The 72,089-nt window shown below is 15.8% G+C and overlaps 10 protein-coding genes and 1 non-coding gene across 11 annotated transcripts, besides 67 other annotated features; 4 read left to right on the top strand and 7 right to left on the bottom strand. All coding sequences in view use genetic code 6, as the record gives it.

Annotated features, from left to right (window-relative positions):
• Positions 1–577: 577 nt before the first annotated feature.
• Positions 578–642: a microsatellite.
• Positions 643–705: 63 nt separating this feature from the next.
• Positions 706–739: a microsatellite.
• A 2,680-nt stretch (positions 740–3,419) lies between these two features.
• Positions 3,420–3,456: a microsatellite.
• Positions 3,429–3,480: a microsatellite.
• A 2,030-nt stretch (positions 3,481–5,510) lies between these two features.
• Positions 5,511–5,541: a microsatellite.
• Positions 5,542–5,686: 145 nt separating this feature from the next.
• Positions 5,687–5,718: a microsatellite.
• Positions 5,687–5,721: a microsatellite.
• A 1,417-nt stretch (positions 5,722–7,138) lies between these two features.
• On the top strand, positions 7,139–8,250 carry IMG5_151910 (hypothetical protein). The gene is made up of 3 exons (XM_004030830.1): positions 7,139–7,185; positions 7,252–7,854; positions 7,905–8,250. Exons 2-3 carry the CDS (start codon positions 7,294–7,296, stop codon positions 8,169–8,171), a joined length of 828 nt encoding a protein of 275 aa, XP_004030878.1. The 5' UTR covers positions 7,139–7,185; positions 7,252–7,293; the 3' UTR covers positions 8,172–8,250.
• Positions 7,738–7,785: a microsatellite.
• Positions 8,251–8,284: 34 nt separating the features above from the next.
• Positions 8,285–8,341: a microsatellite.
• Positions 8,342–8,536: 195 nt separating this feature from the next.
• Positions 8,537–8,623: a microsatellite.
• Positions 8,539–8,623: a microsatellite.
• Positions 8,565–8,623: a microsatellite.
• A 2,698-nt stretch (positions 8,624–11,321) lies between these two features.
• Positions 11,322–11,395: a microsatellite.
• A 21-nt stretch (positions 11,396–11,416) lies between these two features.
• Positions 11,417–11,471: a microsatellite.
• A 369-nt stretch (positions 11,472–11,840) lies between these two features.
• Positions 11,841–11,903: a microsatellite.
• Positions 11,841–11,911: a microsatellite.
• Positions 11,912–13,293: 1,382 nt separating this feature from the next.
• Positions 13,294–13,325: a microsatellite.
• Positions 13,326–14,332: 1,007 nt separating this feature from the next.
• Positions 14,333–14,365: a microsatellite.
• Positions 14,366–16,303: 1,938 nt separating this feature from the next.
• IMG5_151900 (hypothetical protein) lies at positions 16,304–17,352 on the bottom strand (the record flags this gene model as incomplete). The annotated part of the gene is made up of 1 exon (XM_004030829.1): positions 16,304–17,352. A coding segment is annotated over one exon (645 nt), but the record flags the coding sequence as incomplete, so codon positions are not given.
• Positions 17,353–19,386: 2,034 nt separating this feature from the next.
• Positions 19,387–19,412: a microsatellite.
• Positions 19,413–20,672: 1,260 nt separating this feature from the next.
• Positions 20,673–20,726: a microsatellite.
• A 526-nt stretch (positions 20,727–21,252) lies between these two features.
• Positions 21,253–21,297: a microsatellite.
• Positions 21,298–22,494: 1,197 nt separating this feature from the next.
• Positions 22,495–22,537: a microsatellite.
• Positions 22,495–22,546: a microsatellite.
• Positions 22,547–23,081: 535 nt separating this feature from the next.
• IMG5_151880 (hypothetical protein) lies at positions 23,082–28,963 on the bottom strand (the record flags this gene model as incomplete). The annotated part of the gene is made up of 13 exons (XM_004030828.1): positions 23,082–23,653; positions 23,712–24,560; positions 24,604–24,991; positions 25,097–25,203; positions 25,345–25,467; positions 25,660–25,815; positions 25,882–26,325; positions 26,379–27,482; positions 27,528–27,898; positions 27,942–28,102; positions 28,147–28,199; positions 28,249–28,311; positions 28,373–28,963. 13 exons carry the CDS (start codon positions 28,961–28,963, stop codon positions 23,147–23,149), a joined length of 4,917 nt encoding a protein of 1,638 aa, XP_004030876.1. The 3' UTR covers positions 23,082–23,146.
• Positions 28,964–29,033: 70 nt separating this feature from the next.
• Positions 29,034–29,065: a microsatellite.
• A 3-nt stretch (positions 29,066–29,068) lies between these two features.
• Positions 29,069–29,111: a microsatellite.
• Positions 29,112–29,400: 289 nt separating this feature from the next.
• Positions 29,401–29,449: a microsatellite.
• A 2,266-nt stretch (positions 29,450–31,715) lies between these two features.
• On the bottom strand, positions 31,716–32,631 carry IMG5_151879 (hypothetical protein; the record flags this gene model as incomplete). Its single annotated transcript, XM_004030827.1, has 3 exons — positions 31,716–31,964; positions 32,011–32,206; positions 32,269–32,631. 3 exons carry the CDS (start codon positions 32,629–32,631, stop codon positions 31,873–31,875), a joined length of 651 nt encoding a protein of 216 aa, XP_004030875.1. The 3' UTR covers positions 31,716–31,872.
• Positions 32,632–34,001: 1,370 nt separating this feature from the next.
• Positions 34,002–34,061: a microsatellite.
• A 72-nt stretch (positions 34,062–34,133) lies between these two features.
• Positions 34,134–34,466, bottom strand: IMG5_151870 (hypothetical protein; the record flags this gene model as incomplete). Its single annotated transcript, XM_004030826.1, has 2 exons — positions 34,134–34,393; positions 34,439–34,466. 2 exons carry the CDS (start codon positions 34,464–34,466, stop codon positions 34,134–34,136), a joined length of 288 nt encoding a protein of 95 aa, XP_004030874.1.
• Positions 34,467–34,937: 471 nt separating this feature from the next.
• Positions 34,938–34,991: a microsatellite.
• A 2,218-nt stretch (positions 34,992–37,209) lies between these two features.
• IMG5_151860 (hypothetical protein) lies at positions 37,210–39,723 on the top strand (the record flags this gene model as incomplete). Its single annotated transcript, XM_004030825.1, has 9 exons — positions 37,210–37,320; positions 37,385–37,464; positions 37,525–37,656; positions 37,708–37,821; positions 37,894–38,048; positions 38,146–38,308; positions 38,362–38,665; positions 38,732–38,800; positions 38,852–39,723. Exons 1-9 carry the CDS (start codon positions 37,245–37,247, stop codon positions 39,721–39,723), a joined length of 1,965 nt encoding a protein of 654 aa, XP_004030873.1. The 5' UTR covers positions 37,210–37,244.
• Positions 37,346–37,376: a microsatellite.
• Positions 38,936–38,985: a microsatellite.
• Positions 39,123–39,606: a microsatellite.
• A 218-nt stretch (positions 39,724–39,941) lies between the features above and the next one.
• On the bottom strand, positions 39,942–40,535 carry IMG5_151850 (zinc finger cdgsh-type domain protein; the record flags this gene model as incomplete). Its single annotated transcript, XM_004030824.1, has 3 exons — positions 39,942–40,139; positions 40,171–40,251; positions 40,398–40,535. The coding sequence occupies 3 exons, from the start codon at positions 40,533–40,535 to the stop codon at positions 39,942–39,944; spliced, it is 417 nt and encodes a 138-aa protein (XP_004030872.1).
• Positions 40,482–40,530: a microsatellite.
• Positions 40,526–40,570: a microsatellite.
• Positions 40,571–41,902: 1,332 nt separating this feature from the next.
• Positions 41,903–41,937: a microsatellite.
• Positions 41,906–41,975: a microsatellite.
• Positions 41,976–44,980: 3,005 nt separating this feature from the next.
• Positions 44,981–45,029: a microsatellite.
• Positions 45,030–45,536: 507 nt separating this feature from the next.
• Positions 45,537–45,566: a microsatellite.
• A 23-nt stretch (positions 45,567–45,589) lies between these two features.
• IMG5_151840 (hypothetical protein) lies at positions 45,590–46,223 on the bottom strand (the record flags this gene model as incomplete). The annotated part of the gene is made up of 4 exons (XM_004030823.1): positions 45,590–45,797; positions 45,844–45,933; positions 45,984–46,086; positions 46,147–46,223. The coding sequence occupies 4 exons, from the start codon at positions 46,221–46,223 to the stop codon at positions 45,666–45,668; spliced, it is 402 nt and encodes a 133-aa protein (XP_004030871.1). The 3' UTR covers positions 45,590–45,665.
• A 354-nt stretch (positions 46,224–46,577) lies between these two features.
• Positions 46,578–46,619: a microsatellite.
• An 889-nt stretch (positions 46,620–47,508) lies between these two features.
• Positions 47,509–47,546: a microsatellite.
• A 348-nt stretch (positions 47,547–47,894) lies between these two features.
• Positions 47,895–47,996: a microsatellite.
• Positions 47,933–48,006: a microsatellite.
• A 1,031-nt stretch (positions 48,007–49,037) lies between these two features.
• Positions 49,038–49,083: a microsatellite.
• An 11-nt stretch (positions 49,084–49,094) lies between these two features.
• Positions 49,095–49,169: a microsatellite.
• A 4-nt stretch (positions 49,170–49,173) lies between these two features.
• Positions 49,174–49,199: a microsatellite.
• A 91-nt stretch (positions 49,200–49,290) lies between these two features.
• Positions 49,291–49,346: a microsatellite.
• Positions 49,347–50,742: 1,396 nt separating this feature from the next.
• Positions 50,743–53,382, bottom strand: IMG5_151830 (hypothetical protein; the record flags this gene model as incomplete). Its single annotated transcript, XM_004030822.1, has 8 exons — positions 50,743–51,009; positions 51,065–51,637; positions 51,690–51,865; positions 51,915–52,106; positions 52,147–52,555; positions 52,612–52,845; positions 53,125–53,179; positions 53,234–53,382. The coding sequence occupies 8 exons, from the start codon at positions 53,380–53,382 to the stop codon at positions 50,743–50,745; spliced, it is 2,055 nt and encodes a 684-aa protein (XP_004030870.1).
• A 613-nt stretch (positions 53,383–53,995) lies between these two features.
• Positions 53,996–54,029: a microsatellite.
• A 1,794-nt stretch (positions 54,030–55,823) lies between these two features.
• Positions 55,824–57,000, top strand: IMG5_151820 (rtdr1-prov protein, putative; the record flags this gene model as incomplete). Its single annotated transcript, XM_004030821.1, has 2 exons — positions 55,824–56,769; positions 56,813–57,000. 2 exons carry the CDS (start codon positions 55,824–55,826, stop codon positions 56,998–57,000), a joined length of 1,134 nt encoding a protein of 377 aa, XP_004030869.1.
• A 957-nt stretch (positions 57,001–57,957) lies between these two features.
• Positions 57,958–58,012: a microsatellite.
• A 161-nt stretch (positions 58,013–58,173) lies between these two features.
• Positions 58,174–58,226: a microsatellite.
• A 1,157-nt stretch (positions 58,227–59,383) lies between these two features.
• Positions 59,384–59,440: a microsatellite.
• An 835-nt stretch (positions 59,441–60,275) lies between these two features.
• Positions 60,276–60,365: a microsatellite.
• A 352-nt stretch (positions 60,366–60,717) lies between these two features.
• Positions 60,718–60,768: a microsatellite.
• A 7-nt stretch (positions 60,769–60,775) lies between these two features.
• Positions 60,776–60,845: a microsatellite.
• A 798-nt stretch (positions 60,846–61,643) lies between these two features.
• Positions 61,644–61,684: a microsatellite.
• A 261-nt stretch (positions 61,685–61,945) lies between these two features.
• Positions 61,946–62,017, top strand: IMG5_151810. The gene has a single exon. It is a non-coding gene; the product is annotated as a tRNA-Arg (tRNA).
• A 1,426-nt stretch (positions 62,018–63,443) lies between these two features.
• Positions 63,444–63,497: a microsatellite.
• A 247-nt stretch (positions 63,498–63,744) lies between these two features.
• Positions 63,745–63,778: a microsatellite.
• A 1,016-nt stretch (positions 63,779–64,794) lies between these two features.
• Positions 64,795–64,870: a microsatellite.
• Positions 64,871–65,494: 624 nt separating this feature from the next.
• Positions 65,495–65,533: a microsatellite.
• A 36-nt stretch (positions 65,534–65,569) lies between these two features.
• Positions 65,570–65,625: a microsatellite.
• Positions 65,572–65,637: a microsatellite.
• Positions 65,638–65,742: 105 nt separating this feature from the next.
• Positions 65,743–65,778: a microsatellite.
• Positions 65,779–66,418: 640 nt separating this feature from the next.
• Positions 66,419–66,449: a microsatellite.
• A 1,253-nt stretch (positions 66,450–67,702) lies between these two features.
• Positions 67,703–67,805: a microsatellite.
• Positions 67,806–69,790: 1,985 nt separating this feature from the next.
• Positions 69,791–69,855: a microsatellite.
• Positions 69,805–69,855: a microsatellite.
• A 439-nt stretch (positions 69,856–70,294) lies between these two features.
• Positions 70,295–70,349: a microsatellite.
• Positions 70,350–70,444: 95 nt separating this feature from the next.
• Positions 70,445–70,540: a microsatellite.
• A 1,298-nt stretch (positions 70,541–71,838) lies between these two features.
• Positions 71,839–71,880: a microsatellite.
• Between the last annotated feature and the right edge of the window lie 209 nt (positions 71,881–72,089).

Genomic DNA, 72,089 nt, shown 5'->3' with positions numbered 1-72,089 from the left:
GATAAACATAAAAAACAATAGAATCATTAACTATAAGCAAATAATATTCGCAAAAAAGAAATTAAAATTTTAAAAATTAAATGAATGAACATAATGAAAGATTTCACAAATAGTTTTTTATTTTTAAATATAAAAATAAAATATAAAAAAGGGTGCATAAAGTATATACAGCAGATTAATCATTAAGAGAAACCAAGAAAATAGTTCAATAATATATGAATAAATACAAACCCAAAATGTCATAAGAATTAAAGAATTTTTTAAATACAAACAAAAATACTTTAGAGTCAAAAATATATAATATAAAGATAAATGCTGCTTAAATTGAAAAAGAAAAGAAATAATTAATATAAATAGAGAACGAAAATAATTTGTTAGAGAAATAAATACAATAAGAAGAGCTTAAAAATTAATTTATTTTATTTCAAAATAATACTAAATTATTATAGTAATAATAAAACAATAAGGAGAATTAAAATACAAATAACAGCTAAACATAGAAATGAAATAAAAATTCATAAATTTATATTTATTTATAATAATATTTGTTAAAAAATAAAAAAATATTATTATTATTTATATATATATATATATATTTTTATATATATATACATATATATACATATATAAATAAATATATATTTTGTTTAATTAATAAAATCTTTAGTTTTTCAAAAAAGATCTTATATACAACATAAAGATATGAAAAAAATATTATTTTAAAAAAAACATTAATTTTTTTCAAATATAGTGTACTTTTTTTCTCAAAAAAATATATCAAATAACATAGAAATATTATTTGATTAAAACTTTCATTTAGAAAATTAATAAAAATCTATAGAAACTAATCAAGTGACTCATTAATAATTATGTAAAACATAACAAAAATATAATAAACAAATAAAAATTAAAAGAACTTTACTAAAGGAAAATAGACATAATAGGAATACCAATTACTGCAAATGATCCATAGTTTATACAGGAAAATATTTAAGTATTCTCAGAATTGTTTTTTTCTAAAATTTAGAATTAATAGTAATGTTTGGTATAAGTAGATCCTACAAATTATATAAAAGAACTAAGAAAATTTAAAAACCAAAAAAATAATGTAAAGAAAATAATAAAAGTATTTTAACTAATAAAAAAAAGAATAATATTTTTCCAATTTAAATTGATGATTTGTAATTAAAAAATGAGATACTAGAGCATATAATAAACCCATAATAAAAAAAAGTAAATGAAAAAGGATATTTTGAAGACTTAGATGAAGAAAATTAAACAAAAATGAAAGAGTTGTACACATTAATAGAAGAAAAAATATGTGGAAGCGAAGAATTTGACACATATAAATACTCATTAATATAAGAAGGTATATTTCTATCATTTTTAAGTAAATATAAAGTATATTTAAGTGAAAAGCCGACTATATTTGAAAGGAAATATTTAATTGAAAATTTTTCTATAGAAAAAACAAAAAGCATATTCGAAGATGTTGTAAGTCTAGGAAAGGGAAAAATATAATCAAGCAAATAATTTTATTAAATTTTCCCTATTTTTTTTGCACATCATTATTAATATATCAGTGATTTTTATATTTTTTATGTTCTTAAGGAATGTATTTAAAGAAATAATGAAGATGTGACACTTTTAGTTAAAAACTATTCAGTGGAAAGCCTTAAAGTTCTTATTAAAAATCCTTAATTGGTTAACTAACAAAGTTTCGAATAATTTTTAAATACTAAAAATATATAAATTTAAGAAAGTTATTTATAAAAATTAGAAAAACTAGCAATTTTGGATATTATTTTTAGCGATTTTTTATGGGAAAAATAAAAGTTTGAAGATATTGTACCATTTATTTTAGGAAATGAAGTTAATCCGAATGAATTTAAAGATGATAAAATTAAAAATGTATATCTTTAATTTCTAAACTAATATATTTAATATGCTAATTAGAAATTAAAATGAATTTTTTTTGTTATAATTTTTAAAAAAATAAATAAATTTGATTATTATTATACAAAAAATTTAAAATATATTCGTTTTTTTTTTTTTTTTAATTAAATAATAATGTAAATAAATCCTTCTTAATAAATCTAAATAATATCATCAACCCCTAAAATATATTAATAATAATATTTTCATTCTCCATAAAAAACATAAATAAAAAAGCAATTTATTCCTATAAAAATATCTCCTTAATAATAAGATTTGCTTTTAATTCCTCATCAATAATAAATATAAACATCGCCAATAAAAGGATGTGAAATAAATTTGAATAAAAAAGAATTATATAATAATAAGTTAATATACTAAATGAACCAAAGAGAAAATTATATAGAAGAAATGAAATAAGAAATCGAATATTGTAAAAAATAAAATATTGAATTGAAGAGAAAAATGGAACAAAATCTTTTTGATAATCAAAGAAATGAAAATCATGATAAATATACTTAAGATTTAAACAATGCAAACTAAGATTATTTTTTTTAAATAACATAATTAAATGAATAAATAATTTTTTTAAAGAAAAAAAATAAAAGATTAATTTAAGAACTTAAAGAAAAAAACGAAAACGAAAAATAAAATAATATTAAAAATACGATTTTTTAAGATGAAAAAGATAAACTGATAAAATAACTAGAATTAAAAATATAAGAAAGTGAACTAAAAAATAAAGAAATGGAAAATATAATATAATAACTAATGGAAAAAAATGAAGAGAAAGAAAAAAAAAATTTAAATATGAAATAAAAAATTAAAGAATTATTAAAAAAATAAGAAAAATAAGAAAAAAATATTGTTGAATACAAAAATTAATAATAAGTTAATTTATTAGAAAAATAAAAGGAAATATTAAAATTAAATTCTTAATTGGATCATGCTAAAAATATTCAAAATTTAGTAATTGAAAAAGAAGATTATTTATATAATTAGAAAAATTTTGATAATAAAATTATTGAATTGAAAAATGAGAACATTTATTTGAAATAATAAATTGAGAGAATTTCACAAAGAGAATATTAACTATATTAGAAATATAAATTAATTCAATAAAAAAACGATTTATTTGATAAAAATAAATATTAAGAAAACAATAAAAGTATTTTTTTTTTATTTTTTATTCTTTTTTTTTAAAAAAAAATTAGGGTTTAACTCTTTTAGTAGTTCTGAATATAATGAAGAATATGTTAATTAAAATATATAAAAGTTAGATATTTAAAGTAGAAATTATGAGGAAGAATGATAATATTTATAAAAAAAAAAATTATGAAACAGAAAATATTATTAATTATTAAAAATATAATTAAATTTGTATAAATAAATAAAAAAATGTAAAAAAATCAAGATTTTTGTTAAAATTGTAAATAAAAAGAACATTAATTGAAATAAATGTAAAAAAACATTTTATTTTCAATAAATATAACAAAAAATATAAAAAAAGATAAACAAAAATAAAAAAAGCAAATAAAAAAAATACTGAATAACATAACTAGTTATAACCTTTTTTATAAAAAATAGATTAAATAATAAATATTCTCAAATTTAAAAAATAATCTTAAAATAATTAAACTTCTTAAGGTTCTTTATTTTTATAAATGTAATATTTTTTTAAATAAAAAATTAAGAATAGTTATAAAAAGAATTAGAAAATGTAGAAAATATAATACATTTTAATACTGAAACACTTTAAAATTTATAATAAGAAAATAAATAATATAATTTATAAAAGTAAGAAAATTACATTTTTATACAAAAAACAAAAATTTTTGTTAAAAAAAAAGATTAATTGATCTCTAAGTAATTTAGAGAAATCTAATTTAAAAATATTAATTAAGATAAAAAAACATATAATACTCTAAAAGAAGATATAAGAAAATAAGAAAATCTTCTCAAAAACGATAAAAAAATAGATTAAATTACTAATGTAATTCAAAACTTATCTATAATTTAAGAATAAGTACTTGAATAGGAATACATATTATAAAAAAGGAAAGCAGATAAATAAAGGCTATAAGAAAAAATAAATATATTAGAAGAAAAATTACAAAATATAATAAATAAAAACGATAAAAAACCAGAAAATAAGAAATTATATTCCATAAATAAACAAATATAAGCTAAAATATTGAAAAACTTGAAAAAAACATTATTTCATTTAGTAAAGCCCATAAATAAAAAATAAAAGAACTTCAGGAAACAAATATAAAATTATTGTAAAAAAAATATGAAACTGAAATACAAATAAATTAGTTCAATAAAGTACATTTTTTTACTTTTTTTCTTTTTAAATTTTTTTTTAAAAAAAAACAGCATTTATAAAAATCCTCAGTAAAATTACATTCTTTTTATTAATCTACAAAAAATATATAAGATAATTTAAGAATATAAACTTTTGGTGTATCTAAATAAACTTAAAATAATATTGTTTGGAATGAATTTGATAAAGTTTAGGATATAAAAGTTCCTTTTGTTTTAAAAAGTATTAAGCTTTTGCAAAAAGATGAATTTATTGTAGGAATATATGTTAATTATTTATAATAAAATAAATAAGAAGCATGTTTTGGTTATTTTTAAGATTTAGAAAGAACTAGTTTTCAAGAAATAATATTAAAAGATAAAGAATAAATTGAAATAATAGAAGGATAATATGGAGAAAATAACATTAATTATTTAAAAATAAAAACAACAGGATTTTAATAAATAAATATAGGTAATAAAAAAGAAGGAAATTAAATTAATTTTTCTTTTCAAAAAATGCCAAATGAAGAAATATTTTGCTTTTAAGGAATTTTTAATTTTTTAGAAGATAGTATAACATTTTATTTTTTTATTCTAATTTTTTCATTGTTTTTTTTTTGTTTTTTTAAAAAGTTTAAATTTATGTACTTAGTAGTTTTGGAGTTTTTTTCAAAATAAAGGAATTCTCTATGCTTTAAAAAGAAAATAATAAAATTAATATTTAAGGAGAAATATGATTTTTTTGTAACTATATTTTTGTTTTTATATATATATATATATATATAAATTAGATAAAAATGTTTTTATATATATTAATTATCTCTAAAAGTATCAAAAAAAATATTTTATTAAAATTAAAAATATTTTTAATTGAAAATTTATCTTAAAAGTTTTATAATAATATTATTCTTTAAAAAAAAAAAAAAAAAAAACTATGATAACTTGTTGTTTCTTTGAAATTATTAATTTAAATATAATAAACTTAATTAATTTTATTTTTTGAAAAAAAATCATATAATAAAATCTTTTTTAAAAAAAATAAAATAAAATAACCTCTATCTATAAAGTCTTTTTTTATCTGGGTTTCTTTTTTTAAAAAAAAATATGTTTTAGATTGTAAAAAAATTAAACAAAAAACTTTCTAAAGTTTATATTTTATTTTTTTATTTTTAAAAAAACATATTTAGAAATATATCTTTATTTTTTTATATTTATAATTATAATATTAATATTAGAATAAATAAAGAAATAAATTTTTCATTTATTAGAAACAAAAAAAAAAATAAACAAAAAAAAAAAAATGTCTTCATAAATCCTTCTATAAACATAAATAAAAAACCTATTTAATTTATTAAACGAAAACACAGCAAAAGTAAACAGATATTTTGAAACTGGAGAAGAAATAAATTTTACAAATAAAGATTATACAAATTTAGTTAAGTAGAAAAAATAAATAAAAAAAAAATAAAAAAAAAAAAAGCTAAACAAGATTATTAACAAACACAGAATAAATAAAAAGTTGGGTAATAAAACAAATAGAAGAATATGTAAATAAAATAGTGAAACAACTTCTCTTTTTGTAAAGTTAAAATCCAACAGGAATAAGTTTAATAAATTTAATATCTACATAATACAATAATTTCCTCATCCTAAATTTATGGATTTCTAAGTTTTTTGTACATCATTAAAACATTGACCTTTTTTTCTAAAACTTTAAATTTTTTAGAAAATAATATTTTGAAAAACTTTCTATATAATTAATTGAATCAGTTTTTAAAGCCGTTTAAGAAGCAAGGCAATCTGAAGATTTTACTTAAGAAAATATAAAATAAGTTATTCAATTATTTTATGATTAAGGGTTTAAAAGAGAAGTTAAAGTCCATTTAAATTTATAAACTGGAAAAATAGTTGTAGATAGTGATGCTCATATTTTAAATTAAAATTAAAATAAGGATGAGGATGATGAAGATCTTATAAATTATGATTTTTATAAAGAGAAATTTTAAATACCTTATATAAAGAATGTAAAATATATATAAATATATATATATTTTAGATTTATAAGCAATGTATTTATTTAAATTAAATTGTATAATAACTATCTTCAAAATTAACTTCTGATTATGTAAGTGATGTATTAAATATAATTTAATTTGAGGATAAATTTGCACATAATTATTATCCTAAATCTAAACTTTTAATTTAATAGTAAATAAACGAAATTCTTATAAAAAATTAATCTGAAAAAATTCTTGATTAATAATAAGGAATTTTTTACATGTTAAAACACAAAAAGAACTAAGAATTAAAACAGCTTTTTTTTTTACTAAATAGAGATTAATCTTCTCTTGAAAGAATGGGGGAATTTCTAAAAAAATATTATGAAAAATTAATTATTGATATATATTCTGAATAGGATTAAAAGCTTAAAAATTTTAAACCTACTCCAATTAAAACTCTAAATGATTATAAAAGTATTTATTTATTAAAGATAATTCTTTATATTATTTATTATAAAAATTAGAGGATTTAGCTTTGTAATTTGTTTTGGAAATTATTTAGTTAAAAAAAGATATAGATGAATAAAATAAATTGTTATTTAATGATAATATTATATTCTAAAGAAATACAAATCTTTCTTTTTATTAAGGATTAATTCCTTGTAAAGCTTCAGCAAATAATTTAGCTATTTATTGTGATACTTTAATGAAAACATGTATATTTTATATATCATAACTTATTTTTAAATTTTTCTAAATAAAAACAGAGTAAAATGATTAAGAGTTTTTACAGAAAAAAACAGAAATAATATAATTCTTTGGATATTTATCAACATAAAAGGATGAATTTTTAATTACATTCCAAAAGCAATTATGTAGAAGGTTGATAACTTTTTCATCTAAATCTTTATAATAAGAGAAATAATTAATAACAGATTTTAAAGTAAAAATAATATCTATTTTAGTATAGTTTTTTTTTTTTTTTTTTTTTTTAAAAAAAAAAAAAAAGAATAATGTAGGTGCCTTATCAACAATATAAAGAATTTAAAATATGATATAAGACATAGAAACAAACGATAATTACAGAAGCTTAAATGTAAGCTAAAATATATAAATTTATATTTTAAACAGTGTAGCTTGGCCTTTGAAAAAAATATAAAATGATTAAACTTCATTTCCGAAATGCTTTTAAGCCCAAATGGATTAATATTTAAAACAATACTAAAATTCATATAAAAATAGAAAGCTTGTTTGGCTTTTTAATGAGGGTTCTGCCGAGCTTCTTTTTGTAAGCAATAACAATAAATACTTTTAAGGAAAATATGCATTAAAATCAAATACTTATCAAATGATTATTTGTTTATAAATTAATGATGAGAAAAATTACTAATGTACTTTAAAAGATCTTTAAATAAAAACGAAAATTCCAAAGGAAATTTTTGATATAAATTTGATTCCGCTTATTAAAAATAAGATTTTGTAACTTGAAGGAGGGTAAAATAACCAGCTAGAAAGTATTATAAAAAACCAATTAGAAAGTATTGTTAGTATAAATACTTCTTTTGAGAATTAAAAAAAAGTTATTTTTGTTGTTCCTAAATAATTTACTTATGTATTTATTAATTTTTTATTATTTTAAAATCTATTTTTTTATATATATAGATTTCATAAAAAGAATAAGAAAATATTGATAAAGAAGTTGAGTAATCAAGAGTTATGATTATCAAAGCTTATATTGTGAGAATTATGAAATCTAAAAAAGTTATGAGTTATAAGGATTTACTTGAAGAAACTATTAATTTAGTTAAAAATTGCTCAAAAACATTCTATCCAAATGTAAAATAATTTAAAAAATGTATAGAAGACCTCTAAGATGACTATATTACTAGAAGATAAGAAGATCCTAATACTTTTGATTATGTCCCATGATGATTTATATATAATTATTTATTTATTTTTTTATTTATATCTTTTAATATTATTTAATTTTTTATTAAATTTAAATAAATTTTCTTTTATTTATTAATTATATTTAATTAATAAATATTTATAAATGTATATATTTTATTTCAATAATAATAATTTTTTATATTTTATTTATTCAATATAATATTAAATTATTTGTATTTTTACCTTAGTTTTTGTATCATAAATAAAAAAAAATGTTTTTTTTTTAATAAAACTATATTTAAAAATATAATAATATTTGGTAAAATAAATACTTAATATATAAATAGAATTAAAAAATAAAAAATTTGAATATAATTTTATAAATATTATAATTTAAAAATATAATTTTTATTTATTTTTAGTAATTTGTTATTTTATTATATATTAATTTTATTATTTTTATTATTTTATTACTTTTATTATTTTTATTAATAACTATAATAAAAATAAGATAAATTGAATTAAAAATGATTTAATAAACTACTAATACTATTTTTTTTTAAAGTTTAGATATAAGTAGAATTTTTAAATATTAAAAGACTTTAATATTTTTAAGTTTAATTTTTTTTTAATAACAATTATATGCTTTTCATAAAAAGAATATACTTTTTCTCTTTTTTTTTTTTAGTAAGTAATATTAATCCAGTATATTTTGATAATTTTAACAAAGAAAATATGTGATTACTAATTAAAATATTTTACAAGAAAAGCATTTATTTTTTGGATATAATTAAGATATTTAATAAATTTTATAAATATATTTTTTGGATTTTATTTTTTGTTTTTTATTTAAACTGCTAAATATTTCAATAATATTACAATTAATATTTATATATATCTTTTTAGTTAATTTCTATTATTTAATAAACTTTTCTTGTATATTTATGTGGATATACTTCTTTTTATTTTTCATAATTTCATTTCGAAAAGAATATAAATAGAAATATAATTAATGCAAAAAGTAAATTTGATTATAATCAAAAAGAATGCTCAATATGCCTTGAAGAATTTCAGTTTTAAGAAAAAAACTAAGAATAAAGTTTTGAAAATAAAATTCTTAAACTTTCATGTAGACACTAATTTCATTACGAATGTATTCAAAAATGGATTAAAATTTCAACATAAAATAGTAAATGCCCAATGTGTAGATATAGTATTTAAGTTTGAAAAAAAAAAAAAAAAAAATAATTATTTGTTCATATTGTTTTTATTTATTTTTACTTAATTTTATTTTTTAAAAAAACATTATCAATAAAAATTAATATTAACCTTGTTTTTATAATTGAACTAAAAAAAAATACAGAAAAGATAAAATAAAAGTAAAATAAACGAAAAATATATTGAGTATAAACAATTGTTTTTTGGATTCGAATCTAAATTCAGATTCAAGTTTAATTTTGCATTGGATTAAATTGAATTAAATTAATAAACATTAAATTCGAAAAAAGAAGAATTCAATAAATATTTAATTTTTTAATGGGTGAGGGCAGAATATTGTTTTAAAATATTAATTGCTTTATTTTTTGTTTTATTTCAAAAGCATCAATTCATATATTTAAATTTTTATAATGAAAAAATAAATAAAAGTACACTATTTATAATTTTTTTTTGTATTTTATAGATATAACAATATTTTTTATTTAGTTTAATATATAATTTATTTGTTCATATATTGTTTTTCTGTATTTTTTATTAAAAATAAAGACATAAAATAAAAATTCCTAATTCATATTTTATTTTGATTTAAATTAATTGTTTTTCAATAGTTTTTGATAATTATGATTTAAAAAATAAATTATAATTGTTAAGAAAAGCATTAATTTGCTATTTTATAATTAATAATTATATAAAATGTTTTATTATTAATTAGATTATATAATTTATTTTACATTTAGTAATATTGTCTTTGAGCGGAAACAATAGTTTTATTCTATTAATGTCACTTTATCTCAAAAAAATACTAAGTCTACTTATAAAGCTAAATATAAACTAAGCTTTTGATGTGGATTGTATTTTTTTATATACAATGTGGAATACTTGTTAATTAATAAATATAAAGATATAAATACTTTAAAAAATATTTGTTTCTTAATATTATCAAGTTGTATTAGGGATAAAATAATTTGTTTTGTTCAGATCTGGCTTACTTGCTCTCATTATATAGGTTTTGTATAAATATTTTTAAAAGAAGAAAAAAATAATTATATTTAAAAATGTAAAACTGCTATAAATCTCCTATAAGACCCATTGAGGACTTATGGGCATATCTAAAATGATTAATTTATGAAGGTGCTTGGAATGCAAATTGAATAAAATAACTTAAATGAAGAAAGAAATATTGTTTATTAACAATATATTTTATTTAAGTTTGGCTCTCATAATACACTTAAAATTTTAAAAGGATTAAATATATTAACAAGTGAGAAAACTTTAATAATTAAAAATTATATATGTATTTAATATTTTTGGTGTTAATTTTACTTTATTAAATAGCTTTTGCTTTGCTAATTAAAAATATTAAATTTTTAAATTATAATATTAAAAAAAATAAGTGAGAAAAGCTTTAAAATGATTTAGTTAATAATATATTAATAGTTTATAATTAATATATAAATATCAAAATTTCTATAACACTTATAAAATATAATAGATAAATTTTATTAAACTTAATTTATTTATTTTTTAAACTAATATGAAAAATTATAAGAAATTAAGGATTAATTAGTTTTAATAATAAAAATTATTTTAATAATATTGGAAACCATATGTAAATAAGAATCAATTAATTAAGAATTGAATTATGAATATAAAAATGTTTAAGAAATTATTTGGGAAAAATAAAAATCTGTAATTGAAAAAGTTTGATGTATGCAAACAATTCCTAGGTTTAAAATTTATTAAAATTATATAAATATATAGTTTCTTAATAAATAATAAATTTTAATTATTAGAATTATATACGAATTCAAATATTTTAAAGATTTATTTGATTAGATAAATAATAAAATTATTTAAAATAAAAATTTACAGACTTAATTCAATAAATTGAGTGATTTTATATTAAAAGTTTTGTATTTCCCTATAACTACTTAAGTTGAGCGTAGTTTTTCATATTATAAATCCAAAAAAGAATTGGCTAAAAGTTAACAAAGGAATTGACTAAAAGTAGACAAAGGAATTGTCTAAAAGTTAACAAAGCAATTTAAATATTAATATTATACATCAAAATATAAATAATAAAGTTAAAACAAAATATATAAAATATATTAACAATAAAATGTATTTTTCATATAATCATATATACTTAATTTTTAGTATAATTAATATATAAGTTTAAAATTTCACAAAAAAGTAATTTTAAATTGATTTATATTTTTAATTAAATATTTAAATTTAAGAAAAATAATAACTTTCAGCTGAATATTTATTATTTTTTTAAAAAATATTATGTATCATTAAAAACACTTGAATTATAAATAAATCCTAATTTTATAATAATATCAATGAAAACCATTTTCTTTAGTAACTCTTTGGAGAAAATGAACTCAAGAATAAAAATAAAAATAAAAACAAAAGAAAAGAAAATAATTCTATAAATAAATAGAATTTATGATAAAAATATACAGAAATTGACAAATAAAGAACCTTAAAATTGAATAAGAAACTGAAAAATCGAAGATAAAAGTGAAAAATTGAAGAAGAAACTGAAAATTAAAGAATTAAAAATTAAAAAATTTCATAAAAATTATTATCTAATATAAGAAGATTTTTTTAAAAAATAAAAAAATAATATAAAACATTACAAGTATTAAAATAATAATTAAAGTCGTTATTTTAATATAAAATATAATTAATTATAAAATTATTTTATAAAAATAACTTATTTTTATCTTTACACTTAAAAAAATAAATTAAAGACTAAGGAGAATAACTCTTTTAAGAAAGGTATTTAACTCAAATATAAATGAAGGTTTTTTTTGAAATTTTTAGAAAAAATATGAAAAAAGTGTATAATAACAAAAACTTCGAGTACGTCATTTTTAATGATTAAGTTTTTTTTTTCATGGCTAGAGTACTTCATAAATAACAAATCTTAAACTTTAAACAAATACAGTTTAAGTAAATTAAATATAATGTAAAAGATCTTTATGTGGCTGGTAAAAGATGGAAAATTTTATTGAGAATTACTGTCAAAAGAAGAATAATAATAGTGTTTTTTTACAAAATATGGATCTTAGAAAAAAATGAAAGAAAAACATTCTATAGATAAGCCATTAATAGTTTTTTTTTTTTTTGAAATCAAATTAAAAAGAGAAATAAACAAAGAGTTATAATCTAATAAAAGTTTTAAATTTCCAATGGAACTGAATATATATATTTAATTATTTTTTACAGAATAAAAGAAAAATTCTATTTAATTAATAAATTTGTAAATTTATAAGTCATAAAAATGAAAAAAATACATAGATCTATATTTAATAAATACAGATACTTTTAAAAAAAAGAACTCAATAAATAAAAAAATTAAATATTTGGCTCATATTAATAAAAAATGTGATTAATAAATTATAACTTAATAGTGTATATGAAAAATTTATGAATGTTTAAATCTTTTATTTTATATATTCTTTATTTTTATTTAATAAAATTTTTTAAAATACATAAATCAAAAAATAACTATTTCGATTATTATTTGCTACACAAATTTTTTAGAATATTCTAGGAAATTTAAATAATAGGAAACAAATACATAAAAAACATTTATAAATATAGTTTAAAAAGTTGATTTTAATTTTTAATTTTTTAATATAATGGATAATGAAATAATACTATCATGTGTTTTGACTATTTTTTTTTTAAAAAAAAAAACCAAAAAAACTTTGATATTTTTTAAAATTTTATGGTCAATTTAAGAATCAAAAAGTAATATTTAATAAGAAAATAAAAATTAACCTTTATTAATTAATATAATGTAAACAAAAAAATATATATTATTAATAAATTATTTAGTTATATTATTTTATTATAAAAACAATCAAAGAATAAAAGTCATTATTTTAAAAAACATTAAGGAAACAATAAAAATTTATTATATAATATCAATATATTAATAATATATAAAATATATTAATAGAAGCGAAATAATATATAATAAAAATTTATATAATATTTTTATATATTTTATTAAATAGTAAATATATATTTAGTTATTTTTTTATTTTATTATTCATATTATTTTTACTTCTTTTTTTATATTCCCAGTTATTTCTTTCATCTTTCTGAATTTTTTGTATTTTTTCGAATATTCTAAAATTTTATTAAGGCATTTTAGTATCTTTCGATTGAAACCTTTTTTCCTATTTTTTGAAAAGTTATTAATTTTGATACTTTAGATATAAAACTTTAATTTTTGTGTATTAGTTTTGAAAAATGGTTAGGAAGAAGGGGGTGGGGGGGATCAAAAATAAAAAAATATTTAAAGTATATAAAATTTAATAAAAAAACAAATAAAAGAAAATATTAAAATAAAATAAATTTAGAACTTTTATTTAAAAATATGTAAAAATTATTTTAATAAATAAAATTAAAGTATTTTATAATAAATCAAGCTTTATTTCTCAATTTTATATATTTTAGACATTCCTATACAAATAGAAATGAGGAGAAAAGAAAGAGCTGAAATGTATAAAAAGTGGAAATAATTGATATTTCTTTATTTATTAATTTTTTATATTTTAAACAAATTTATATCAAAAAATAATAAAAATCGTCAAAAATTAAAAATCCGAAAATATTAACATATCAAGTAAAACAAGTGATAAGAATATTAAATCTTGGATTTTAGGAGCTCTAAAAAATTAAGAAAAAATATATGTCAAAGCCTGCGGTTAAGCTAATAACTATTTAACTAAACAAATTAACTTATTATTCAGAAATGAACTAATAAAACTTAATGATATTAGGTATGAATATGCCCTTTATGACAATGATCCTTAAACCGCAAAAATAGTTTATATATACACTCTTTAAAAAGGAATAAAATATGATATAAATCATAAAAGCGAAGAAATAATAAAAATTATTAAAATTAAAATAATTAAACATAAAATTAAAATTTTGAATTATCAAAAAACCCTTATAATAATTAATAAAGAAATAATTAATATAGAAATTTCTAGAACAATAATAAAATCAAAAACAATTAATAAGAAAACTTCTGCAAATTTTATTCTAAAGGTTTTTGTAGATATGGTTAAAATTGTAAATATCAACATAGTTTCCCTGATAAAATAAACAATAACAATTATAAGCAAAATGATAATAATTAATAATACACAAAAAAAAACACTAAATAATTAGAGAACCCAATTTAAAAATAATAACATTAATAATATTCTTAGGTATAAGAAACCTAAAAAATTAATGAAGATAAATAACTACAAAAATATAATGAAAGTATCTAAATTTGCGAAGAAGCAAATTATTAAACATAAAAACTTTAAAAAGAAATATAAGAGGTTCTAAAAGGTTGCACATAAAATCCAAAAGAATAATAATAAACAACTGATTTGTAAAACTATCCCATATTTAAATAAAATAATAAAGATAGAATAAATTAATTTAAAAGTAATATATAACAAAAATCAAAAAAGAACTCCATCCATAAAATCATGAAATAAAATAGAGACAAATCCGCAAACTAACAAGTTGGGAGTAATTAAATAACACAACACACATAATGAGACAATTGATAAACCAAAATCCCAATCAACTATATAAAATAATATATATATATAAACCTATAAATATTTATCCACACTAAAATAAAAAAATAACATTTAAAAATAAGAAAAGAACATAAAAAATCCTATTAAAACCTAATAATAATCAGAAGAAATAGAAATTGAAATAATAGGACATAAAATAAGAGGAATAACATACGAAACATATGAATAAAAATTCAAAGTTATTCAAAAATACAATTATATTCATAATAATATATACTAAAATATAAACGATAAAAATAAAATTAATATATATTCAATATTAGAATCTAATTTTAAAAATCCCGAATAAAAAAATGGAAAGAAAATATTAAAAATAACCGATAATATTATAATAAATCACTGTGAATAATAAACAGGAGCAAGAATAATAACATTCACAAATTATAAAAATATAAACAAATATTTACTTAATATTAATAGCTAACATATATAAATAAATTAAATATGGATTAACAGGGTATATTAAATCACATACATTATTTGGCATAAATAACCGATGGATAAACAGATGAATAATATCAATTTAAAATTAATTAAAAGTTCCAAATAACTCTGGAGTAATCCTATTCGTAGATCTAAATACAAATATGCAGATAAAAAATAATTATACCGAATAAGGTTTAAAATAATAAAAAAGCTATAATATTGATAAAAAATTTAGATAAAATGGAATGACAAGAGTAATCAATTAATACTAAACACATTAATGGATAAACAAAAATAGATAAAACAAAGTAAAAAACATTGATCATTTCTGGATCTCTAATAATTTGTATTAGAATAACTTAAAAACTTAACAAACTGAAGTTAACCAACAATGTAAGTTTGTTTTCTAACCATTTTCCATTAAGAATTAATCTAATAATAAATAGAAACTAATATAATGAAAAAATTCCTTTCCCCATATAACTTAAAAATAAATATATTATTATTGATGTAAAAACTACTATAAAAAGCCTTTAATATCCCGAATAATTAATTATAGATATTTAATTTAATTGATAAATTAAAAAAACATATGTAAAATTAATAACAAAAATATATATCAAATGTATCCTAAATATAAAAGAATATTAACAAAAAATTTAGATATATAAAAAAACTTTTTTAAGAATGTAATAATAAAAACTTAAACAATCCAATAAAATAATAATAATATTAAGAAATGGTAACTTTTAATTAAACGAAATAATTATAATAAGCTGAATTTAAAAAAATATAGCAAAGAAAATATAAAGATATAATCGAAAAATTAAATTAAATATAATAAATAGAATCCAAATATATATTACAAATAACTTAAAAACATTTACAATATTAAAAGGAACAATTAAATATTAATTTTTAAATAAACTGAATTATATGATTAAAATAATGAACCAATATATTAAATATCACAATAAATAGAAATACTAACAAAATATTTTCATAATCACTATAACAGCCCTATCAATCCATAAAATAAATAGAATGTTTGGAATCTAAATAATTAATAAAAAAATATTATTATAGATAACATTAATTTAAAATTATTATCGAAAAACAAAGCATACACAGAAGATCTAATAAATGATTAAATAGTCAAACCAATAGTTATATTAAAAAATTAGTAAAAAAATAAAATATAAAAGATAATTATTGATGAAAACTTAAACAAATAATATTAAACATAATAAGTTATCCGCTAAAATATATAAATCACTTTAAAGCAAGACAAATCTATATTATCAAAAAAGAAAAAGAATTATAACTCGAATAATGCAGACCCATTACTATCCTACCATTTTTTGTTAAAGTAATAGAAAAATCTATTCTAAACCATATTAAATAGCTAGTACAACAATAAATAATAGAAAAAATTAAAACTAATTAATCTGGATTTACAAATAAAAAAAACACAACAATTTAAATTCTTAGATTAATTACATGGGCAAAAAATTAACTTAATGAAAAACAATAACATCCAGTAATAATATTTTTCGACTTTGAATCAGCCTTTGACTCACCAAATTAGGAACTTATGTTTAATAACTTATTGAAAAAATAAGGATTTCCCTAATACTTATTAGATATGATAAAATGGTTATATAGTCTAATAACTGTAAATGGCTTTGAAATTAGAAAAGGATGTCTGCAAAGCTCTATTTTGTCTCCCATAATATTTATCTATGCATTGTAATAAATATTTAAAGAAGTTAATGAGTAAATTAATTTTGAATTACTTGAATTATTTTATGCGGACGACCTAGCAACATGTTTTTATCATACAACTCCTTCTCATTAAATTTGATAATACTGCAAAATATTAATTTAAACATGTAATAAATATGGATTAAGTTTAAAATACGATAAATGCGAATGGATGATTTTAAAGAAATCTAAAAAAAATAGTTAAGTATACAAAAAAAAAAATGATATTAGTATAAAGAGAGCTTCAAACATATAAATTCGAATAAACAAACAAATATAAGTATTTAGGAATAATAATATAAGATAATATGAAACTTAACCTATAAATACAAAAAATAAAAGACAATTTAAAAAAATATTAATATTTAACCCAAAAACATAAACAGGATAATAATATTATTCTAAGTAACATCTATATATGGAAAACCTTCATTTAATCATAATTTTAATACGCAATTACCTTAATAAGAGATCTTGATAAAAGAAAAGTATTTTAATAAGAATTAAATAAATGTTATGAAAGTTCCTTTAAAAAAACACTTGGAATACCTAGATATTTAAATTGCGAAAAAATAATGAAAGATTTAGAAGTTAAAAACTTATAATAATTTTCAATTAAATTCTCAAAAAACATAATAGATTAACATAACTTAGATATAGAAAGATAAACATTAAATAAAAAGTTAAAGGTAAATCTAATAATTGAATAATGGGAATAAATATATAAATAAAACTGTAAAAGGTAAAATGAATATAAAAAAAATAAATTTTTTAAAAATACAATAAAAAACTTAAACCTAAAAGATTATTATTAAATATAAAAAAAGTAACTAATTATAAAATGTAATTAAAGACATTCATTCAAAAGTCTTATTCATAAACATTTATAGCAGAATTTTGAAAATTAACATTAAAATACTTATGAATTAATAACAAAAATAGAATAAATATAATAAAAATATTGGTACTTTTTAAAAAATCACAAAGGGGATATATAAATACTATAAAAAATGATTGAATAACTAGTAAAAAAATACAAGTAAAATGAAAAGTGAAATAATAAAAAAAAATATTATTATAAATTAAATTAGCGTGAGGATAAATTTAATACAAATATAAAATATATTAAATTAAAATTTGTGAATATATATTTTATATTTAGTATGTTAAAGAAAAAAGAAAAAAAAATATTTTAAACAAAAAATTATTTCGCGAAAATCTTAAATAATTATTTTTATATATTGAAGCTTTTGATTTTTTTTTATTTATTTAAATAAAGAAAATTTATTAGATTTTATAAAAATAGTATAATAGTTAAAAATATAAAATATTTTAACTTTTATATCCGAAAAATACGAATTAAATAGAAAAATACATGAGATTTAAGAATACAAAATATATAACTTTCATAATTTTAATTTGTAAATATAAAAAAAAAAAATTAATACTCCTATATGTATTATTTTAATATATATTATCATTTTAAAATCTTATTTTAAAAATTTATGCCATATTTTATTTAAATTATTACAATAAGTTAAAAATAAATACTTTACAATTTTTTTGAAATTTGATATATTTATTTTCATTTAATAAATTTCTTTTTGTTATATATTTTTATATAATATTTAGTAAAATATAAAAAAAAAAAAATTGTTTTAATATAATAAAAATATAAAATTCTAGGAAAAAATAAAATAAAGAAAATTAAAAATGGATTTTTCATTTGAATATTATTTGAAAATATAATTCTTTACATTTTAATTCTATTCAATTATTTATTTAATATAAGTGAAAAATTTAAAATAGTTTAAAATTTTTGATGTAATATTTTTTTTAAAAATCAAAAAAAATAAAATAATAGTTTTTCTTATTTTTATTAAATTAAGTTATTTTTAGATTATTAATACTTAAATAATATTGATTTTTCTATTTAATTATTATTTTACTATAATGGAATACTAATACTTTTTATTATAGGAATAGTTTTAATGATTAGATTTTCAAAGTAAATAAACATATATATTAATCTTTTATATATTTTTTATAAATAAGATTCATAATTGTAAATTATTTATTATTTTTTTTGATAAAAATATTCTTTCTTTAATATTTTTTTATGCCGCTATTAATCTATATCATTAAGTAAAAAAAAAATCAATAAAAATATATATAAAAAATATTAAAAAGGATTATTTTAATGTGAAAAAGGACAATTTTTTTTTTTTTTTTTTTTTTTTTTAGAAAAAAAAAAAAAAATATAATTAATATTTCAACAAAAATTAATAAAAAAAAGAAAACTTAAAATAAATATATTTTTTATATATTTCAAGAATTAATTATTCCTAAAACATTAACAATTTTATCAATCTCCTGAACTTTATAAAGGTTTTTACGTTTAATTAACTTAAGTTCGCCATGTTTTTCTTCACAAGACCTAATTTATTGATATAATTATGTTTACATGATTCTTAAATTAATTGCATATTTATTTTAAAGAATTTCATTAAATTAAGAAACGCTTTATCTTTTATTATTAGAAAAAATGAAATTTTTAAAAGCATTTTCTTTATCTTTAAAAAAAATAATTTAAAAAATATAAAATACAAAAAATACTTTAAACTTCTTTTGTAATATCAATCAAAGAATCTTATATGATATGTATTTAGTCTTTTTCACAATCGATATTTACTTTTTCTAATCTATTATTTAAATCAAGAATATTATTTAACAATTATTAATTATGTTTAAATAAATTTTCATTTTTTTAATTTTATTTATATGTTAATTTTAAATATCTTTTTAGTAATAATTATTATGTATAATCCTTTATTTAAGTATTTTCTATATCAATAAATGCTTTCAATTTTTAATTATAATTTGAAAATTTCTCTATTGTATGTATACAATGTTTGCAACTCCTATATTTTAACATATTTCTTAAGTTTTCTGATAAATTTATCATTAAATAATTAATACTTTCTCCTGTTGGCAATTCATATTTTTAAACTTTTGTCCAGTTTTCTTTTATAAACTATTCCTCGTCAGATTATGAAAGAATGCTGCTTAGTTTTTTGAATTTATTTATTTACTTTTTTTATTTAAAAATATTATTTACTTAAAATAAAAACCTGTTTATCTGGTTAATATTATTATGCTGTTTTTGCCTTTTTTAAAACTTATTTATTCTTGTGTATTTGTTTATTAGAATATATAATTTTTTCATTTAAAGAATTAAATACATTACTATAAGCATTAAGAGTTTCTGGAGATTAAATAAAACTATTTAATTAATTATATGATTAATTGATTAATTGAAATGTTTCTTTTTCACTCTTAATTTAATTTTCTTGATTTTCCTTTATTAAATTTATTTTTTGAACTATTTAAAACTTTTTTTTATTTTATTCTATTTGAGGTAGATGAATTAATGATTCCATATTAAATAAAAATAATTTTCAAAACAAAAATATTATAAAAACTTTAACAAATATATAAAAAAATAAATATTTATATTATAATTTATTTTTTATAAATTAGTTTAATATTATTAATTTAATAATTTTTAATCAAAGGTAAAAAATTATAATAAATTTTTTATGAGCTTTTTAATTTTCTTTTATTATTATTTTTTAAAACCTATATTTTCTTTATTTATATTACTTATTCCATTTATTTTAATTGTGTAATTTTACTATATCAAAACATATATCACCACCACCATTTTTAATTGTTAATTATTCCCCTATGAATTAGTTACTTTATTTTAAACATAAATTTTAGATATATTTCAATATTCTTCTTACTTTGAATTTATAATTCATTTAAATCTATATTTTATATATTTCAAACAAGCCAAAATATTTTTTTGGTTTATTCCCTCTCTTGTTTCTGAAACAATTAATTTTATTATATTCTTGAGATAAATACTCTCGTATTTTTGGTTATATGAAGTTAAGCAATTTCTAAAGGAATTCTCTCAATTAAAACTTATATTAAAAGCTATATTTGAATTTAAAGTAAAATATAAATAGGCTTTGTGGAATATTTTGTTTAATACTAAAAATAATATGTTTAACTTAAATATTTTTATTATTATTATAATATTTCTAATTACTATTTTAATAATATACTTTATTTTTTCTAATTATAATCATTAGAATTGTTTGACTTAATTAGCTACAAAACATAGATATATTACTAAGTATACATTAAATATAATTATTATAGACTATATATATCTTTAATTACAATTATGATTTTATTATATAATATATATGAAACTTTTTTATATTATATCCAATATATTATATCTAAAATTGAATAAGATTAAACTAAATATAAAGATAATTGACTGTAGATAAAAGTATATAAATAAAATATTAAAAATGTAAATTGCATATCTATTTTATAATATATTATTTGATTTATGTCATTTAATAGAATAAATAAATATAATCAGCAATCTTATAATATAATGAAAATAATATTTATAATAAAAATACAAGGATAAATCGAGATCCGATTCAAGAGAAAATATATTTAATTTAATATGATTTTAATGAAACCGAATTATCTATAATAATTATTAATTATAAAGTTTAGAAGGTGGATTTAAATAATACATTAGTAATTTGTTATTTATTATAAAAGTTCGATGATATTTTACCAAATATTATTAGTTGTCCTTTTATGTTGGGAAAAAGTTTAAAAGATTAAACATTATTTCTTGTAAATGAAAAAGAAGTCTAAAATCCTTCTAAAAAATATTGTATTTTATAATATAAGGCAAAGAATAAATTTATATTAAATACTTATATATTTACCATACATTTATCCAAAAAATAATTCTGGTGATTTTTTATTGTTTACTTATTAATTATCTTTTCTTATAATATAATATTTAATTTTGTATATATATAATTATTATATTTATCATAAATTTAATCTATGACTAAACTTTAAAAAGACGATGATATTTATTCGTATTTAATTTTACGAGAACATATATATTGAAGGATTCATTTTATTAGTTATACTAAATTACACAAAAAAATAAATAAATTTTAAATTTTTTAAAAAATCATTATTAAATAATATATATATATATATTTTTTTTTTGTAAAATTAGACAACATATATTCTAAGACAATATAAACTTCATATTTTAAGAAAAAATATTAAATTAAGTCTATTATTTTAATGTGTCTTATATTAGAGGATTTTTTAACGAAATTTTTAGAATATTATTTTTTATATATGTATTACTTACTTATTTATAAATTATTTTATTTTATCTTTTTTTTTTAAAAAAAAAAACCAACAAAAAAAAAAAGGGTTAAAAAAAAAAAAAAAGGTTAAAAAAAATAATTAAAGAAAAAAAATCTATAAAAAATTAATATATTAATTTTTTTTATTTCTTATTCGGATTTATCCCAAAATAATAATATTTTTTAGGTTCCCTAATGAAATTTATGTTATAAATATAAAATAAATAATTAATAAATTTCTATTTCCTTATATTTTTTCTTATTTATATGTTTAAATAATAATTAAGATGAAGTTTTTAATTTGTTTGTTTCTCATTCTTTATTATATTATTTTAAATTTAATTTTTTTGGAATAATTTTTTAGCTTTTTTATTTTAAAAAAATAAGAGTATTTAAGTCAAATTAAATAAATAATTTAAAAAATTAAGAAAAGAAATGAAATAATAAGACATAGATCTTATTATTCTTAAAAAATTATATATATTTATTAAAGTTTATCTAAAGTTGAAAAAAACTATATTTATATTTGAAGTATCATTTATATATTAAAAAAATGAATGCTTAATTAAGATTTTTTTATTTTTTTTTAAATTTCCTTTATATTAAGTCAAATCTAATTTTAGAAAAAAATAAAAATGTGTTTGTCTTATATTAAGGTTTTAACGTTATATATGAATATAAGTTTTATATGAAATATATTTAAACATCATTTAACAATTGAAATAGCAATAATTTATGAAATAAGCATCCACCCAACAATAGAACAAATACCAAAACAAAGTACAAAAATTATAATTCCACAGAATTTTTTATATAGATTAGGTCCAATAATATCTTTTAAGAATTAAAATGGATGAAATATATCAAATTTAAGTCTTCCTGAAGGTTCAGGTAAAGGCGGGAAATTGTTTGGAGCATCTCTACCTAATCCGTTCTTTTTTTCTTCGGCAGCTTTAACAGGGATTAATTCAATGCTTAAGCATACTTGCCCTTAAGGGATAAGATTTTTCGCTTTGTCTCTAACTAAAGGATTATAAACTTAATACCATTGTTTATCTACAATTTTACCTGTTTTGGAAAGCTCTTTCATTTACATTGTTACTGCTTTTTATCTTTTTACGCATTTATCTATTAGTTTATGTTAGTTAAGATTTATTGCACATTCTCCTATAATATCATTAGAAGCTACTAAATCTTTATCTAAAAGTTGTACCTTGTTTTATTTAGATAAAATAATAAATTTTATTATTTGACTGAAATAAATAATGTACTTATAATTAATCTCCTCCGTAATCTGAAATGGTTAAAGGATAAGTTTGTCTAAATTTCATTCGCCAATTAAAAGATCCATTTGCTCTACATCTCCAGTGTACATCAGTTTCTTATACTTTAGCAGGTTAGTTTTTTAAAAAACATCTAACAAATATGTCATTACATTGTTCAGCTTCATCTTTAAATACACAATCTTTAGTTTCCCAAACAATAACTCTTAGCTCCATTTCATATTTAGGGGGAGGAGCTATTTTTTCTGGTAAATAATCCTTTAAAAACCTAAAGGGAATCAGTTCTACCCAAATTTCTAATTATCCTATTGATAAAGTTTCATTTTCTGGATATAAATTTCTATTTTCAAATGGTTTTCTGTCAAGTTTTACCCATTTGGCAGTAAATATTCTATTTTCCATATCTATTTATGTTTACCCTACCAATTAGTCTCTTCCAAAAGCATCATCCCATACTTATATTTTCAAGACTGCACTTCCTGGAAGTGTACATTCTATATCTTCACATATATAATAATCTGGATTGCATGTTTCTGGTCTTAGAGTAGTTTCTTTTTTTTAAAAAAATAAATATAAAATTTGTTAATTTGAAGAATTACTTTTTAAGTCTTTTTTATACGATCCTAATTATAATTTCAAATAAGTATCTAAATTCGAACCTTCACCTCCTATATTTTTTCCTCTAGTAATATAAACACGACATATATATTTTTTTTCTTTCATTAATTATTTTAAATTTTCGATTTTTGTTTATATTTATTTATTTTTTTCAATAAAAATGCATTTTAAAGTTGCTAGCTTTTATGGGATGCTTGGTTTATCAAAAGAAAAAATATTCTTTATTTATAAAAAAAAGATAAAAAAAAACACAAAAAATTACTTTTTTAACTCCTCTTGATTGACCTTTCATAATATCAATGCATTTTAGTTTTTTAGTAGGAAAGTAATATTTTTCGAATTCTTAAGGATAAAACTCCCTATTTTTTTACCATCCAGGAGTAATATCAAGATCTTCATCTTCATCAGTATCATAATCTTCATATTCTTAGATAATCATATGCTTATGCTTTTTAAAAATGTTAAACATTCTAGCAGTTTTTTATAAAAGTTTATTTTCGTCTTATTCTTCATCTTCTTTTATAATTGGAAGCATTAATTTTCCATCTTAAGCGATTTGTTCTTTTGTCAATTCTTTTTTAGAATGAGATTTTATGGAAAAAGTTAAACTATCTCTAGGCATGAAAGTAGATAGATCTTTTTCTTATGATCTTTTCATTTATTTTATTTAAGAATTTATTTCTATATTTTTTTCATCTTAAATTATATTTTTCTCATTTTCTTATGTTTTCTCATTATTTATACTATTTTATTACTCTAATAAAGAAATTCTTCTCTCTTTCATAGTGGATTTATCTTAAACTAATTATTTTTGTGACTATTATTCTTTATTTTCTTCTTCATATTAGCTTGGCATATTAAACTACTATTTATTATTTGAACATTAATCGATATTGATATCTGTATGATTAAAATGCTTTGGAATATTAGTATTATTTTGATTGTTTTAGAAATGAGATCCTGGATTCGTATTTATAATAATATTTTATGGATTGAATTTTACTGTATTTACTATTTAAATATCTTCTTCTTTTAATTCTTGTCTTCCTTCTAAAAGCTGTTAGTTTTCATCGTCTTCATTTTCAAATTAAGGGAGTCCCAAAGTAATATGTTTTTATAATAAATACTATTAATCAAAGTTAATTTATTTATTTTTTACCATATTTATATATTATTTATTTTCTAAAGATTAAATGCCTATTTCTTATTTGATTTTCTATTCACTTTTATCTCCTAATAAATCCATATATTTTTATGAATTATTTGAAATCATTAAATCATTTTCATTTGCTTATATAAGCCTATCTTTTTTTTTTACAAAAAGCAACTTTCGATAAGCTTTCATTTCTTCATCATATTCCTCTTTTTATTATTTTTCATTTTTTTTCTGCTCTTTTTCTTATTATTAATTCAACAATTCTTTCTGTCTTTTTTCTTCTAATTCAAATTATTATTTTAAAACATCAACAATACTCTTTTTTTTTTATTAATAAAATATTTTTTTGTTAAAAAAGAAAAAAATATATGTATGTTTTTTTACAGTATCTTCCGAATCTATTTCTTTTTCTTATCCAGCATCGGATTTTTTACTTCTAAAATCATTAAATTTAATGGAACTATAACCCAAAAATTCCTCTTCATTTCCATCAGTACCATCCCACAAGAAAACATCAATTATAGGTCCAAAAGATTTATTATTAGGGACTTAAAGGACCATTTCAATAGCTTTATTTGCATTAGCACCATCGTCTTTAATTTTCATTTTATCAGTTTTAATTTGTTGTTAATTATCTCCTGAAATATCAAAACTTGCCTACAACTTTTAAGGAGTAAATCCCATAACTTCAAAATCAATATCTCTAACTCCTATAATAAAAAATGTTAAAACCTAAGTTTAACTTCTTGGAAAAAGCCTTTTTGAAGCAATTCTATCTTAATAAACAGTTGGAATAATTGCATAACTTAATAAAACTTATCCTGTATACTTTTTTATATTTGTTATAATAACAAAAAAAAACATTTATATATAAATTATACTTCTCCTGTAGCATCATATTTTATAGGATACCATTTAGGTCTTCTATATAAAATATCTGCATATTATGTTGGTTCATCTTATTCTTGTATTAATTTAAATTTAACGTGTGTAGGTTCTAAAGGAATCCATATTCTTCCTAATAAATCTTTATCAATTTTATTTATATCAGCAATCTATAAACCGGAATCGTCTAAAAGAAGTTAATCTTAATTTTCCGTTATGAGATCTAATTCTTCATCATTTTATTTTTAGGAGACTAAGAAATTACTGATTTATGAATTATTATTATTCTATTTATTGTCTTTCTTTTATTTATCATTTAAACTAGTATTATCATCATCATTTTCTTCATCATCTTTTTTTCCTGAAATTTTTCCATAGAATTTCTTAAACTTCTATTAAAGAGATTAAAATTATTAATTAAAAGCTCTTTTAAAATGTTTTTCTAGTCCATTTTCTTTCTAATTGTCATCAGAATCATATAATGTCAAAAATATTCCTTTTGTAGGCATTTTACTTTCCATGAATTCCTAAATAGAGGGTAATTAAACGCCTTCAATATTAATACTTTAATACCAGCCTGGATTTAACGTTCTTTATTTGACTTTTGACCAACCAGATTTTCCTGAACATTTCACTTTTACAAAAGGGTCACATCCACCTGTATCATCTGCAGGAGGAAGTTCTTTTCCATTATAAAGCTACACTCTTAATTAATATGAATCTAACATTTTTAAACTATTTCCTTAAAGAAATTCTCTTTCTTTGCCTTTTTTAGGTCTGAACTTTAATAAAGAAACTCTTACAGTCAAAAAACCTGGAAACTCATCGTCCTTTACCAAATCCAAAGAACGATCTTCTTTTAATTCCAAAAGGAAGGTCTAATGATCCGTTTTGGGATTAAAATCAGGATTAGTATTCAATATTTTACTTGCTTTTAATCTGTTATAGCATATTCGGGAATCTTCCGAATTATCATCGGCTACATAAAATATTAAATCAGGAATTTATTCAATGTCTTCTGGAAATATTACCTTTCTTTCTTTTAATGATTAATTCCAATTTACTTACCCTTAATAATTAATAGATTTATTTGAATATGACTTTATTTTTTTTTAAATATTCTATTTTTAAATATAATAATTTACCATATATGGACCCATGCTAACGTGTATAAAAAATTCATTGTTTTTTTTTTCAGGAATTTCATTTCCTTCTAGAATATCTATCCATAAAATATATGTACGAATAGTAGTTTAAGGAATAGGATTATCTGGAAAAGAAAAATTAAGGTTTCTTAATATTGTTTTTGGATTATTTTTATTATAACTAGTTACAGAATATAAAAGACGACCTCTATAATGAGATCCTAAAGTACTTCCATAGAAATTCATTAAATCTGCGTGTTGTCCTGAAGCACAAACTGGGGCTCCATAAAGATTTTGCCATTATGGAATCGGTTTTTTTCCTTGTATTTTATTAAAATCTATTTTAAATTAACCAACTAAATCATCTTCGCCTTTTTTTAAAAAATATTTTTTAATTCATATATTTTATTTTACTTCCTATATCTCTATCATAAACGCTTATTGTTATTTATTTTGTTTAACATGGTAACATACATGCTAGTTAAATACATTAATTCCATTCAGGATTTCTAGATTATACTACTTTTGTTTTTTTTATTATACTCCCAAATTTTGCAACTATATAAGCATCGATTCTTTTTTATTTTATAATTAATTAAAAATAAATTAAACTATATACGAATTTTATGCTATATCTAAACAAGGTAGATTTTCTGCTCTGTAAATATTTATCTATATTATTAATTTTAAATATAAAGCTTTTTATATATATTTTTTTTACTAATATTTCATGTCCTTATTAGTTTATTTTTTAAGGAACTAAAGCATTTTCTTTACCTGCAGTCTTTTTTTAAATATATTGTTTATTATTTTTGATTTATAAAGAAATTAAAAAAAATTAATACAGGTTTTTTTGCATCAGAAATATCATGAACTGCTGCCGAATCATCAGGTCCCAAAACTGTAATATTTACAAAAATATAACCAGTAGGGCCTTCTACTTCATCAGTTGGGTCAGTTAAAGTAAGCCAAGTATGATAATATTCGTGCATAGGTTAAAAATAAACAGAAGTTAAGTCAACTTCATAACTTCCTATAATACTAGAACTAAAAGTTGATTTATCAAAAACAGTAAATTTTATAGATACATCTTATAGTTATTCTAATTTTAAATTCTTAAAAAAAAATGTCCATCCTTAATTATAAACAGGACTTGATTATTCTTTTATAATTTTTGTTGTTTTTTTTTTGTCCATTACTTCTACTGTTACTTAAGATGAACATATTTGTGCTTCAGTTATTCCTAATAAACCCTTATTTCTATTTTTTTATGTTTAAGAATCTTTTTTATTCAATTATATATTTTACTTTGGAATTAAGTCAGTAGCTTCTATTACTTTTATGTTTATTGAATAATCTCCTTCCTTTAATTTGTAGTTCTTTTTTTTTTTTTTAGTTATTAATTTGTTTATATTAAAAAAATACTTTGATATCATCTTATGCTATTGTTTTTTTAGCCATATTTTATTTATTTTACTTTTACTTTTGATTGTTGAAATTTAATTAATATATAGATATATATATATATATATATATATTATTTTTTAAAAAATAATTTAAAAATATTTTTTAAAAATAATTTTTTTTAATAGTATTTATTTTTATTTTTAAAATAGGAAGAAACAATATATTTTTATTTAAAAATAGGAGGAAATTTAAATAATGTATTATACTTTTTGTCCATATTTTTTTTTATTTTATAATTTCTTCTTATAAATTTAGTCAACCATAAAAAAAAGCCGCTTAAAAAATAGATAGATAATCCGCCTTTTTTTTTATGTTGAATTTTTAAAATAAAATAAAATCATATAAACTAATATTTTTAATAAAAAAAATAAAACTTCACAAAAAAATAATATATAGACATAATAGCAATTTATATTAAATATAATAATTTATATAGTAAATTAAATATATTTATAAAACTAAATAACTATAAAATATAAAACAAGTATAAATATGATTTTTTTCTATATAAATAAGATAAATTAAAAAAAGAAGAAAATGATCATTTTTTTAAAAACAAATTTTATTATTATTATTATTATTTGAAATTTTTCTGATTTTTCTATATAACTTTTTTTTTAGCATCTTCACATATATTAACTAAATTTTAAGAAATTTCCTCTAAAATAATTACTCCTTATTCTTTTGATTTTTCAATAATAAGGGCTAATTTTTTTCCTAATTCATATTTATCATAAATATACGAAATTTATATGCTATCGCTTTTAATTAAAATACAAAAGAAGATTTCTAAAATTTTCATTTTAATTTGAGGCGTGTTTTACATTTTCGAATTTTCATCAAAATCAACTAAAAGACTACATAACTAAAAGACAAACAAATCTTATTCCACAATACATTATCCAATTTTATCTGAAAGGCTAATAATTCTACCAATAATAGGAATAATTTAAATTAAATTTTCGTTTTTAGGCAAAAAACATTGAATATTTTCTAAAAAAAACTCTTCTAATAATTCTAAATCGAACTCTAGCCAAGAAGCCAAAGTATCAATAATTTTAAAAATGAACATTTTATTATTTTCTAAATTTATAAGTTTTAAGAAAATACCAGGTCCTCCAAATTCAATCAACATTTTTCTTGTCAATTTTGAAGTCTTTACAAAATGACATAAAATCAACATTGCAATTTTTTTCAAATTTATTTCCATTTAATTATTACTTCCTATGCTTATTAAAATTGGAATTGCGCCTTATAAAGCTAAATACTCTTATCTCGGGTGACTCAAATTCTGGAAATAATTAATTATTTTTAATAAATCCTGGAAATATTTATCATTTAAACATTCCGCTTTTTTATTTTCATCTTCCAAAAGACCCAGTACTTTTTTTATTAGTCCAAAGTTTTCCAATTTATTTAATAACGAATGTTCATTACATAAAAACCGAAAAATACTTATTACTTTTTATAGAATTATAAAAGGAAGACCTTCTACATCTAAAATCTCAAGAAATATATGTAATATTTCATCTTAACATAAATTGAAATATATTTATTTGTCTTCACATTCCGCAAACATTACAATTATTTCTAAAATTCTTAAAATATATTTATTATGCATTTAAAAATTCGATAGAAAATATTCGTTAAAAAGTCCTTATAAAATAAGTACTAATCGTGCACATGTATCATATTTATTTAATATTCTACATATATTTTAACTACTTAGGTATTTTAAATCTAAAACAACTAATATTACATCTATTCTTTAAATTTTTTTATATTTAAAAATAATAAAAAATAAATCATATTTTATATAATAAATAAATTATATACCCAATCTAAACAATATCCTTATTTTTTTAAAAATCTATATCTAACATATCAACTAATGATTAACATCCGCCACAAGCTAAAAATATTTATAAAGTAGGCTTATATATTGCAAGCTATCCTATAAAACTAGCAACTTCACATCTGATTTCGAAAGGATAAAAATCATTTGTATATTTAAGAATATAAGGTACAACACCTTTTATTTGGTTTATTATATTTGTTAATTAAATAAAATACCAAAAAGACATGCAGTTTCTAAATTGAAACAATCATTTTCTATTACTTGATTAAGGAAGCATAAAACTGATAAAATAATTGAATTATTCTAATTAAATTTATCTAACAAATCAATAAAAAGTATCAATCCACATTATTGAATGAAAAATTTTTTAGCTTTTGGATATCTATTCATTATATCACTTAAATAATTCATATATTCTTCCACTTTTTTCGGATCTTTTGTTTTTTATAAACTATTTACAATTTCTTATGTATCTTGAAACATCTTATAACAAAAAAAAATATAATTATATATTTAATATATATATATATATACTTTTTATTCTTTTTTATTATTTATAGTATTATGTTTTTTCTAAAAGTTTAGATGTCGTAAAGAATCGAATTATTTATTGTTTTCAATAATCGAAGAAATAAATAATCCATCATCATAAGAGTTTAAAAAACCTTAATTATTATTGAATTTTTTATCATCTTTTAAGTTCAAACCAATTAGTTTCATAGAATTTTATCTCTCTTCACAGTCCTTATTTAAAATTACCAAATTATTATTATTTTCTTATTATTCATTTATATGTTTGCGAATCGTATTATGAACTTCTTCTGGTAATTCATTGTTTTCTGAAATTATAAGTTTTTTTTTGCTATTCAACCATTCATGTTTTAAACAGCCTTTAGCATCTATTCTTTAACTAGGCTCTTTTTCAAAACATTTTAATAAAAAATCAGTACATTCCTACGATATATCTTCGGGGAGAGGGGGATGTTAATCTTCAACCATTCTAAACAATGCTGGATATTATCATAAGTCACTATAAGGAGGATTTCCAGTTAGTAATTCAATTATTGTACATCCTAAAGACCATATATCACAACTAGTAGTAATATGCCCTCCTTTTAATAATTTGCTATTTTTATTTCTAATTTTTATGAAAAATACCTATATCAATTGCTTCTGGAGCCATCCAATAAGGAGTTCCTACAAATTTTTGATTTTTTTCATCATCAGCTAAATGAGTAGCAACACCAAAATCAGTTAATTTTATAACTCCATCTTTTGTTGTTAGTATATTTGCCCCCTTTATATCTCTATGTACTATCCCTTATGAATGTAAATATTCTAAACCTTTTAAGACCTTTTTTTTAAAAAAAATAAATAATTATAAATATAAAATTTATTTATTAGAAAAATATTTACTTATTTTATATATATTGCAACTAAAGATTCCTAAAAAGGACCAAATTTTTTTATTATGGTATATAGTGATCCTGATTCTACATATTCTAATACTATTGCATAATGAAATTCTGTTTATACAAAGTCTATGTATTTAACAATGTTTTCATGTTTTAATTTTTTTAATAGTTTCATTTCACCAGTAATTGATTTTCTTTGCTCTTCTTTTATGTTTAATGAAGATACTAGTTTTATTGCTACTGTCTAACCTGTTTCAATATTTAATCCTTTATATACTGTTCCTATTGCTCCTTTTCCTATCATATCTCCGGTTTGATATATTCCTACTTTTTTTGGTTTTTCGTGTTACACTCTTGAAATCATTTTTTTTTATTTTTCTTAAATTTATTTAAATATAATATATTTTTTAATATTTGTTTCAAAATCTTTATTTTTTTTGGTATTTTTGCCTTTTATATAAATAATTTTTTAAACATAATGAAGTAATTTTTTTGTGCTTAGTATTAAAAAAAAGAAAATATTATTTAAAAAAAATTGATATATTCGAAATTTTTTAAAATTGAAAAATAAAAATTAAATGTTTAGCAAAAATTTAATTTTAAAGTATAAATAATTTGTTTAGAATAAAATGAAAAAAAAAGTTAAAAAATGCACTATTAATCACTACTGATGTGGGAATATGAAAAACTATATATTTAAATAATATTGAAAAAAAAATTTAATATTTAATAAACTCTACTTTATTTGTATTTTTAAAGTAATTAATGCTATTATATATTTAAAAATTAATAAACAAAATTATTACCGATATCAAATAAAAAAATAATTTATTTGGTTTTATATCCGAAAAAAATCTTATTTTAAATAATAATAGGTTTATCACAATTACATATAATAAATATATCTAAAATATATTACATAAATCTGAATTTAAACTTATAATATTATAATTTATTTATATTCTTCTAAAATATATTAATAGATCATTAAAAATTTATATAAATTTTAATTTAAAAGATTATTATAATTAATAATAATAAAAAAATACAAACTATTAAACAATAAATAAAGAGAAATTTAAATATAAAAAAACATTATAAATGGGTGATATTTTATTAGGAACATTAATTTATATTGGTTTGGGATTTATACTTAGTATATTTTTTGCTTTTTATGTGAATTTCCGAACTAAAGATTAAAGTGCAAGAAGATCAAACATATGGTTTCCTTAAAAAAATAATCAATTATTAGTTTTATATTTAATATATATATTTTAAAAATATAATAGCATAGCAGTTTTTTCAGTAATATTATCAATTATATGCATGTGGATAATGTGGATTTCTGCGTATATGCATTAAATGTATCCTATTATATAGCCAATATTAAAAACAAAAGAGTGAATTAAAGAATTAATATAAATATATACATATTATTATTGTAATAAGATAATAATTTTTATAATAGTATATTACAATAAATAAAAATATACTTTTATTAAAATTAAGCTTTAGTTATATCTTTTTTTAATGGATTATTTTAACATTATATAATTAATAATATAATCTTTAAAAGTTAAAAAAAAAGATTAATTATTTATTTATTATCTCAATTTAAATAAAAATGATCAATAATACTATATTATATTATATAATAGTTAAAATGAATGTAATTGAATTTTAAACTAGATTAAATATGTTAAATATTAAAGTTTAAATATATTATATTAGAATAAAATTTATATAATAAAATATAATAATAATATACAATAAAAATATTTAATAAATATATATTGTATTAATATGTATAATATATCAAATAATTATTATTTTATTAAATTAAATATTTATTATTTATAAATAATTTCAAAGTTCTGTCTTAATTTATTATTCACTATCTTCAAAAACAGATTTATTTAGTTGAGCTTAATCTTATAACCATTAGTCCCAAGTTTCTTTTAATTCATTAACAGATCTATCAATATCTTTTTAATCATATTCAGTTTCTATTAATAATTCTTCAATATTTTCTGTCATTATTAAAAAATCTTCCCAAACCATTCCATATAACTCTGGATCTTAAATCATTCTATTGAAATCATTTTCATCGATATCGTTTTCCAAATCTCAATAAGAAAATATAAGATTTATTTTTTCGTTTTTAAATTTACCATAAAGCTGAATAAGATGCTTATACATTTTCATAGAAAAATCATTTATATGATTTTCTAACTTTTCTGCTTATGATAATTCTAATAATTATTCTTTTTTTATCTTTTTTTGTAATAAATATTAATTTTTTTATATACGTTTTTTATTTTATTTTTAATACTGTTAAACTAATTGATTAATTGAAATAATTTCTTGATATATAAGACATTAATTCTCTATCATATGTTTCCTTTATTATTATTATTTTTTTTTTTTAAATATATTTTTTTATTTTAATCATACAACAGAAGCTCTAAGTATTGGAGAAACAAAAGAAATAAAATCTTTTTTAGACACTTCATTTGATTCATATTTATTTAAGAAATTTAGAACTTATTAGCTAAAATTTAAAGGAACTTTATAATTTAATATACACAAAGAATTAATGATTAATAAAAGAAAAATCAATAATATTAATTTCATTCTGTATTTATAGTTTAAGTAAGCAGATATTTTTTTTATTATTTATTTTTTAATAAATAAAATATTCTTTTTTTTTAAAAAAATAAAATAAAAAAAAAAAATTTAAATTTATTTTACCTCTTCTTTATTTTAAAAATAAAATCTTAAAATTAAAAAAAAAAACTAATTGTGTTTTTAAATTTTATTTGTTAGTTTACTTAATTGATTTTTTTGAAATGAATTTTTAATTGAGATTATAAAATATTTATAATATATATTAATCAACTTTTTATAATTTTAAAAACTGTACAATAATAAAATAATGAATATTTTTAGATTTTAGAAATATAAAAAACAATATTATATTTATTAATTTTTTTTTTTATAAAAATAAAATAAAAATATTATAATAAAACGAATTTTATTACAATCATTATATATCTTCTTCATATTTTATATTTTAATTTTTTAAGCTTATCTATTATTATTTTATTAATTAATTAATATAAATAAATTTTATTTACAAGTTTATTTTTTGTTATTGCTTTCTTAGAAATTTTTGGAAAATTTATTTTCTAATAAACCTTATAAAATCCTTAAATTTTTTTATCTGTTTAATAAAAAAAAATATTTAATTAATCTAAAATATTAAAAATACTAATATTAAGTTCATTTGATTTTTATTCTGGTATTAAAGGTAATATTTATTTCTTCATGTATTTTTAGGTTACTTTATCGAATTTTTATATTACAAGACTTTCAGGACCATTTAATTAAAAATCTTATTTTTCATCATCTTATAAATTAATTTTTAATCCGTTTAAAACTTTTGGATCCATCTAAATAGTATATTAATACTATAATACTTTTTAATTTTATTTAAATTTATTACATTTGATGGTAATTAAAACAAATATATTTTTTTCTTTTGAAGATCTTATTAACTTAATTAAACATTTTCAAATTAAACATCATTATAATTGTTAAACTAATCTAATATGGACATTCTAAACTATTTTTTTTTTATATGATAATAATTAATTTTATATTCTTATTTATTTAAATTTAATTTTTATATTTATATAATTAAAATATAAACATAGTTATTGAAAAATATATTACATATAAAAGATAAAACAAATATATTTAATAATAAATAAAGAAAAAATAAGTTAAAAATATTAAAAAATGCCTAAAAAAGTTTTATTAATATTTAAAAATTAATTTTTTTTCAAAAAATAAGATATTTTTATAATTAAAAAAAATAAAAATAAAAAAAAATGTTTTTCAAAAATAGCATTAAGTTTGCAAAAAATTATGCAAACATAAATAAATAAAAGTTCAACTTTTAATAAGTATAGAAACATTTTACTACATAATATCTTAAATAAAATACTTAAATTGGTTTATAGAAGTAAGAAAATATTATTTTATATAAAAAAAATTAATTTATAGTAGCCTTAAAGATATAAGTATTAAATAATAAACTATTAATGCACTTTTAATTTCTTTATCATTAAGTTCTAATTTTGTTTTGAATCCAAGTTGCTTAGGTACTGATGATAGTCAAGGTAAATCAAATTTATAATAAACTTTTTTATATTAATATCTTTTTAAAAAATATATATATAGAAGATGAAGGTATATATAATATATTTATTTAATACTTTTTTTTTAATACATTGTTTTCATAAAAATTCTAATATCCTTATAGATGATGGTAGGTTTACATATAAAAATATTTATATAAACTATATTTTAATAATTCTTATTTTTTTATTTATTTTTTTAAAAAAAAAGGAGCAAGCTCAAATAGTAAGAAGTAACATAAGAATTGATTTAAATATAAAATAGTGTTTTTAAGAATAATTTAAAAGAATATACATTTTATTTATTTAATTGTTGAAAATAAATCACATAAAATATTATTTAAAATATAAACTAAAAAAAATAAAATTTATATATATGGAGTAAAATAAATTAAATATTTTTTTATTTTTTTTTAATTAATAAATAATATAAAATTAAATAAAAAAAAAAATTATTAAAACTTGTTAATTTTTATAAGAAAAAAGATAAAATAAAGTTTTAAAATTTTCATTATTTATTTTATTTTTTAAAATAAAATTTATAATATTTTATTTAAAAATTAATCATTTAAATAAAAATAAAATTGATATTTTTATAACAAATAGATAATTAAAAAAATTTAATTTATCATGTGAATTTTTTTAATTTATAGATAAAATTTTATTTTGATTAATATATATATATTTTTTATAAAAAAATTTAATAAAAAAATATTTATTATAATAAATTTATTAATACAATAATTAATAATAAAAAAAAATAAAAGTACTTTGAATGGACTAATAAGAAATAGAGTCTTTTTTATCTTAAATTTATAAAAATGAAACTCAAATGCAAAGAATGATAAAAGGTAATTTATTTATACAAATAACTTTATTAAAAATATTTATAATTAAAAATTTTATATCAAAAAGAGGTTAATTCCTTATATGAGTTAGAATAAGATTAATATTAGATTGAGTTAAGTGAAGAAAACAATGGAATTAGTATTTTAGTAAAGATTTACTAAAAATTCAAAATATAAACTTATATATATTATATTTTAAATAAATAGGTGGAATTATAAGAATAACTTTTAAACAATGAGCAATTAAAATATTTACTTTAATTTTAACCAATCTAATTTGAAATAATTTTGGATTAAAAATTTCCATTCTCATTGCCAAAAATATATTGTCTATCTACAGTAAAATTAATTTATTTAATAAAAAAAAAATATTTAAAAACAATAATATAGTTTTCATAGCCTACACTTGCTGATGGACGTGAGTTACTTTAAAATATTTTGAATAGCTAATGGAGCCCTTAAATACTTTTATTTTAAATAGTCTAATAATTGCCTGAATTTTTAGTAAATATATATATATATATATATTTATATGCTTACATAAAATTCATATTTTTTTTGTAAAAAAAAAAATAGTTATAAATTATTGAGAACTTATAAAACAGAAATTATTTGATAAACGTTGGAAAATTCATTAATGGAGACCAATATAATTTGGAACAGTTCATTTAACTTAATGATATAAACATAATTGAAGCGGAATAATAAGTGAATAGTTAAATAGTAGAAAGGTCTTTTTAAAAATATATAATTTTATTAAAATAAATTATTTCGTTTTATATTAAATTTATTGAATAAATATATAATTTATTTAAAAAAAAAAAAAAGATATATTGTTCTATCAGAATCTTATTTCTTAAATTTAGAAATTGTTGATAAGGAATAGAATATAGTCAAGCTTTACTCGAATTATTAATTGGGTTTTTTAAATAATATTTAAAGATAAAATGATGATGAAAACATGTTGACTTTTAATTGGAAAGATTCTAATGTAAATTAAATATATCTTTTTTATTTTTTTATTTTTTTTTAAAAAAAAAAAAGGATGATAAAATATTTGAAATATTTTCAGTAAAATAAAGCTAAAAATTGATAGAAATAATAATATAATATATGGAACAAAATGGTGCTGAAATAAAAAACCAAAATTAATTTTAAGAAATCCCAGAAGAGTCAGTTACTTTATAGTTTTATTAATCAGTTGATATTAATTAAATATAAGATGATATATATAATTGTGAATAACAATTAAAAGATAATCTAACTTTAAATAATATTAATTTACTTATGGAATTATATTAAAAAGCAATAGAATATTATTCAGCCATAAATAATAATGTTTATACAGGTAAAAATATTAATATTTTAAATGTATTTCTAAAATTCATTTACTTTTATTTAAAAAAATAAATAGATTATATTCAAAGATTATAATAATTATTAAGCTAATCTGAAATTCAAGAAGTTTTAAAAACAGAAGAATGTAAAAAAAACAAAGTTTTTCTTTTATTAAATTTAAAATTATAAAATTTAGAATCTTTAATTATGGAAAGAAGTAAATCTAATGAATTACAATAAAAAATGAATACTCAATAAGAGCAGATAAATGAAAAGCTATAATAAAACAAATATTAAGAATAATAAATAAAGACATAATAACAAGAATAAAATTTAAAATAATAAGAAAATAAATAAATAGAATTATAACCTATTTCAAATGAATCTGAAAGTAAAAATTAAGAAAAAGAAGAAGAAAAATAAAATTCAGAAAATTCTTCTGAAAATTTAAAAAAAAATCATTAACTAGAATAATAATAAGAATAAGATAAATAAGATTAATAGGAATAATAAGAATAATAGGAATAATAGAAATAATAAGAATAATAAAAATAATAAGAATAAGAATAAGAATAACAAGAATAATAGATATAGTAAGAATAATAGGAATAATAATAATAATAGGAATAATAATAATAAGAAGAATAATAAGAATAATAGTAATAATAGGAACAATAAGAATCATAAGAATAATAAGAATAATAAGAATAATAAGAATAATAAGAATAATAAGAATAATAAGAATAATAAGAATAATAAGAATAATAAGAATAATTAGAATAATAGGAATAATAATAAGAAAAATAAGAAAAATAAGAAAAATAAGAAAAATAAGAAAAATAAGAAAAATAAGAAAAATAAGAAAAATAAGAAAAATAAGAAAAATAAGAAAAATAAGAATAATAAGAATAATAATAAGAATAATAATAAGAATAATAAGAATAATAAGAAAATGAAAGCATTGTAAGTTAAACAACAGAAACAACTGAAACTTATGAAGGTGAACAAAAAAGCGACTAAAAAAAAAAGAAAGCCCCCCCATCAAGGGTATCAAAAAAGAAAAAATGAAGCTAAGTTTTTATGTGAGAAGAAAATAAAATAAAAAAACTTCAAATTTATATTTAATATTCAAAAATTCGTAAAAATCAATTACGCAAATATTATTTATTTTTATTTTTCTTATATATAATAAGCCCAAAAATAAATATTAATATATATATTTTTTTTTTTAATTAAATAAATAAATAAAAACAAATAAAATTAAATATATATTTAAATAAAAAATCTCAATTTTATATATTTTTGTCTGTATTGTTATCTATAGTTTTATTTGAAGAAACTAAGCATTAACAAGTTTCTCTATCACAAAAAGGTGCATTTTTTGTAAATTTACAGCCACAAAGTTATATTTAATTAACTGCTTCTTCAATTGTAAACCTAAAAGGAATAAAAGCAGTTCCTTTATGAGATCCATCACAAAAAGGCTTTTTTATAAAAATAATATGATTTAAATACAATGGATATTATTACTTATGATAAACTTAATCCACAAGAACACCATTTATATTTTTTTTCACCGACTTTAGGATTTTTAACCTTTATTATTTGTATTTTTTTAAGTAATTAATTTAATTTATTACTATATATGGCGATAATTTTGGAGAAACTGGAATTGGATTTTAACTTGATAATGTTCTATCATATGAATTTTTGCCATCATAATGAATTATTTTTATTTCTACATCTGTTATTTGGGTTGGCTTTGTTGATGTTTGAGTTACTATGAATTCTTCTTTTGGAACTTCTTTAAGCTTTTTATATGTAAATTTTAAATTTTTTATAAAATTTGTTTAGATTTGTTTAAAATTTCTTTTAATCATTTTTTTTTTTTTATATCTTTTTTTTTTTATTTAATTAAAAATTTATGTTTAATTTATTATAAAAATATTTGTTTTTTTTTAAAAAAAAATTAAAATTATTTTTTATTTAGTATTTTATTAATTTTAAGAAAAATGAATTTTAAAATATAAAATAAAAATAATAATAATAATGTTGTTGATAATAGCATTTGTTTTAATGATATTAATAAAACAATTAATCAAAACATTTTAAATAAAAATAATATTTCAGTTCTAAATATAAATTAAGATTAAAAATATGAATAAAACTTTAAAATATATCCATTAATTTAATAAGCGAATCAAATTACAAATTAGCAAACATCAAAAGTTTTTTATTTTTTCTTTTTTTTTTAAACAAAAAATTAAATTTATTAATTATAACTATAAGTATTATGAAGCAATTTATTATTAGATTTATTTAAAAAATATAATCATTTTTTTTAAAGGAAAATTAATATGCTATTCGGCAAGTTTTACCTACCCTTTACTTGTGATATTTTTAATAACAATTTCAATCCTTATTACATATTTATATCCAATTTAAGTATTTTTTAATTTATTTTAAATATTTATGAATTTTAGTATTTATATAATGATGAAAATTACAATTTCATAACTTTAACTTATACTGTTTTAGTTTTGTTATAATACTTTAGTTTATTAAAAACTTTATTTACAAATCCAGGAATAATTCCAAAGAAAGTAACTTAATTACATTTTTTTAAAAAAATAAAAACATAAATAAGATAAGGAATAATATTGATGAAAATAAAATTCCAGATAAAGTAGATAAAAATAGAAAATATTAAAACTTTATAAAAAAAATAGCTTTTTCCTGATAATATTATAATATAAAACAAAAATAATGTTGATAGGTTAAAATATTGTGAAACATGTAAATTTATAATTAATATATTCATAATAATAAATTTTTAAGGTTAAATATTCAGACCTCCAAGATCATCCCACTGTTCTTTTTGTGACTATTGTGTTGAAAAAATGGATCATCATTGTAAATGGTTAAAAATATGTATAGGTAAAAGAAATTATAAGTAATTTAAAATACATATATAATTATAAAAATAAAAATATAGAAGTTTCTATTATTTTATATTATTATTGAATTCTGTACTAATATACAGTTTTATATTAAACTTATAATTTATAATTGAAAGAAATAATAATTTTATGAAAATTTTCCTTAGTCTATTATTAGTTTTATACTTAGCAATCTTTATTATTTTAACGCTTCACTTATTAATTTTTAATAGTTTTTTGATATTAATAAATAAAACAACAAGGGAATATATAAAATATAAAAAAAATGATAAATAAATGTATTTAAAATATATATATTATATATATATATATATATTTATATGTTATATGTTTACATGTTTATATATTATTTATATTTATTTTATTAAGTATAATGAATTTGAGCGAACTTATAAAATTTTTCTTTTAATTTAGATAAATTTCTTCATATTTAAAAAGTGATAAAATAATAAGAATATAAATTAACGAAACACCTGATGATTTTAAATTAAATTAATATGTTGAAAGTGATTCGAATAAATCATAATGTTTGTTTAATTAAAAATCTTTGCTTGAAGCAAGAAAACTATAAACAATTAATTAAGAATAAGAATATTAAAATGAGTAAAATAAATATTAAAAAACTTTCTTGAAGAAATATTTTTCAGAAAAGAATCTTTAAAAGGAAATTTTTTTTACATCTAAAGTTAAAAAAGATAAAAAAAATATCTAAAATATATCATAAAAATGATATTTTTTATTATAAAAATAATTAATATATATATACTTTCATTCAATATTATATAAATAATTATATATATATTCGCATTTTTAAGAAACAATTTCATTTGGAAAGTCCAATAAATCATTTAATATAGACTTTAAATTAAGTTTTTCTAAATGCATTAAAATAGGATTTTGCTTATTAAATTAATCTTCTAGTTAATAACCTTTTTAAATTAAAATATTAATAGCTTCAATTGTACTATTTAATATATCTATATCATCATATTAAAACCCATTAATCAATAATTAAAGCATCCCTTTTTCACACATATATCCTGTTTATTTTAAACTTGAATGAAAGCAGAAATTTTCAATATAAAAATAAAGCTACTTTTTTATCTTTTTATTTTATAATATATTTATTTATAATAGTATATAAAATCCTAAAAAAAAAATATGTCCGCATTTATTATTAAAAAAAAAAGCGGAAATACAAAAATTATAGGATTTTAAATATTTTTTATTTTACTTAAAAGCATCCTCTTTATATTAATCTAAATATATTTTCTGTTAAGTTTTGTTATTTTAATATATCTTCTATTATATTTTCATTTGAGTAAATTATATTGGTTAAAATTTCGCAGCCAATTAATTTTATTGTATTACTTTTTTAACAAAAAGATTAAGATATAGATACTAATATGCTTTATAAAAGCAGTTTCTATTAAAATAATATAAATTAATAATTATATTATTTTATAAAATTTATATACTTATGATTAATCATAATTTCTATAAAAAGATATATTTCTAATAATTTAATAAGATTTTTTACGAACTGATTTGCATTCACTATATGTTAAATTTATTATATTTTAAATACTTTACATTTCTAGAATATTTTTTATTTTTCGAGATTCTCCTTCACTTAAATTTCTCAAAGAAACTAAAATATTTAATAGAGTTTTCTCATTTTATTAATAGAGTAATTATTCATCAAGTATAAAAATAAAATTTTTAACCTTAAAATAATTATATATAACAAAATTTTAAATAATAAAAATACAATTTCATAAGGATGAGGTCTAATGCTATATATTCTAATAAACCACTAAACAAGTTCAATAAATTATTCAGATTATTTATTTTCTTAATACTATTATATAATATAATTCAAAATACCTTATTTTAACGATTAATCTCTAACATCAATATATTCTTGGCTTAAATTTCCTAATCCAATTAATCCCTTTTTAAAAAAATTATATGAAAAAATAATAAAATATGTATAATAAGAATTTAATATACTATTTTAAAATTCAAATTACAGTTTAAAATAACTTCAAATTTTTTTACTTAACTAAAATGCACAAAGATTTGACTATTTCAAATGAGTTTTCTAAAGTTTTAGAAATTAAATCTTTATTTGAAAATGTTATATTTGATATTATTTAAGCGCACTCAATAATTATATTTGTATTGTAAATATCATTTTAGTTAATTATTTTTTGCACATAATTTATAAACTCAGAATTTATTATTTTACTTATAATTTAAATATCTTTGCTTTAAGTACTAATCCTAATAATTTCTAAATAATTATTAAGTAAATCTTAATTGCTTTAATATTATTTATAGATTTCATTTAAATCAGGCTTTTATTATTAATAATTAAAGGGTTAATTATATAAAAATTTATATTAAATATATATTTAATATATATAAACATACATTATTTTTAAATTAGTCTAAAAATAAAGCAATATTTTATTCTTAACTTTTAGTTTAGATTTCTTATTGATTATGCTATTAAAGCAGAATTCTTTTATTTAAAAATTATTTATTCTTTTTTTTGTTTCTTAAGTTTTATTATAATTATTCTTTTTTATATGAAATTGCTTATTAAATATTGTTGTAGTTTCCTTAAATTTATTAGGTGTTTTAAAACATTTTTACAATTAAAAAAAAAAAAAAAAAGTCTTTGTAATATTTTTTTGTTTATATTAATTTGAAAATAAATAATATTATTATTAAAATTAATAAAAGATACAAAATATAAGAAATTTAAAATTATAAAAATATCTAATATGATAATAAGAATTATATTTTTGAAAAATAAAAATATAAAGGACAAAAAAATAAAATAAATAGATAATAGAATAAATAAATTATATTTAATATAAAAAATACATAAATTATAATTATTAAATATTTTTTATTATTTAACTTTTTCGTTAAATATCTTAAAAAATAACTTTATTTATATTTAGTTTAATATAATATTTTCTTTTTTAATTAAAATAATATTCATATTTGTAAAAGAATAATTCATTCATCACCAAAATCAATTTCAGAAAGCATACTTTACATGAGCTTTATATTTTAAATTAAAATAAATAAATAAAAATTTATACATTATTAAAATTTACATTAGCAGTTTCAGATTTGAAATTTCCTTCTACTTTTGTTTTTTATTAATTTGTTTTAATTTATTGACTAGTCTATATTTAACTTTAAGTGTTAAGCATATCGTCTTCATCATTTAAAAATTTGTTATTTTATTCAAATTAATACTATTCATTATCAATATCTATTTAATTTTTAGCATTGTCTTGGATTTATTCTTCTAATTAATTTTCCTCTTCTTGTAAATCTTATTCTTCATCTTATTAATTTTCAAATTATTACTATTCATCTTCTTAATTTTCACCTTCTTGTTAATCTAATTAATCACATTAATTAATTTTATCATTACATGTTTCCTTGACTTAATTTTTCTTTATATTTTTAACTGGTGTTCTTCTTTTTTCATCAAAAGGAATTTTAAAATCTGGATTATTTTCTTTATAAAATTAATCATCCATTTTAGCTCTTTCATCTTTTGCTTTTTTAGCCAAATCTAGTCTTCTTTAATTTGCTGTTTTTATTATTTTTTTCTTATTTTTTCTCTTCTGTTGAATTTAAATTAAATTTTAATTCATTAACATCAACATGAAAATCATATTCAGTTATTTTTAAATAATATCCCTCTATTCTTTCATTTTTTTCTTAAGCTTTTTTCGCCATCATTTTTATATCTTCATGTGTATATTTTTATACACCAGGTATTTTTATATGTGGGGTTTCTATTTCGACTACAATTCTATTGTGTTTAGGAGGATTTTATTTGGTTTCCATTATGAGAAGTTTATTATATTTATTTTTTCTAATTCAGACAAATTTTTTTTTTTTAAATTTTTTTTTTTTTTTACAATAAAAAAACTGATTAAATAAATAAAAAAATGTTGTCATTTTATTTAAAAAAATAAAATAAAATATAAAAAAAATTATTTGGTATTTATATGTTCATTTTTCAATTGGGTAACCACAAATTGTACTCATGGGATTAAATATTTAAGCTTACCATCCCTTTTCTAGTTATTCAATATTTACTTTTGAAGGTATATTTTATTAACTAATAATAACTTCACATTCATCCTAAATAAAATAAATTATAGGTTAGTTATAAATAAAATTAATATACATCTCTATCTATAAAGGTAAATTCAACGTTTGAATCGTTTGGCCAATCGGCTTATTTCCAATTCATTTTAATAATATATTTTTATGAATCCTTTTAATATTTATTATTATTTATATTTTTTTATTTTTTATTTTATTTACTAATTCAGTAAATTATCCTATTATTCTGCCTTCTAAAATAACATATTAACCTCCTACACTTGGCTATACTTAGCAAGGACATCTAGTATACTTCATTATTTCTCTATATTCGTTATATTTAAATTAAAAAAGTTTTCAAAAAAATTATTATATTATTAATTACTGAGGATCAATAAGTGCATTATATATTACTTTTGCAGGAACTTCAAAGGTTATAGAAAATTTTAAACTTTAAGACATTTTTTTATTTTGATTATTATTTTTATATATTTTTATGTATTAAATTTATTAGGATATATATATAAAAGAATTTTTTATATATATATATTCTTATTTTTATCAAATTAATAATTTCTAAATTTTTCTAATTTTTTATAATCAATTTATTTAATATATTAATTTTTGTTTTCTAGAAAATAAAATTATATATAAATATTTATCAATGTATATTAATAAATAAAAAATAAAAAAAATATTTTCCTCTATTTAATAAATAATTAAAAAATATATAAATTAGAAAGAATATAAATTATAAATATTTTATATATTTTAAAAATTATTTATTTATTTAATTTTTATTAAATTTTAATAAAAATATATATATATATATATATATATATATATATATATATATATTACTAAAAAATATATATTAATATGCGATTTAAACATAATTTTTTAAGTCTATAGTTTTTTTTAATTTTTTATATTTTATAATTATTTAATTAATTTTGTTGTGTATGTTTTTTCATAATATAAAAAAGTAAGTATTAAATTCTTCTAAACAAAAAAAATAAGTAATTTTTTAATAGTTTTATTTATTATTTATAAATAAAAAAATATAAATATTTTGGTTACTATTCAATGTAAACATATAATTTATAAAATTCATAAAAAAATTAACGATTTTGGTAACTTAATTATAATTTATAAATTATTATTTAAAATATATATTTATTTATATAGCTATATAATTTTAATCTATATTTTTAAGATATAAGTTATTACTATTGCTCTACTTCCTTTTTTTTTCTACTTTATATTATTAATTTTATTAGAAAAAAATTCAAATAATCATATTATATGCATTTTTTTGTATAAATTTTTTAATTTAACACTTTTTTATATAGCAAATTATATTTTTAGGTAAAAGTTAATTTACATATATTTTACCAAAATAAATAAATAGATTAGATGCCTTAAAAAAAGAAGAAGTTCTTTTAAGTATTATATAAGTAAATAATAATTGAAATAAAAATAAAAAATTAAGCTAATTTAATTTTTAATAAAAAAAAACAAAATTCTTTATAGTTTTTTTTTTTTAACACAAAATATAAATTTAAATATTTTTACAATTTTTATTTATCATTAGTAATTTTTATAATTTAATATTTTTCCTTAACTAATTGAATCTAATATCCATTTATGTGAGACATAAATAAAATCATTTTGACTTTTATTATTATTATCTTTTAAATTTAAACTCTTAATTTTATTTTTTAAATTTTCAAACTTATTTTCATCATTTTATTATTTTAAACTATTTTTATTTTAACTTTTTTAAGAATTATTAATTATATAATAAAAGTTATTTTCATTTTCAGGAATTAAATAAAATACATTTCCTCCCGAATCTTTAATTAATTATGCCAAATCTTTATTACAAATACTTTTTTTCGAGTTTTTTTTAAAGACATTAATATAAAAATTTATATTTTAAAATAAAGATCCTAATCCTTTCTTTTTAAAAGATTATAAGTTTTATTAATAATTTTATATTTACGTTCAATCTTGATATTTAAGGAGTCTTTTATCCATATAAGTCGCCTTATATTTCATATTCGATTTCATTTTTTAATTCATTATATCCATTAGAATGTATAATCCCTTGTATTTAAAATATTAATTTGAATATATATAAAAATATTATATAAAAATATATATATAAATATATATATATATATATATATATATATATATTTATATATATATATTTTTATATATATATTTATAATTTATTATTAAACAATTAAATTCAACAATCCATATTCCTTTTACTAATGCTTATAAATATTTTAAAGTTCTAGTTGCTATATTTTAATTTGTTATTTTTTAATTAGTATAAACAACTAAGTGAGTTATATGTTTATTCCATTCTTTAAACTCTTTTGCATTATGCAGTTTACAAAATTTATTAATTTCATGCTTTTAAAATTAATATTTATTTATATATATCCTTTTTTTTATTTACATAATAGTTTTCTGGCATATTGCTTGTTAATAATTTAATTTTAGAATTTTCAGGCTTTTAATTTAAATTAGATATATAATAATATTTATATATTACTTTTTTTTAATTATCTTACAATTTATTTATATCATGATTATTTTTTTATTCAAAAACTTAATTATTTATTTTAATATTTTTGTTATATATACAAGTTTAAATATTTGATTTATATAATTAATACTTTTACAAGGAATTAACATTTCATCTGATTTTCTTTTATTTATATTAAGTATATTTTAATTACTAATTTGTATAATTTTATTATTTTCTTTTTAAATAGGCTTGATTCTTGATAATACTTCTGTCAAAATTTAAGCTTTTTTATCATATAAAAAGTTTCTTTTTCCAACAGGGACTTTACATAGTGGACATAAAGAACTTTTTACTCCACAACTTTAAATGTAAGAAATTAAGCAATTTTTACAAAACGTGTGATTGCAAAATGTTGTTATTGGCTCATTATAAATATCTAAGCTTTTTTAAAAAAATATATCTTATAAATTTTTTATTTAATCATTGATGTAAGTATTACCAGATATTACAAGTAATTTCTTATTTTAATAATTAGTAATCTTACTCTTCTAAAATATAATTACAATTTTACAGTTTTAAAGCATCCATATTTCCTTTTATTTCTTTTTTTTTTCAATTAGTATTATTATTAAAAATTTTCAAAAAAAAAAAAAAAAAACTTAAAACAGATTCGGCGCAAAAATCAATATATAAAAAGTATAATTAATATATTATTAAGTAAAAATAGCATAAAATATAAAAAAAATTATTAAATATTAAAAAAACTCATTAATATTATTGAAAATTAAATATTATAAATATATATATATATATATATATATATATATATATATATATATATATATATATATATATATATATATTTCTTTTAATTTAATTTAATTTAATTTAATAATAAATAAAATTTAAATAATTTATTATGAATTTTAATATTTTTTAAAATTTTTTATAATATTTATAAATACTTAATATATATTTTTTTAAATTATTTAATTATTATTATTAAATAAATATTATAATTTATTTAATTTTTTATTATTAAATATAAAAAATTCTTAATTTTCATTATAATTGCATTATATTTTCTTATTGTAAGTTCTTAAGGATTTTAATAACAAAATTTTATTATATCGAAAATTTAATATAATTATTATATATTAATCTTATTAAGGTTTTCTTATTCTTTTAAATTTATTTTTATATTAAACATACTAATTTAACAGTTTTAGACGTAAAAATACTCATTTTTAAATAGAAAAATAACATAAATAATTAAAGAAGTATAAAAATGAGAATTAGAGATGAAAAATATGTTTTTTTTATGTTATTCATTATAAATAATTTTATATAAATAAATAGCATAATCCACACAAAAGACTTTAAGAAAAATATTCGAAACTCTTTATTAATTTTTCAATTGTAAAAAATGAAAATATTTTCTACATACTCTACGAATAAAGAATTCCAGAATTTTTTCAGGACATTAAATAATTAAAATTAACAAATAAGCTATTTTTTTTCTAAATAATATATTTCATTTTTCAATACAAACCATTTCTATATAAGCTTTTTATTATAAATAATTAATAGAGTTAATTTAGAGTATTAAAATATTTAAATGCTTATTAATATTATTAAATTAGTTATAGATTTTTTAAAATTCCAAAGTAAGAAATAACCCTGCTCCTATTTTGTTTCTAAAGTATATATAATTTTTACTTTGAATGAAAATCATTATGGGGGAGGGTGGGATTAAAAAAAGCAATAATTTTACTTTTCGCTTTTATATGTTTCATTGTTTTTTTTCGATAAAAAAAAAAATTGATTGCTTATTTCATAATTCGTTTATTTTTATCATAAAATATTAGCTCTTAGTATATAATAAAGTTTAATTATGACCTACTTCTTTTAATAATGGAAAATAATAAATTTCTACAAAAGCAGAAGTATATAAAGGATTTTTGGATTTATAAAGTTTGTAAATATTCGATATAAATAAATAAAGTATAATTTTTAATCAATTAAGATGGAAAACTTTTTATATTTCTTTGAAATTATGAATACTAATTATATATTTTTATATTGATAGATATAATTGGTAATATTTTTTAAAAAAAAGTCTACATTTACATTTAAAGACTCATTTATAGTCAATGGTATTTTTTAATATTTATATAAAGTATTATTTTTTTACAATTTCCGAATTATAAAATTCTGTATATATTTAAGGTTTTTTATCAAATATTTTTAACATTTTAGTTGTTTTAATATAATTAATCTAATTTTTGATATTTATATATGTTATATTTTTAAATTATATATTAAAAAAACCTTATATTTCGTTATCGTATTTTAATTATTAAATTTATATTTTATATATGTTTTTAATTATTTGAAAATAAAATAAAATATATATATATATAATTTATTAAAATATCAAGGTATATATTCATAAATATTAGGATCATCAGCATTTCTATTAACATATTCTCCCTATAAATCTTCCAAGCATTTTTTAACATGAGGAATTTTAGGTTCAAAAGTTCTTCCAAATTATCTTATTAACTCAATAGTTTCTTTAAGCAAATCATTATATTTCATTACTTTTTTTGATTTCATAATTTTAACTAGATAAGATTTAATCATACAAGTTCTTTAATATTCAACTTTTAACGCAACTTCATCTTTTTCTTATTAAGAAACCTTAAATTTAATTATAATAATATTTTTTATTGACAAAAAATAAATAAAATAAAACCTAAACAGTCTATCTTGGAACTATATTAATAACTTTTTTAGGATTTTCGAATTATGTATTAATTTAAACAATAGACTCTTCAGTATATTATTCCCCTTCTTATGTAAAAAGTATTTTATTTTTAATAAGATTTTTAAAATTCAAATCAAATGTTTCTTTAGAAATTCCAGTTCCTTCAATTAAATCAGAGACTTTGCATGTGCTTAATTCTTTTATTTTCATACAAATTAACATTTAATATGTTGAAGTTCTTAAAATAAACTTTCCTTAAAATGCCTTTTTATTATTACTTAAAAAGTTAATTTCTGCCGAACCTTCGTTAAAAAGCCATCCTAACTTTCTTTATTTAAAATTATTTTTAAAATTGTTCATAAATGAATCAATTGCATCTTTAAAAGAAGAAGGGAAAATACATCTCTCTAATTGAACTTTTTTTAAAGGCCAAGAAACACTATTTAATACATAAATACTTAGGTTATCTTGTTGTATATAATTTTTATATTATTCATTTGTTTCTATGTCTTATATCATGTTTTATAAACTGTTTAAAGTTGGTAATGCACCTACTTAATTCTTTAAAGATTATATTTTTAAAAAATTAATATAATTTTTATTTTTTATAAACCTTAAACTTTGTAACTATTTATTTTTCTGCTATCATATTTTTAGAAGAAAAAGTAATCAGTCTTCGACATAATCTTTATTGATAATATATTAAAAATTCATCCCTTGATGTATTTAAATAATTAAATATTGTTGTTATCTCTTATATTTTTAATGTTATTTCATCATCAGAATATTCTTTTTTATAATAAAATTATATAAATTTACATATAAATAAAAAAATAACATGTTTTCATTATTTAATCTGAATAAATGGAAAGGTATAAAGCAGACATTTTGAAACACCTTAAACCCATTTAAAAAGCATTATCTCTTGCTTTTTCAATTTCGATATCTTTATTAAATAATGTAGAAATTTAATCATCTAAAAAGTTTTTTAAATTAATGATTTATTTTACCCATTCAATAGATAGTTCAGCTATTTATATATTTTTTATTTTATTTTTTTAAATAATTACTTTTTAAATCTATAGGATTTTTAGATTTTTCTTATTAACCTATTTTTAACTTTTCATCACTTTCTTTACATATATCAGCAATTCTTCCTTCATAAAAGACTCTTATTTTCGTGGCTAACTTTTATAAGGAAGGCTTTGTTCTTTTTAATAACTAATATAAATCTTAGATTTCGTTATTTTTTTAATGTCTTAACATATTTTCTATTCCACTATAATGATCTAAAAGTTTATCATCTTACTTAGAAATGAATATTTAATTTATTGTTTCTGTTACTTATTAAAAAGAGCGAGGATAATAATCATGGCATAGTTATTCTTCTTTAGATATTACTATAAGAGCTACTTGCACATATTCAGGAGTATTTTTATTCGACCAATCACTTACTTTTTGATTTAGATATTTTGATATCTTTTTATTATTTATTATGTTATAAAAAAAAATGTATCTATAATTTTATAATATACTTCTTCAATATAAGGATTTTCAAAAAGTGTTTTATAACTATATTAACTAATATCTTGATCTTCACTACTAAAGTTATTATTTTGGGTTTTTTCGACTGCTGAATCAGAAATAACTCTTAATTTATGACTTTAGCGGTCTTCTTCGATTTTAATTTCTTCTTTAAAATCTTAATCATTATAAATTTAAATTAAACGCTTTAAGTCTTCTTTCGGAACATCTTAATTTTCTCTTGCCTTACTTACAAATTTAAAAATGTTTGATATCAAATCTTTTTTTAAATCACTAAAATAATCTTTTCTAAAAATCTCAAAGCAAGCCCTTTAACATGATGTTTATCTTTTAGCTTTAAAATAAAAAATATCATGAGATTATAAAAATTTATTTATCCATAGTGTTAATATGAGAAAATTATTGTAATGCTTAGATATCATTTTTATATATTCTTCTTCTTGGATATTTTTATTTTTTGATATTTATAATTCTTATTTTATTTCTTTTATAAATGAATTTACACATGATTCTTACCATTATCCTATTAAATCAAATTTATCTGTATTACGTATTTCTCTTTATATTAATATAATTTTTTATATATGTATTATTTTATTTTATTTTTTTTACGAATTTAATATGCAATAATCAGCATTTGTAAAATTTATATTTAATCCAGTTCGAAAATTTTAACGAACACTATTTATTATAACATCTGCTTTTTTTAATATTTCAGCAGTTTCTTATTCAGTTTTGGGTTTATATAAAGGTTGATTCATATTGAATTTTTTTTATATAAATAAATAAAATTTCAATTTTAATTTATATATTTTTAATAATATAAAATATAAGTTTTTATTTAATTTTATTGTATTTTGTTAAATTTTGTTAAATATCAAAATATCAAAATAATCAAACAAAAATACTGCGACATAAAAATATTAATAAAATATCCAATGTAAAATTATTTTATATTTTTTATATTTTTATATTTAAATAATAATATTTATTTTTATATAATATTAAAGCTATTTTTTGTAAAATTATGCTAATAAATTTTTAAAATTATAATACATTTTATCTAAAACTTATTTATTAGTATATTTAGTTAGGTTTTTTATCATATAAGAAAAAATAAACAATTATTATTATTAAATAAATTTTAATAAAAAAAAAAAATCAATTTTTAAAATGTATAATAATCAAATTTAAGTTTTTATTGAGTTATAACTATATGTATAATTCAATATATACCTGCTTTATATAAATATAAAGTGAAAGAATTAGATAATTAGTAAAGTATATAGAGTTTATCCATAAATTATTATGATTTTTTGATATAAATAAAAAAAAAATATTAATAAAATAAATAATTTATAAATTATTGTTAATTATATATATATATATATTTATATATTTATATATAAAAAAAAAATTAAAAAATAAAACATAACAATATATTTTTAATTGATTCATATATTTAAAATAAGAAATAAAATTTTATAAATTAAAATAAAAAATTTAACAAATCTATATATAGTATATAATTGAATAAATATAATTATAATTGAAAATATTTATAAATATTAATAAATATTATTTATTTTTATAAAATAAATAAGAATATTAATAATATTATTAAATTATGAATGTATAAGATATTTTATAAAAAAATAATATATAATATATAAAATAAATTGGATATGGATGTTTTTCAGTAGTATATTTAGGTTATAATACTTAAAATAAATAGATAATAGTAATAAAATAAATATTAAAATAGAACAATCAATCAAAATTATTTGAGAAAGAAATAAAAATTTTAGAATAAGTTAAAAAATGCTAACTATAAATTAAAAATTTAAATACATTTTAGAATACATATATAGTTTTTAGGATGATTTTAATTGTTATATAATAACTAAATATTATTAGAATAGCATTACTTTTTAAGATTTTTTAGAAAAAAATAACGAATAATTAACAGAAATGAAATAACTACATTATTATTATTAAATTTGTTTAGGAATTTCGGCATTACATTAATTAGGATTTTCTCTTAGAGACATAAAAACAACAAATATACTTTATTTATAAGATATAGATGAGATAAGAATTATAGATTTAGGGTTTGCAAAGAATTTTTTCCATTAAATAATACAATAATAGGCCCACCTTTTTATTAATCACCGGAAATAATATTTACAAGACAATATGATTCTTTTAAAAATGATGTTTGGAGTCTAGGTATAATATTATATTAAATGAATCATTAATTAAAACATCCTTTTCTGATAAATTTTGATTAAAATATTGATTTAAACAAACATTTGATTATATAAATAAATAAATATGAAAAAAACTCTTAACAATTAGTAATTGATTAAAATTTAGTTTATAGCCATTATTTAATAAATCATAGTTTAGCTTTTTATTAAGATAATAGATGGAACTTTAAAGATATAGTTTAATATTTGGTAAGTAATTTTTTTAGGGGAAATGGGAAAGAATTAAATGTGAAATTCGAAGATTCTTTTGGAAACGAAAAGCTTATTTTTAATAATTCTAATATTTTTTTATAGAAAGAAAAAAAATATTTTGTTTGGCTTAAATTTAAACTTTTATTGACAAACTTTTTTGTAATATTGAAAATTGTATTATTAGTGAGAAAAACAAAATTAGGTAATATTAAAGATTTTATGAAATAAAACTTCTCCATTTTATTATTTCTACCTTATTTGAATATTAAAATTTCTAAAAATAATTCTTTTATAGTTCTCTTAATAATTTCTTTATTTAAAAATTAATAAAAGAGGACAGTCTTCCTTAAAAGTTAGAAAAATATAAATTAGTTTAGTAAAAATTAGGGCAATTATTAAAAAGTTTCAAACCTTTATAAACTAAAAGTACAAATATTTTCATATAAATGTTTAATATTCATGCTTAAAGTAATTTTAATATTGCAAATGAAGAATTATTTTAAATATTTATTTAATAATTATTAACTATATATGATTTTATTGAAAAAGAAATAATAATATCTTAATAAATGGCAAAATATTCATTTGTATTTTATTAAATAAAAGAAATGAAGATAACTAAAAATGATTTATTTATATGAAAAAAATAAAAAATAAAAAACAATTAAATTATTTAAAAATTTATATATATATATATATAAAAATAAAATAAAACTTAAACAAAAAAACAAATAAATACAATGGAGAACCATTTATCAAACGACCGCATAATATCTTATCATAGAAATAAATTAGATTACATAGAATCTCCAGAAAATAGCTTATAGTTTGCATTTGGAGATCGTCGATATGAAAAAATGGCAAGATAATTAGTATAAGAAACTGATATTTTAAAATTAAAAATATTAACAGAAATCAATGAAGACTTTAGAAGATCAGATTTTATAAATTTGGCATTATTAAGTAGCGATATATTGGAAGTTTTAATAAAGCATTTTTAAGATAAATCATAAAATATAAGGGAGTTAGCTTCTCGTTCTATTGTTTAAGTATGCTCTCTTAATTATGGGAGAGATAGAATTATTGAAAAAGCACATATTCATAATATTTGTTCTTTAATAGATGATAATGTTTCTTAAATAAGAACTAATTCATATAATGCAATGCTAAATTTGGCCGAATATAGAATAGGAGCTGAACATATTTTGATAGCTGAAAAATTACCACTTTTTGTGGACAAATTAATAGAAGAAAAAGAAGAAAGCATATTAATATAAGTATTGTAGTTAATAAAAAAGTTACTTGAAGGTGAAGGCGGAACTGATATCATTTTATAAACTGAAGCAATTTAAAGACTAACTAACCATTTAGAACATAGAAATTAAAAAGTATTTTTTTGTTTTTTGGAAATATAAAATAATTGTATTATTTTTTATTTATTTTTATTAAAAAAAAAGATTAGAGAACTTTCGGCTATTAATTTAGCTTGTATTAGTTTTTTGGAAACAGGAAAAATCAAAGAAATGGAACTTAATTGTGTATTGCCTTTATGTTAAAAATTAGAAGACTAGTAAAGTTCAGTCAGAGAAGCTGCTAGTATCTGTTTAGCTTCTTTAGCTTAAAAAAACTAAGCGAAATTTTAAGTTATTTTTTTTAATTTAATTATTTTATTATTTTATAAAAAAGGTTTTGGAATATTAATATTTTTAAAAAATAATCTCATTATTAGATGATCCCTCTCTTTAGACTAAACTTAATATTATTTAATTAATTGCTTCTATTTCTGAACATCCAGTAGGAAGAAAAATTGCTCATGAATGTTTACCAAAGTTAGAATAACTTAAAGAAGATAAAGATAATGAATATTTAGTTCCTTATATTTTATAAACTGTTGAAGTTATTACATGGGTTCCTTGATATTTTTTTTTTTTGCAAATATATGTTTTTGTATTTTATTTTTAACAGATAAATAAAATAATATGAATAAATATTTTGAAACAAAACAAAAAAAATATTGTTTTTTTATAGTGGATTTACTTAAATAAAATTAAGTATATATAATCAATTTATTATGATTATTTAAAGAATAGCTTTTTTATTTATTATTAGAAAAAAAATGCGATATAGTTTTAATTTATTTTATTTATAAATAAATAGATTTTTAGCGAGTAAGAATTGAGTCTTTATTCAAAAATTAAGTAAAATTCTATAATTAGAATAATATAATAATATTTTACTTGTTCATATTTTTTGGTTTATTTTTTTAAAAAATCAATTAATAATAACAAAAAAGGAAGTTATCTATTTTATTATATTGATTTTAGTTTAATAATAAAGGAATAAATTATAGAAAAATATAAAAAAATATGAAAAAATAATAGTTAAAATATATTATTTATTTTTCGTGTTTTTTTATTATTATTATTCAGTAAATATCAATAAACAATCTAATTTAAAAATTAAATTATAAGAAAAAATAAAATAAATAAATAAATATCATTTAAATAAGAATATAAATATTTAAAAACATTCTAAAAATAAAAATTATAAATAAATAATATAAAATATTTATAAAGAGCTTAATATTCTTATAAATACAAAACACATTGAAATTATTTAAAATAGGGAAACTTTAATAGTATTTTTTAATAAGGATTTACGAAAAAAGATCTAAATTTTTATAAAATACTCCTTTTAATATCAAGAAGGAAAAAAAAATCTTTATTTATTTTAGATAAAAAAAAACATAATTTTATTTATTTATTTATTATAAAAAATAAATTCAATATTATTAAAATATATTGTAGATTTTATTTTTTCCTTTTTTTAACTAAATAAAAAAATATTTATTAAATAGTTAATTTTAAGACAAATAAAATTAATGAAAAAAAAAAAAAATTATTATAAAAAGAAAGAAAAAAATTTATAATTTTTCAACAATAATTTAAATAGTGAAATAAATATGTAAATAATATAATAATATTAATAATTTTAATTAAAAATTAAAAATAGCTTAGAAAAATAAGGTAATATACCAAAAATTAGCTATCATAATATTATGATTAAAATTCATTATTTTTTCAGTTTAAGTTAAAAATAATAATAATAAAAGTTTAAAAATAATAATTACATTAAAAGTTTAATTCTATTTTAAAATATACAATCAAAATTTACAATTTTATAATATTTTTTTTTATATATTAAATTTAATATTTTTTCGCCTTATAAGGTGTTATTATTTATTTTAATACCCTTATATATAAATTTATAAAAAACAATAAAAAAAAAATATGAAAAAATAAATAACTAATGAATGTTATTTTTACGAAAATTAAAAAATTGGATAAGGAGGGTTCGCGTGTGTATATAAAGGAATATATAAAAATTGATAGGTTGCAATAAAAGAGCTAAAATCAAAGCTACATGATGGATTGACTTAAAATCTATATTTCGAAAAAGAAATATAAATTTGTCGTGAAGTCTAGAAAATATAAGGAAACGATAATTTATTATAAATTATTGATATAATATAAAATTAAGAAGATATTTATTATATTATTATGGATCTTTGTGAATATTCTTTAAGCTAATATTTATATAAAAAATTAAACAGATAATTAAATAATAATGAAGTATTAGATTTTATTTTGTAAATACTTAATGGATTAAAATCTTTACATGATAATAACCTTTCTCATAGAGATATTAAACTAGATAATATATTAATTAAATATTGTAATTAGAAAGATATAATTTTAAAATTAGCCGATTACGGACTTGGAAAAACATAAGAAATAATGAAAGTAATAATTAAATATTTGCAATTTATATTTTACATTTTAATTTAAAGACAAAAGTAGGGACTATTAATTATATGGCACCTGAAATGCTTGATTTACAAAATTTAGAATATAATAAAAAAGTAGATATTTGGTCTTTAGGATGTATTATACATGAACTTATTACAGGATCAAAACTATTTAAAGGCTAAAATGCAAATCAAATAAGGCTAAATATATTAAATAGTAAAAGACTATAAATAACTACATCAGATATATAATTAAATTTACTAATAATATACACAAGATAACTAAAATATGTTTATTTGCGATTAAAACTTATACAGAGAAGCTTAAGGATGGAGTAAGATTAAACCTAATTCTTTAGTTGAATTAATAAATGATATAATATAAAAAGAACCAAAAAAAAGAATTGATATATAATAAATAAAAGAAAGAATAAGTTTGATTTAATAAGAAATTGAATAATAAAATAATGCTTAAATAATGTAAGTGTTATAAAATAATCAATAAAATAATAATAACTAAATAATTAATGAATATAATAAAAATAAATAGTTTAAAAATTTAAAAGAGAAAAATATAGAAGTAGAATATTAAAAAAACTAATAAATATTTGACTAATAATAATTTTTTTAAAATGATTAAAATCAGCTATTGTAAAATAATAATTAAATAATCGAAAAAATGTAAATATAGTATAATTAGTAATTAAAATAACAAATTAATTAATATAATAATCTTCTTAATTAAAAATAAAATTAGTATTAGTAATAAATAATGACTTTTGAATAAAAAATATAATAATTTTAATAAATTAATGAATAAATTTAAAAATAGTTATAAATAAAAATTGAAAATGAATAAAAAAATATTTAAATTATTTAAAATTAAGAATAATAACTTAATTAAAAATAATAAATTATTTTAAATATTTAAAAAGAACAATGTAATTTACAAATAAAATTAAATAATATGAATAATTAAATTGATGATTAAAAAATGTAAATATAAAATTTATAATAGTAAAACGATTAAAAAAATTAAGATATTAAATAATTATAATAAATAAAATAATAAGAATAAAAATAAATAATATTTTAAAATAATAATTAATTAGTTTTTATAAATGAAGACTAAAATTAAATATAAACATAAATATAATAAAATATATAAAAATAAATAATTAATAAAAATATTGATTAAAATAATAACCAATAGTAAAATTAAGACGATTTAAACCAAAAATATGAATAAATTTAATAAAAAAAGAAAGAAAATGTAAATATTAAAAAAAATGAAAATAATAATGAAGAATAAACAAATATAACAGATAAAATAATTAATAATATTTAAAAATAAGAAAAAAAGATAAAGATTAAAAAAATTGAAAATACATAATAAATATAATAATAATAATAATAATAATAATAATAATAATAATAATAATAATAATAATAATAATATCTAAAATAATAATAAATTCAATAATATGTAAATAATATTAGCAATGAATCTATTGATCAAAAATAAGATTAAATATTAAATTTGTAAATTTAAAATAATTTATTAAATTCTAAAATAGAATAATTAAAAAATGATCTTGTCTTAATATTATAATAATTTGAATAATATAAAATTGATTAAAACAATAATTATTAATAAGAAAAAAATATTTTAAATCAATAGATAATTAATAATAATTAAGTTATAAATTATTAAACTTAATAAATTGACTAATATAAATATTAATTATAATAATTTAATTATAAACTTTAATAAAACTTATGCAAAATTTGTTAATAAGGAATAAATTGTGATGAATAAATAAATATAAATAAAATTATTAAATAAAATAATTAATTAAAATAATAAATAAATAATTTCTAATAAAAAGAATAAATAAGCTAATAAATTTAATAATAATATATATAAGAATAAAATAATTTAAAAAATAAATAAAATCATTTAAAATAAATTATTAATTAAATATTTTAATTTTTGAAAAAGTATTAATCATAATTTGAATAAAATCAACAATAAAACTTTTATAAAGATTAAATTTAATAAATAATATATGGTGTTTAGCAATTATTAGTATAAATTGAATTGTGAAGATATATAATATGTTTATATATTTTCTAAAAAAATAATATTTTCAATTTCTAACTAATTATGATATATATTTATATTAAATATAAAAATATATATATATATATAATTTAATTATAATTTATATTTAATATATTAAATATTTTTTATTTTAATATATTAAATTTGAAATGTTTTTGAGTATAATTATAATTATTTTAAAAATATTTAGGTGCATAAAATTATATATGTAATTTTTCAATAAATTATTAATAAAATATATTTTTTATTTTTATTATTTTAAATATGATTACCTGTAGCAATTATAAAAAATTGGATGTTATATTTTTTTCCTTTTTTAATATATAAAACATCACATAAATTGTTCTTTGTTTTAATGTTTTTTTTATCTTTCATATATATTAAGTTCTCTTAAATTTAATTATATCTATTTTATAAATTAAAAAATTTATCTAAATCCATTTTAAAAGTAAAAATTATAAAACTTAATACTCATATAATTTTTTAATTACTCCATATATAAAATTATTATACTGTAAAAATTTTTATGTTATTCTTATAACTTAAAAGACTATAATATATAAAAAAAATTTAATATTAAAAAATAAATCCAAGAATAAAATTATATATAAGATTTAAAAAACATATAAATAATTTATAATAATAATATTTATAGATAAAATTAATTTTTAAATATAGAAATAGTATTATTTGATATGCTACATAAAAATATATAATACAAAACAATATAGTCATATAGTTTTTATTTTAAAATAAAGATTTACACTATTGTCAAATGATAATTTTTTTGTTTTATTAAAAATAAAAATTAAAAAGATAATAAAAATAATAAAAATTATGTAAAGATATAATTATTAATTCTATATATAGTAAATATTCAATATTTCTAATAAAATATATTTTTTTATATTTTTATTATACTTATTCTCAGCCGGGTGGCGCAATGGTAGCGCAGCAGACTTCTAATCTGAAGGTTGTGGGTTCGAGTCCCACCCTGGTTGCCATTTTTTTTATTTTTTTAAGTAGAAATTTATTTTAATATTAATTTATTTAAAAAAGAAAAATAAATATATATATATATAAATATATACTATATATTTTAATTTTTATTTATCTTCAATAATCTTAATAATTATCTTTATTCAATTTATATTATTTTTAATAAAAATAAAATTTAAATTATTAATTTCTTCATTAAAATTTATTTTTATTATTTTATATATATTTTCCATTTTATTACTTGAACATTTTTTTTTTAACAAAAAATCAAAAAATATATAATTTTCTTTATTTTATTGTAGAAACGAGAGTTTTGTTTTTTTTAAAAAAAATATTAACAAGTAATATATATTTTTTTTTAAATCATACTGGTATTTATTTGATTTTTGGTTTCAAGAAATCAGCATATATTCCATCGAAATTCTTGAAAAATTTTTATCCTCTGTCTCATTATTAAAAAGTGGCATCCCTACTAAAATATCGAATAAAAAACTCATAAATTCCACCAATCTAGAACTAGATTATTAGAATTGATATTTCCTTTAATTATTTAAATTACTATATAATAAGGATTTCCTAAAATACGATACTTTTTTTTTTAGTTTAGATTTCAAAATATAATGATAAGTATTCTTTTTTATCAATTTAATAAACAAAATATTCTAAATAAATTAAGGATTCTATATTTTATTATTTTTATTATTTTTTTTTATTTTTTAAATTAACTTTTTCTTTTAAAAAAAAAAAAGAATAAATTATAAATAATTTTACATTAAATAATTTTATAAATAAAATTTACTCTATTTTCTAATATTTAGATATAAAATATAAATATATTAAATATATATATAATTTATTATATTTATTTTAATTTTTTACTATAATCATTTTAGCAATTTTAATATTCATTTAAAGTATTAATTTTTGTATTATTAAATAAATTCCATATTATTTTAAAAATACATTAGTAATTATATTTTTTCTAAAAGTATATTTATTTGTACCAACATTTTTCTATTTATAAAAAAAAAAATATATAAAAATTAATTATACTCTTTAATAAATTGAATATCAATACTTTATTAATATGATTTTTAATATTAATATTTTAATTATAAAGAAGAATTACAATTTAATCTTGTATTTTATTCTCTTTCATAAAAAGTACTAATCTGTGATATTTTTGATTTTAAATTCTATTATGTATATTATATTTAGAATTATGTTTTTTTATATTTAATACATTTTTATACTTGTTTTCGAATTCATTCTATTATTTTTTATAGCATTCATTTTATTATAACTTAAATATTTAAATTGCTTTAACTTTTCTATCTTCTAATTTATTATAACAAACGTAAAAAATAAATAACCATTGATTATTTATATTTTATGATTATCGAGAAACTAAAAAATAAAATTATAGGAATATATATATATATATATATATATATATATATATATATATATATATATATATATCAATTGGTAAAAAGTATTATATTAATAAGCCATATTATTATTTGATACTTTAAAAAGATATTTTTATAGTTTTCTTTTATGATTTTTTTATTTTTAACAAATGAATTAGTTATTTTTATAGATATTAAGACATCTAATTATATCTATAAAATAAAAATTACATTATTTTTTTATAGCATTAATAATAATATTTAAAAACTTTTTATTTAATTCTATTTATTTAAATTTTGGTTTAATATTTAAATTAATATATATATATATATATATATATATATATATATTAATTATAAAGAAGTATATTTTATTAAGATTTTTTTATTAATTTTATTCATAATTAATGAAGTATTGTATATATAATAATTTTCTTCAATTTTTATTAGTTTTTATAAACACGCGGGAATACGAATTTGTTGCTATTTTTATTTGCATTTCTAGTATGAAAATATTCATTAGATACTAAAAATCATATAATACATATTTAGTTTTCATTAATATTTAATTTACGCATACTTTCTTAAAGTAAAATATTTTAATTCCTTAAACAAATCAAATGCATATGTAGATTTATATGCTTTTTATATATTTTCACTTTTATATAAATGCGTTAATATATGGTTATTAAAAAAGAAACAAAACAAAAAATGTTAACCAATTAACCTTATAATATAATGAGAAATGGAAATAATAAGAAATATTATTTTTTTACATATAAGATATTTTCTTTTTTTTATTTTTGTTCATAATTTAACCTAATTTTATTAATCAAAAACAATTAACTCTTCTTAATTTATTTATAGTTATAACAAAAATATCTATATTTATATAATCAAATATTATTATAATTATATTTAAATTTATAATACATATATAATATTAATTTTTTGTTTATTTTATATTTAATAAATTAATTATAAAACAAAATATTAATTAAATATAATTATTTAAAGTATTTTTTATAAGAATTATATTTTATTTATTTAAATTTTTTTTTTTGTATTTTTAATTCAACTATACGAATAAAAATCGAAAAACATTTCATGAAATTCATATGGAATAGTGAATATAAAACATTAAATTAGTTATAACGTGTAAATTCGCATGAATCGAACGAATATTTATACAAAATTTGCTATTGATAAAACTTTTAATAAGATAAAACTAAATTTATTATATTCTTTCTGCCTAATTTTTTAAGAGATTTATATAAATAAAATAATTTTTTTGTAATTAATTTAATAATTGATCATTTAATTATTCTTCTTATTATAATATATAAATATGAAATTAATTTTTATTTTATATTATATATATATATATATATATATATATATATATATATATATATATATATATATATATATATATATATATATCTTAAGATTATTTAATTATAATTGATATAATAAATATTTTGTTTTTTTTATTTTTTTTATGAAAAAAATATTAAAATATATAAATGTATTTAATAAAAACAAATAAATTAATATTTAGTATTATAATAATTATGTTAAATAAATTTATTTTATTGTAAATATAATTATATTTAATATATAATAATTTATATTATATTAATTTTAAATATCAAAAATATTACTATTATTATTATTATATGTTCATAAATGTTAATATTTAATTATTGTTAAAGAAACTATTCAATTATTTTTTACCAATATAATATCGAATTATAAATTATGTAATTATTATTTATTAGAATATAAAAAAATACAATAAAACAATGATTTCCATAAATAAATTCTATATATTTTAATTGATTATAAGATATATTTGGTTTCTTACATTAATTAGATTTAGTTTATTTTTTGCTTTATATGATTTGATTAAATTGATATAGGATATTGATAAGATATAAATAATATTATTCATTGTTTGATTTGAAAAACTTTAGCAAATTATTTAAACTTTTTATACTTTTTATTTTTATGTATTTAAAAAATAATCCCATTTAATATTAAAAATAATAAAGATAAAAATTCAATTATATTTATAATATATATATATTAAATATATAATATATAAAAATAAAACAAGTTATTAATAATAATATTTATATTTTATATAATAATTAATTATTAATTAAATAAAATAATTAATATAATAAATTATAAAAATAAATAAAATTTAAATTTATTTATTTATAAATACTATATAAAGAATATATAAAAATATAATAAATTATTTAAATATATTAAACATATTTATAATAAACTAATAACTAAAATAAAAAATATTTATATATATATATATATATATATATATATATTAAGTATTTTTTTATTTTATTTTTTATCAAATTTTCATAAATATCAAAAAAAAAAATATTTAAATATAACTTTATAAAATCGAACTCTATATATAATTATTACAAAATATTTAATTTTATAGATATTTATATATATTTTTTTTTTTTTTTTTTTCAAAATTGGTTGAAATTTTAAATAATCTTAATCTATAAAGATTATTAAAAATTCCAAAATAAATTTATAGTTTTAAAGTTTTTTTTATTAAAAATAGAAAACTTACAATTTTTCTCATCAATTTTAAAGTAATTAAATAAAAAGATTCATATAATTAATATTCTCTTTATTTTTAAGTTCGTTTTCAATAATGTTTTCATTACTTTTAATTTTAATTAATGCTTTATTTTAATGTCTTTATGCATTAGAAATAAAAAATTATTTCAATTAAAAATAATGTTTATTTTAATATATATTATCTAGTTAAAATTATTATTCTATTTAAATAAACTAGATTATTTCACTTGATTTTTTTGAAGAAGAGTTTAATTATAGTTTAGGTTTTTAGTTTTTTTACTTACTTTTCTATATTTCTAATTAAAATAAAAATTATCATTATAAACAATATCATTTTTTTTGAAAATCTTTCTTATGTGACATAATATAATAGAATTATTATTTATAGAAGTATTATTTAATATATCTTAATAAAGAATAACGGAATGCATTCTATAAATAAAGTTATCAACTTATTTATTTATTTTTTAACATTTTTCTGCTGAAGCGACTATATAAGTAACTAATGGATTTTTTTTCGGTAAATTTGTAGTAAAATTCATTTTTTTCCTATATAAAATACATTTATATATTTATTTAATTTTTACTAATTTATATAAAAAAATAAAATTATAAAACCATCTGTATTATTTTTTAAAATCCACTCTAGGAAACCCAAATGAAGAACCAATACAAGTTCCTTAAACATAATATATTTATCCATCTTTATATTTTTATAAAAATTATAGGTTGTAATAATTTTTTTTTTTATATAAAAATAAAAAATTTAAGTACAACTTTATGGCTAAATATATATATTTTTCGGATGGGTTTTTTATGGATATATTTACAAGTTATATTTTTAAATATATAAGTCTTTATTTTAAAGGATATAAGCATATTCCTCTCCTTTTAAAATGATATAATTAGTAGAATTTTTATTTTTTTTATATTTTTATAATGTTTTTTATATTATTTTTTTATAAAATTATTTTTATAATAATTACCTTTTAACCAATCATTTTGAAAGTCAAATTCTTATATCTATAAATTATTTATATCCATTTTTAATTAATATTTTAGATTTTTTTTTTAAAAAAAAATATTTATTCAATATTTTATTATTATAATTTTTTTTAAAGATTTTCTTTTTGTTTAAATCGATAGATTTTGTTTTTTTATTGTTGCAATTTTTTAATATTATCTTTAAAAATATATATAATTTTATATTTTAATTATAGAAAATGCATATTTTAATTTATTTGATATTATTCATTGACTATTAGATTTGTAAAATTTTACTTATTTTTATTATTTCATTATGATTTTATTTACGTATATATTATATATTTACGAAAATATTGTCATATATTTTAAATTTAATTTATATTAATAATTATAGAGTAATAATAATTTAACTAATCTTATTAAAAATATTAATAAAATTATTTCTTTTATTAAATATGCTATATATTATATTGATTAAATAATATTTTTTATATTAAGATATAGACAAAATATAATATCTTTATTTATTAATAAGTATTTTATATCTAAATATTCTAAAATTACATATAATTAATATAATTTATGTTTTCCTTATAATTTTCACATTATATTACTAAAGCAAATAATTTATTATTTAATTTTCTTATATTCTTATAGGTTTTTTTTTTTTTTTTTTTATATAAATTTATTAATTACTTAAAAAAATAAATATTTTTTTTTCATAAAATTATTAATTTATAAAATTAAAACTTAATATTTTTTATTTTATTTTTTTATTAATATTAATAAAAAAATTATGTCTATCAATCCAGTTTTTATAAAATTAAATATAAACATAAATAGATAAAAATTCTAAATAAATAATTCATTAATCATCTTAAAAGGACAATAAGTTAGTTTTTAGTTTTTTGTTTTTATTATTTTCAAAATTTTGAATTGCTTTTGTTAAATTTTAAACATTTCTTTTAGTATTAATTTTATCTCCTTATTATTAATGTTTTTAAAGCTATTCTTATATTTTTTCAATATTTTTTTCTTTTCTTATCTCGATTTCTTTTTTTAAATCCATTATATTTGTATTTTTATTCCTGTCTTTTTTTTATACATAAATTGGCTTAAAATTTTTCAAATTTTCTTCTTTATTATCTTCTTATTCATCATTCGATATAATTTATGCATTTTCTATATCATACTCCTATTTTTTTAGTTATCTTTCAATTATTTTTTATAATTAATCTTCTTTTTCAATTTCTTTTTGCTTTTCTTATAATTAAAGTATAAATTTAGGTGTTACAGCGTTAAATTAAATATTTTATTATTTTTTCATTTTTTTTATTTGATATAACAAAAATTTTTTAATTATACAAAAAAAAAATATTTATAAAATACTAATTTATATTCGGAAAAAAAAAAATCAAAAAAATATTTCATACACTCATTATTAATATTGATTACTCAATATTTCTTATTAAGTATTTTTTCTGATTAAATTTTATAAAGTTTTATCATAATACAAGTATTGCTCGTTATTTAATAAAAACAAGTCAATTTATTTCGATTAAATATCTAATTCCATTAAATAATTCAAAAAAACACTATATTTCTCAATTTTTTATAAAATAAGGTTTTTTGTGATTTTCTAATTCTATTTTATACCTTCAGGTAATTCGGGTATTTATATTTTACTATTATTCTCATATTCTTGTTTTAATAACAGCTAAAGTTATTTAAATTCTTTGTGAGATCTTGCAGTTGTAAATTTTTCACTATTTTTTTCAAATTTAATAACATATAAAAGTGTTTTCTATTTTATTTAATATCCAGCTAATTTTATGTTTATTATAGTATTATATTACTATTTTTATAAATTGTCCAATTTATCACATGTTTTTTATAAGTTCTCATAAAAAAATTAGTTTTCTATTTCCTATTAATCTTAATTGTTTTAGTATTTTTGTTTTGTTTCGTCATCAACTACTTGTTCACTTTAATCTATTAAAGGCCTATTTAAGTAAGAATTTAGAGTTTTTTTGTTCAAAAAAAGGAAATTATTAGCGTAAATGGTAATAAAAAGCAAATTCGAAAAGGAAAAAGCAAACAAAATTAATTAATAAGTGTTAAAGTTACTCTAGTATAAAAAATAAGAATTAGATATTAAGATTAAAAGATTATTAAAAATCAAAATTTAACTATTTATGCCAAAATTATTATATTCTATGTGCAAAATTAAGCTGTTCAGAAACCAAAATAATGTTTATAAAATATAAAAAATATAAATTATTAAATATTTTTAGTGATTATAAGAATATAAATATAAATATGTAATATCTAAACATAAATTTGTGAAGGAAAAGATTTATTTTAAAAATATTTTTATCTTTGATTTTTATAATATTTTAGATATTTCCGAAGGGTATTATTATTTTAATTTCTTTATTAAGGATTCTTATTTAGAAATATAGATTAAAGTTATTATTGATGTTATAAAAGGTATATATGTTAATAAATTTATTAATAGATTTTGGTAAACACCAAAATTAGAATTTATATATTCAATCATATTTGTTTTTATTTTAATATAAGCATATATTATATAATTTTAATTAAATTAATTTGTGATATATATATATATATTATATATAAATTCTTTTATTTATTTTCTACAAACATTATGTTATTTATATAATTAAATAATATATATATATTCATTATAATCTAATATAAAATTTCATTATCTATTATTATATTTTTAATAAATGATATATTATTATTTAATATAAAAAAATATTTTTATATTTAATCATAAAATAATATATTTAAAAATTTATATGTTATTGTTTTGTAATTTTATTTTACATTTATAAAAGTTTATTTATTAATTTATGTCAATATATTTGATAATATTAAAACAAAAAAGAATTATAGTACCAAAGCTCTATTTAAAATATATATATTAAAATAAAAATTAAATATATAATAATATATTTAATTATTTTTATATTTTTTTATATTTATATTATTTAATATAGGATTTACAATATCTGTTAAAATTTTTCATAGACATTAAAATATTTTTCTTTAAATATTTTGTTATTACTATTTTAGAAATTTAATTTTGTTAATTTCTACATATTTTTTACTTTATATATTTATAATACATATTCTTCAATATAAAAAAAAAAATTAAATTATATATATTTAGACTTTATTAGTTATTTAGTATTTTTTTTTAAAAAAAAGAAAAATCTATAAATAAAAATATTATATATATTATATTTATATATATATATATATATATATATATTTATATATACATAAATAAACTATAAATAATTAAAATAAATAATATTCACTAAAAATTTTTATTGAAATTTATTAAAATTAATAAATTTTATATATATTAAATATTAATAAATAAATTAATTATTTATAATACAAAAATCTATATATATATAAATAATATAATAAATAATAATTTAAAAATAAAAAATTTATTATAATAAAAAAATCATTTATATAAAAGTATTTTTAAAATGTAAAAGATCTTAAATTTAAAACTAAAAATGCAAACATATGAAAGTAATAATTTTAAAATATAAATATATATAAAAAATTAAGATTAGGAATGATTTATTTATTTATAAAAATTACAAACTTAATTATAGAAAGCAATCTAAATTATTTAAAATGAAGTAATAAAAGATAACTAATAAAACAAAAAATTAATGAGTATTAAAACTCATTTAAAAAATATAAATATAATATTATAAAAATATTTTTCATTAGATAAAATGTTTAAATACATAAAAAAAATGACAAGATTATAAAAAAAGAAATACTAGAATGTAAATGAACTTTCTATATACACAAAACTTACATGTTTTTTGAATATAATTGATTATTATAATTTCCTATAAACAAAAAAAACTTAATACAATATTTTTTATTAAACCAGAAAAAATTACTAAAAAATATGTTTGTTAAATGTTAAAATAAACAAAAGTATGAAAAGAAAAATTAATATAATTTACATCAAAAAAAAGAATATCTTGTATTTAGGAGAAGTAATATTAACTAATTAATAAATAAATACTATTAAATAGAGAAAATTATGTTGATTTATATAGTAAAAACAGTTATTTATAAAGATAATAAAGTAGTAATAATATAATGTTTGATAATTATGAACTAAAATAATCATTAAAAAGCTTTAAAAAATCAATTAATAATGCACAAAGTTCTATGTTCAAAGATTGAGTTGATATATAAATTTAAGTATTTATTGTAAAAAAATTATAAATATTTTTTGTTTATACTCCTTTAAGCTTTTGTATTTTATTTATTATTTCGGTGTCTTTTTTTGAGTTTATTTAGAAAAAATAATAGGAAATAAAAAAGATTTAAACTAACAAATAATAAATAATTCAGAGAAAATGAGGATACGAATATTGAATAATGAGAAGAATTTTATATTATTTAATCGAAAAATTATTAAGAAAATTATAAATGTACTATATTATATAATTGATTAGATTATTATTAATTTTATTAAAATAATTTGTTTTTTTATTTTTTTAAGAATTTCTTTTTTTATATATATATATATATATATTTTTTTTCTTCTAAGATTATACTTTTAAAATTATTAAAATTCAAGAAAAATTTAGAATAAATAATAAAATAGTAATGGTATTTGTAATCAATTGAATTTATATTATAATAGATATATAGTTTTATTTATATTAAATTATTAAAAAATATTATTAATGAATAAATAGCCTGTAATTAAATATATCATTGAGTATTTATATATATATATATAAATTATTTTAATATTTATATAATATTTTTGATACAATTCAGAAAAAAAGATAAGTTTTTATATAAATAAAATAAAAAATTAAAAAAAAGCAATAATTCTTAAAGAATAATAAAAATTTTGAATTAAAATTAATTATTATTTAACGTATTAGTATATTTTAAAATAAAAAGTATTTGTAATCTTTTTATAATTAAATTTAAATATATAAATTGTATTTAAATATATACAAAT

Source organism: Ichthyophthirius multifiliis (assembly GCF_000220395.1).
Source record: "Ichthyophthirius multifiliis unplaced genomic scaffold scaff_1120509251164, whole genome shotgun sequence".
In the NCBI taxonomy this organism is placed as follows: Eukaryota; Ciliophora; class Oligohymenophorea; order Hymenostomatida; genus Ichthyophthirius; species Ichthyophthirius multifiliis.
This window is presented reverse-complemented; position numbering and strand designations above follow the sequence as displayed.